At 37.4% G+C, this 72,089-nt stretch overlaps 1 long non-coding RNA gene across 1 annotated transcript; it reads left to right on the top strand.

The window, feature by feature from the left end:
• The first annotated feature begins 29,129 nt into the window (after positions 1–29,129).
• On the top strand, positions 29,130–47,390 carry LOC144232686 (uncharacterized). Its single transcript, XR_013335490.1, has 3 exons — positions 29,130–29,233; positions 32,330–32,385; positions 47,014–47,390. It is a non-coding gene; the product is annotated as an uncharacterized LOC144232686 (long non-coding RNA).
• Positions 47,391–72,089: the final 24,699 nt, after the last annotated feature.

The following is a 72,089-nucleotide window of genomic DNA, read 5'->3' as shown; positions in this document are numbered from 1 at the left end:
AGGCTTCAGGCTCTAAGCTGTCAATAGAGCCTGATGTGGGGCTTGAATTCATGAGTTGTGAGATCATGACCTGAACTGAAGTCGAGTTGGACGCCTAACCGACTGAGTCACCCAAGTGCCCCTCTCTCCCAGCTCTGCTTTCCTCTGCTGTTTGTTTTCCTCCTCCCAGTTCCCACAAGTAAAAAAAAATGTACACATCTGGCTCAACCTACTTTCTGATTCTTATCTGCCACCAAAAACTCCAGTTAAAGTGGAAATTTCCTATTTTTTAAGGATGACCTGTGTCCACACTGACATCTGACTGACTAGCACTTACTTGCCTGGTGTGCTGATGGCCCTTTGTCAACTCAGCACCACTTCCTTTGTAAGGCAGAGGGGAGGCCAGGAAATGCTTTTCCCAGAATTCCTTGCCCTGAATGGATGTAGGATGGTTTGCCAAGGAAAGACATTAATACAAGAGTAGGAAGGTATAAGGGCAGGTGAAGTCATTCTACTCCAAGCACAGTGGCAGACAGGCACTGAGATTCAATGAGTGGGATTCCCTACCCCCAGACCTGCATCCTTGTGAGAATTCCCCCATCTCCATCTAATGCTGGTGGCTTTCTTGACCTTTGGTCCTTGGTTTTCCCTTGGTCGTGTAAGCCTCTGGTTCCTATGCTAAACATTCCATGCCTTATATATATCAAGTGGCCTTTGCTTTTTAGACTGACACCTAACTGACCCACTTGGTATGTTTTTTTTCTCTTACAAGGCCCTTTTTCTAAGTCTTACCCATCCATCAAAGTCCTAGCTTAAATACTACCTTCCAGAAAACTTTTCTTCTCCTTCCCTCTGAATTAGAGATTTCCTTTCTTCTTCCTGACTTTCTGCTTTTCTAATGTACTTCCTTTCCTTTCTTTTTCCTTCCTTTCTCTCTTCTTTCTGTCTCTGTTTCTTTATTCTCCCTGTCTCTGTATTCCGGTCTCTGTCTTCTTTCTTGCTCTTTTTTCTTAACTTCCTTCTTTTCCCTTCCTTCCCTTCTCTTCCTTTCTTCTTTCCTCCTTCTTTCTTTAAATACTTTTTGAGTATTATTATTGTGCTGCTTATCTATTATTGCATACCGGACCACCTCAAAGTCAGCACTATAAGTCAATGGGGCTATTTCATGCATAGATTTTTCATGAGTCAGGAATTTGGACAGGGCACAGAAGGATTACTTGTCTCTTACCACTCCTATGAGAGCCTCATGTGGGAAGACTCAGATATCTGAACAATCTGGAAACTTCCTCACTCAAATATCGAGTCTCAGCTGGGCCATTCTCCATGTATCTCAAATTTTCTTATATCATGGCAGGTGAGTTCTGAGAAGGAACATCTCAAGAATTAGAGTCAAGAGGCTGAATACTCTAGGGGAACTAGGAGGAAGCTTATGGCTTTTTATTACTTAGCTTCAGAAGTCACATAGGATCACTTCTTCTGTACTCTATTGGTTAAGCAGACACAAGTCTGTCTAGATCTAAGATGTGGGGACAATGACCCCCTTTACTAATGGGGAAGAATCAAAGATTTATGGGGCCATATTTTTATTTTTTTAATTTTTAAATGTTTTATTTATTTCTGAGAAAGAAAGGGAGAGTGTGTGAGCAGGGGAGGGTCAGAGAGAGACGGAGACACAGAATCCAAAGCAGGCTCCAGGCTCTGAGCTCTCAGCACAGAGCCCAACGCAGGGCTCAAACCCACAGACTGTGAGATCATGACCTGAGCTGAAGTCGCACGCTTAACCGACTGAGCCACCCAGGCACCCCATGGGGCCATATTTTTAAATGCTTATACTGTTACAGCAAATACTTGACCCCCAGAAAGAGACAAGCGACACACACTCAGGGAATCAGAAAAGACCATTTATTTTGCACTGGGGCTGGCCCAGCAGAGTCACCTACAAAGGCTGAGCCCCGAGCCCTGGCACTGACCTCCTTTTATGGGCGGGATTGCAGGGGCTCAAAGAAAAAAGGCAGTAGGAGGCACTTATGGGTTGAGCTACAAGAGCATTTGGCAGATGCAGGAGGCAGGCAAGATTACAGAAACTGAAAGCATGCAAGGGGAGTATCAGGTCTTGGACATCTGTCTGGCCTCCTTTATCTGCTCTTGCCAGGTTTCCTTCTCAGTACTTATATACCAAGTCCCAGTGAGATGCTATGCTTAAAAAAGAGATGAATAATAGACTGTCTCTTTATTTCCTCAGGGTACTTTGTTGGTTTGTTGGTAACCATGCAGCAAAACCTTCATTAACATTCTGAACAGATTCAGCGATGACTGAAACTGGTAATTTCTAAACTTCAGTTGGGTGAACGGCAAGAGTGTACGAAACACCATCATTGGACAATGTGAACACAAGTTTGAAGAATGAACGGCCACTTCTTCAGATGTAGGTCCTGGGGCAGTGGGCTCTGGAGGCTGCAGTCAGAAAACATGTGGCCATCTCCCCGCTGCGTTGCTGGGAGGCTGAGCCTCTGCTACTCAGGGAGTATCTTTTCTATGCTGGATCTTGTCCTTTATCTTTTTTAAAAAACGTTTTATGGTTATTTATTTTTGAGAGACGGAGAGGGAGTGGGGGAGCAGCAGAGATACAGGGAGATACAGAATCCGAAGCAGACTCCAGGTTCTGAGCTGTCAGCACAGAGCCAGACTCAGGGCTCGAACTCACAAACCGTAAGATCATGACCTGAGTGGAAGGCAGACACTTAACTCACTGAGCCACCCAGGCGCCCCATTTTCTTTTATCTTCTTGATGGTGATACTGGGCTCCACCTCCGGGGCAATGGTCTTTGCAGTCTGGACTATTGACTGACTAAATGCACTAACATGTTACAATGATAATTTCTTTTTACAAAAAAGTGTAGCTGTGTACCTGTGGGGATTTTTCCGAAAACATGCACCTTATTGCATATTGCACTGTTATTTTTATATTGGGTATATTTTTCTTATTAGTACTTTCAGGGAGTTTAAGTGAATTTTGTACATTTGACAGTAGCTTACACAGTGCCATGTCCTCAGTATGATTTCCATAGACATTAATGGGGTTAGATTTTCTCTGCATATAATAAGAATTTTAAATGTTAAATATTTCAAGGAAATGGCTCTAAATGGTTCATACAGTGTTGGTCAGTATCACATTCCTCGGTTATACTTAGTAACTCTCACTGAAATTGTACAGTTTATTGCAAACCCATTTCTTCCACAAAGCATGGTGAGCCCTTGTACAACACTGTGCTAGCCACAGGAATAAACCTTAACCTTGGCAGACATAGAGTCTGCCTTCCCAGAGCATTCAGTGTGAAGAGAGGTACAGAGAAGGAACCTGCAGTTATTTTATAATGCCAGATTGGTAAAGTTCAGGTGCATGTGGAACCAAGGCAAAGTGGCAACTAGCTTGAACACAGAGAGAAAAACTTTAAAGGGTAAATACTATGAAAGTGAGGGGATAGGTAGCAGGCGTGAGTATGATTTGGGGATTCTGATAAGACAAGGCATTCCAGAAAGAGTGAACAGCTTTCATCATGAGTAACATGGAGCTGGAAGAGATCAGTAAGGAAGTGGGAGATGGAGTTATGACAGCAAGAGATAAGAGAGGGAAACACTAAATTTATAATATATTAGCTAAGTTTGATTTTTCGTCTGGCAGAAACAGGGAATCATTGAGAGGTTTTTAGCAAGTGAACTAGCAGAATCAGAATTATGTTTAGGAACATAGAACAGGTAATGAGAGGCACCCTGCAGGCCAAGAAGTGATAGCAGCCTGATTTTTGTAAGCAACATTGAAGATGGAGAAAATTGAATTGATTTAAGAAATATTTAGAAGATAAAATCAATAGAGGCTGGCGATTGAATCTGTGGAACAAACAAGGAAATTAAAGAAAAGAACCAAGGGCGACCCCACAGTTTTCTGGATTGAACAACTCAATATATGGGAGTGTCATTCACTGAGAATCAGTGTTGGAGGAAGAAGAAGTTTGGAGGAGAGAAGTGGTTCAATGTTACATATTGTGGTAGACACAATACTGGGACCCCAAAGAGGCCCACATCCTGATTGCCAAAAAGGACTTTGCAGATTCAGTTAAATTAAGGACTTTGAAGGGCACCTCAGTGGCTCAATCAGTTAAGCATCTGACTCTTGGTTTCGGCTCATGTCACGATCTCACGGTTGGTGGGTTTGAGCCCCGCATTGGGCTCTGAGTTTACAGTCCAGAGCCTGCTTAGGATTCTCTCTCTCTCTCTCTCTCTCTGCTGCTCCCTTGCTCGCTATCTCTCTCTCTCAAAATAAATAAATAAACTTTAAAAATATGTAAATTAAGGGCCTTGAGATAAAGAGATTTTCCTGGACAGTACAGCTGGGCCACATGTAATCATCAGAAGAAGGAGGCAGAAAAGTCAGGGTCAGAGAGAGAGATCCAATGATGGAAGCAGAAGTTGGAGGGGTGTGAGAAAAGCTTTGAGTCAGGAAAGGAAAGGAAATAAATTCTCCCGTATGGCTCCCAGAAAGAACACACAGCCTTGCCCACATACTGAGTTTAGGACTTCTGACCTCCAGAAGTATAAAAGAATAAATTTGTGTTATTTTAGGCTGCTGCATTTGTGATAATTTGTTACAAGAGCCACAGAGAAGAGAAGTAATAATGCAGGCATGAGGTTTATGCTCTGTGGGATATTCAACTCAGAGGTCTGGTAAGCAATTGGACAGAGGTATCTGATGCTCAGAAGAGAGGGGGAGACCGAAGCATTGAGAATGGAGAAGTACCAACATTGAGTTGGTGCTAGAAGCAAGGTACTTGGATGGAAGTGTGGAATCAAAAGAGAAGAGTTCCCCAAATAGAATGTAGGGCAACCCTAACCTTTAGGAATGGATAATAGCAAAGGAAACTGGTAAGTAGCCTGTAGAGTAGAAGGGGGATAAGGAGAGTGAGGGTCAGGGGAACATGAGGGAAGAAAATATTTTAACTATGGGGATTTGGTTATTAATGTCAGATGCCACTAAGAGGCACTAACTAAAAGAAGTTTAAGTAACATGTGACTTGAAAAGTGACAACTGGATAGGAAGGAACCATGAGGAGAGAGGTTAAAAAAGGAAGTAAGAGAAAAGCTCTGAATTCCCAGTCCCTTAGAAAGGAGATGTTCACTGTACTCAAGTGGAGCTGGGGAGGCAGCCGCCAGGCAAGAGCAGACCTGCCTTTCTCCGGGATGGATGAAGATGTAGGGACAATAGCAAAGTGGAATGCAGAACAACACCCTAGAAAGGCAGAAAAACCCTTCCTCCACTGCTCTGATCTGTTTTGATACTTGTCATGATGGCTACTAATTGTATGAAGTTTGATGCATATAATAAGGAGTAAGTGATTGATGGAATTTTCTAATTTAACTATTCAAAGAAAAACATGCTAATTTATTTGGGGGAAAAAATTAACAAGATAGGTAGAAGCCTCCAAACACTAGAACAGTGTAAATTACTTACTTGGACTCTAGATGGGGTTCACAATGCCATAAAAATTTGTAACACACACACACACACACAACCAAAATAAAACTAAACCAGTGTTACACTAAATGTAATGGAAAAAATAGCTTAAACAGTAATATAACTCTGGTGGACCAGGAAATGAAAGGTTTTAGGTCAACACTCATGAGGGAAGGGAAGGTGACTTTTTAAACAATTGAGTATTCAATTTAATCAGTCCTTTGTCAAATATATATTAATCGCCTACTATCTGCCAGTAACTGCCAAATAAGGAAGGGTAAAATATTAGGAAATAGAGGGTATGACTGCTATCGTATTTATTCTTAGCTCCCACTGAAACTGTGATTGACCTTGAGACAAGATCCTCACCACATCCTTATCTTGGTAATACAAATTTTAAGAGTTGGTTTAAATGATGGGATGTTTTATTTATTGAGCCATAAAGCAAAAGGAATTATGCTACAAACACAGAAACACAACACACACACACACACACACACACACACATTCACACATACACATGCAAAGATAGTAAGCAAATGGCTACCATACAGGCAATTTTACTTATGTGCAGCAAGTATGTATCATGTATCTCTGTGTGTATATATGTATGTATCTGTCTGTCTCTGTATATCTATATGAACAGATACAGATATAAAATATGAAAGAGTGTACATGACCTGTTTGGTACAAATTGGTATAATCAAAGTTTAAGTTATAAAACTCATCTTTTCTAAATATTTTATTTGATCAATCCACATATATATGTATTACATAAAAGAGAGACCAACCTGTGAAATATACTGTCAAGCATCAGAGATTAAATTGGTTTGCTCTGTAATTCTGTAAAGTGCACACAGGAGAAATGATATGGAAGTACTTAGGGAGGTGAATGATAATGGGAGGGCCTTGGCGGTTTGCTCTGGAAAGCAGTGAAGCAAAGCTAAAGGGAAGATTCAGATGCTCTCTAGCATAAGAAAAGAAAAGAAAGTAATCAAAAGTTGAATATTTTTCCCCTGGCAAAATAGGCAGTTTCACTGAATCCTTCCTGAAATAATTATGAGTTGGAATAGGTGAACTTGAATCATGGTAATCAATTGAAGGGAATTAAATGTGTCATCCTGATGACCAACAAAGATGAGAAGAGATAATGCATGAATTTAGCTAGTTTTAGAAACTGGATCAAAGCTCATGATCTAAAACAACAACAACAAAAATGAATCATTTATAAATGAGAACTTGTTATATTTATTAGTATAACTATGTGTTCTCTGCATATACAAGCACATCTCTATAAAAGTTGATAATGCCTTTTAATTCTTTGGTGATATCGTAAATATAACAGAGCCCTTATCCTTACAGTTAGTGCTATATAATCAGAACACATAAAATAGAATTTTTATCCTTGGTTTTCAAATTCTCCCCATTAAAAGCACTCAAATAAATAAACCTGATTATGCAGGCAATCTTGGAATTCTATTTGGCAAATGACGCAAAAAAAGAATTTATTTTGCCAATTTTTATGGAGTGACTCTCCCGACAATTTCTCCTAGACCTAAAAATTCTTAAGAACAAAAGCTCTCTTCAGCCTTAACAAACTGTCCCACCAATGGCCTTTTGCACAGGAAGAATAAATGAGTAAGATTGAAATTATTAGGAATGGTATCTTTATAATCAAATGTGGCTTTGAAAAAAAAAAAGGCTCAGAAAGTCACCCTTATCCTTGGGAAATAATGACCACTTTACCTGAGTGGGCTAATGGCTGGAAGGAAGCCTTAGGATAATGAGCTCTCCTAGAGGTCTATCTGCTCAGCTGTATCAGGGAGGCAGATGATGACATAGGGAGCTGAAGCGTCGTTGAAGACAAGTTCTATGCTGGAAACTAGGTCAGATATATTGTTTCCATTTGAAATAAGAAGGGGCACTCAAGAACCAGAAATTTCCTGGGAGAATGCCTAGAAATGTACAGCAAAATAGACATATTTCTGATGAATCTTGCAGCCCCTTTGAAGATGGCCTGCCTTGACCTCCATTAGCAATAGCCACACAATGCAGAGACATAGACATTCTGGAATTTTCTCTTTCAAACAATCCAAGTGTTGTTTTTCTTTTGAGGCTATAACAATCGCTGTGGTCTGGGAGATATGAGCACTATTACACATACTGGGTCCTAAGTTAGTGTTAAACAATAAATAATACAATGGAAGATATATATTTAAGAATGCCTACATGCCCTTATCTTTCCATTCCACAGCGTGGAATGGTTTATTGTTAATTATTTGAACGCAAGCCTTGGCTAATCAGTATTCTTTCTTTGAAGTTTTCTTCACACTAAATTTACCACATACTTTCCATTTAAATAATTTTTCATCTATCTGGGCTTAAAAATTATGAATATTTTTCTTACGTGTGAAAAGTTATTACCCTGTAGACTAATTAGGATGGCCATCCTTAGCTCTCCTAAATGAGTTCAGAAAAAAAAAGAGGACCCATAGTGACAAATACAAACTTGGAGATAGTTCAGTTTAAAGTGAAAGTTTTATTGGAAATGATTGTCATCGAAAGGAAACATTGCTTAGAAATAGATTCTCATATTAAGTCTGTCTTTGTGGCAAAAGTATTTTATATGAATTCTATAATGGCGTCTCTTTTTCTTTTCCTGTCATGTTCGTTAAGGTTTGTTTCAATAAAACATTCCCTACTCTCTAAACTCATTTGTTAAGGATAGCAGATTCACTTAGGATTTCATTGTTCAAGAGTTGAAATCCTAACAGGGTTTGGAAAGTTTTAGATATATCTGGTTCTTTCTCAATGTTGTTATGGCAATATAGGTAGGATTCTATGTGACATGAATTGCTGATGATTGCAAATTTATTTTAAAATTGGAGTGGAAGTAAGAAATTGAGAAGACACGTGGAAGAATTGTTTAATAAAAAATATGAGCTTTTATGATCAATACAATTGCACAGTGGTAACTATAGAAATAGTAATAATAGTATCTACTATTAGGTAAAGCACTTAGGTCAACAGAATTAGTTAAGCGTTTATAGAAGAAATATATAGGAATGTAAGTCAGGATGGTTTCTTTGATCGGAAATTGAGCAAATGTGTTCTAATATCTTGTCTCAGTGTTGAAAGCAGCAGGCCTAACTACATGCTGGAGAGAAATAGTTCACTATTTTCCCACAGACAGTCTTCACCAGGGCGCTATCAAAGCCAAACTCAATGCTGTGTGGTCAGACTTTAAAAGCATCGTTGCATCATGACAAAAAGTCTTTCATAAATGCCAAATGTACCATGGTTTAACCACTTACCAAGTGGCCTTCTGTAGTGTAATGCAACATTAATCATATCAAACAGAGAAAAGAATTCAGAGCTAGACCTGTCCTTTTATGTGTCAATTGAAATACTTGGCTTGATTTAATTAGTCTCAGTTGCTTTTGATGGAAGCCTAGGGAGATCGCGAGGAAGTTGTGTGGTACATTATTAATTCTCTACATCTTTATTGTCATGCCAACCCTATTTATCCCATTTCGAATTCTCTATGTCCCCTTCCCTGGCAGTGACAGCTGTTATGGCTGCTGTGACCACTTTTTTTTTCTTTCCTGAGAGGGCAAGCAAGCAGCTGCTGCCCTTCCTAATGCCCAGCAAAGGAGCGGTTGGCAGAGGTATCCTAATGGCTGAGTGGGTCCCTTTCAGTGTGGCAGGTGTCTCTCCTTCGGGAAGTGATCAAGTCCTGCTCACTCAAGAAGCTGGACTTTGACATTGTTCTTTGACTTGACAACCTAAAATCCTTCTCTGCTTTTCCTGGATGAGCCAGTAATGACCTCTTTCTAAAGTCAAAATATTAACTGTTACTTACACATTCAATCACAGGTTGTCACATTTGAGCTGCAGTGTTTTCCTCCCAGAATTCCAAGGATGCCCATGCGCATTCATGTTCTGCTTACCGCATGCCTGTGCATACCCGTGGTGCGTGTCTATTCAAATGTAAAGAACAATCACTTGCAGGTGACCATGATGGATCAAGATACTACATGGCCCTGTCACACCTAGAATAATACTTTTTCTTCCACTTCCAATAAAAATTAGTGGTTTTCTTATATAAGAGAAGTTTCCATGCTTCTCACATTTTTATTTTATTGACTTCCAGCTGCAGATTTCTCTCTTACTCAGGGGCCCTCCTCATCAATTGCAAACTATCAACCAACTTTACATAATATTGTCTTCCTTCCATCACTAAGTCCCACTCAATTAAATACATCACACAGAAACATCAGAACTAGGAAGAATCACCATGGAAAAATAATATTAAGACAGAGTTTGTTTAGAGGGGTTTTTTTGGGGTTTGGTTTTTTTTGGTTTTTTTTTTTTTGGCCCACCTTAAGAGTTCATCGAAATGAGCTAGATTAAAAAGACTAGCGCTGAGACATGTCTATTCAAAAATAATCTCTGCAACTGGGAGAATATAAATCACACTTTTGTCAGAGTTGCACTCAAGTATTTATTTTGTCAAGATGTATGATTCAAAGTTTGATAAAGCTTTCTTAAAATATATTTTTATCAGGGTGCCTGGGTGGCTCAGTTGGTTAAGCATCCGACTTCAGCTCAGGTCATGATCTCATAGTCTGTGGGTTCGAGCCCTGCATTGTGTTCTGTGCTGGCAGCTCAGAGCCTGAAGCCTGTTTCGGATTCTGTGTCTCCTCCCTGTGCTCTTCCCCCACTCATGCTCTGTCTCTCTCTGTCTCAAAAATAAACTATAAATTTTTTTTAAACAATATATATTTTTGTCATTATTTCCAACCATTGTGAAGTGGCACTCATTGAGTTTATTTATGTAATTCCTTAAGCCATATTGTTATGGAAGTAAGTCTTTTGATTTTAAAATTAAAAAAAAAATTTATTCTTTTTTGGAAAGAGAGAGAGAGAGCGCGCGCGCACAAGTAAGGGAGGGGCAGAGTGAGAGGGAGGGACAGAATCTCAGGCAGGCTCTGTGCTCAGCTCAGAGCCCAGTGCGAGGCTCCATCTCACATCGCTGAAATCATGACCTGAGCCAAAGTCAAGTCAGATGCTTAACCAGCTGAGCCACCCAGACACCCCTTGAAATAAGACTTTTGAATCCTCCTATGAAAGCTGAATATACCAAACTTCATAAAGGTCAAATAACTTGCTCATGTGAGAGGCAGAGATGAACTTTTCATCCAGATTTTTGATTTAGAATAATATTTTCCCCATTATATTCTAGCTTCTTCTGATTTTGTTCAGACCATATTTTTTGTGATGTTTCTTTTAATAATCATGAAGGAAAAAGGATATCAAGAGTGGGTTTTGTTGTGGTTCCAGGTTTATAATTGTTTTACATATTTACTCCCAACAATGTCAAGTTTGATTTCTCATCTTTAAGATTTCCACATTAACCATTTGGAGAAATAGGTAAGTGTGATAGTGAGGACTTTGGCATGTATGCCACATAAGGAAAAATTATGAGGTTGGGATGTTTAATTGATAGAATGAAAGACAAAGATACATAGTATTTGTTACAACTATTTAAAGAGCTGTAATGTATAAGACAGAGCTGTATTTTGTTTTTATTGAAGGGAAACACAGGACCATTTGGAGAAGCCACAAGAAATGGATCCATATGCAAATATTTATATAGATGTAAATGATAGGTAGAAAGAAAGAAAGAAAGAAAGAAAGAAAGAAAGAAAGAAAGAAAGAAAGAAAGATGGATAGATAGATAGATAGATAGATGATAGATAATTACAGGAAATATTCAAGCAGTAGACTCATAGAGGACTTTTATGGCTTTTTTGAAGGCAAATCACCTACATCTGAGTTCGAATGAAGAATTAAAATACTTTTCCAGGTATAAGGAGCAAATATTGGTGAAATTGATGAATTTCTATGAGAAATTCTAAGCATATTCATTGCAGAACCTTCTTTTTAAGTTTTTATTGTATTCATTTCTTTGATTACCAATGTTATCTTTTTTTTGGTTTTTTAATATTAATTTTCTTCACATGTTTTGAAATTTTGGTTTTCAGTCTCATCTAAGTTTTTGATTTGTTTTTCTCACTGTCTGAGTGTGTCACCAGAGCCTCACTAACAAGCCACAATCAGCCAGTTTTCTAGCCTTGCTTACAGGTGCTGATTGTCACCAGAGACTGAGGTCAAATGCCAGAAACCACAAACTCCAAACAAGCCTCCATGACCCAGTTTTTGACTAGTTGGATCCAGTTCAGACTCTGTGGGAACCCTCCAGATGACCTTGGGATCATTACCATCTAGAGTAAAATCTTGGATCGTGAGTAACTTGTTCTGCAAATGTTCCACAAGACGAGCAAACATTGCTAATAAATTTTAATTTGATAAATGAGCAATGTCTTGCGGTATGAATAGTATATGATGCCAAATGTCACATGATCACAACTGAGCCAATGGCCCTTCTCTCTCTTTCTCTCTCTGTGGGATTGTGGATGATTGTCTTCCATGCTCGGGTGCTACGTCTCAGGCCATGGTGTTTGGCAGAAGTTAGTGATTTTTCAGAACATTAAAGGTGCTCACAACTGGCACTGGTGTATTTTTTGTCACTTCAAAGCACCTGTGGACAGTCCTTTGCTTTTCCACACAAGAGTAAGCTTAGGGATGCTTTGCTTCATTCCAGGTCAGACTGCCTGCGCATATAGACCCTTTCCTCAGCTGTCTTATTGCCAGTTACATTAAATACAGTCTACAAAAAGAGCTTATTAATACTGTATTAGTCAACATCCATTAGTGATAGTGAAAGTCATCCCAGACAATAGCCCTCCTCCCTGTGTCTACCTCACACCAGCCACGAAGGTTTTCGAAGGTAAGTGCAGGTAATTTTATTTTTCTTTATATTTTGTATTTTCTTTATTATTTTGTACTATATTACAGTATTGTAATCATTTTCTATATGAATATTTTTGGGTTATGGAACAAATCATCTGAGTTTCCATTATTTCTTATGGGGAAATTCTCTTTGGTATACAAGTGCTTTGGATTACAAGCATGTTTCTGGAATGAATCATGCTAACATACCAAGGTTTTACTGTAATTATAATAACAAAAACACATTGAGCAGTGCCAGGACAAATTCTACTGTGTCCATTTAAAGGAAGAAAACAGGTGGAACTCTGATTTAGAGAAGTCTCCTCTCTCTTCCCTAAAAACCCCCCAGGTCAGCTTGTTTACCAATCCTTAAGTGCCCTAACCCTACAAAACCCTCAGAATGAGACCTAATTGGAAAGATTTCCTTTCTTTTTCTTTCTTTCTTTCTTTCTTTCTTTCTTTCTTTCTTTCTTTCTTTCTTTCTTTCTTTCTTTCTTTCTTTCTTTCTTTTTCTTCCTTCCTTCCTTCCTTCTTCTTTAAAAATGAATTTTAATTCAAGTACAGTTAACATATACTGTGATATTAGTTTCAGGTGTACAATATAGTGATTTAGCACATACATACATTACCCTGTATCATTATGACAAGTGCACTTTTTAATCCCCATCGCCTATTTAACACAACCCCCTCCCTCTTCTGGTAGCTATTAGATTATTCTCTACAGTTAAGAGTCTCTTCCTCAGTTTGTCTCTCTCTCTCTGTTTTCCTTTGCTCATTTGGTTTGTTTCTTAAATTTCATATATGAATGAAACCATTTGGCATTTGTCTTCCTCTGATTTATTTGCTTAGCATTATATTCTTTAGCTTTATCCATGTTGTTGCAAATGGAAAAATTTCATTCTTTTTTATGACTGAATAATATTCCATTGTTTGTATACAACCAGATCTTCTTTATCCATTCATCTATTGATGGACACTTGGAAGAAGGTGCTTTTAGAGCATGAGTCCCTTCTCCATTCTCTGGCCATTGAATAAATTACCTGCTTGCCATCAAATACTGTTTAGTTATTTGGCTGTTTGACCAATGGTATTGAGTAGAGAAAGAACCTACCACTTCAGTAAGAAGCTCATCATGATCTATAATCTGTGCAGGAGTCCTCAGCTCTGGGCCCTAAACCAGAACAGGCTTATTTTGCTGCTGCCCTAGAATAATGTTAGGAATACCACAGATTCCATTGTTAAGCCACCAGTTTGGTGTTTATTTTCTTTTTTAAAAAGTTTTATTTATTTATTTGTATTTTGAGAGTGAGAGAGAGAATGTGCACAGGTAGGGGAGGGACAGAGAGATAGAGGGAGGGAGAGAATCCCAAGCACACTCCATCGTGTAAGCACAGAGCCCACATGGAGCGGGACCTCACATATTGCGAGACCAAGACCTGAGCAGAAATCATGAGTCAGATGCTTAACTTACTGAGCTACCCAGGCACTCCTATTCTGTTTATTTTCTGATGTTGAAATGCTTACCTAATGTTTGTTAGGTTCATAATCGTGGGGTATATTTGTTCCTTTCCCTTTGATTTAAACCTTGGGGAGCCTGGGTAGCTCAGTCAGTTAAGCTTCCAACTTTGGCTCAGGTCATGATCTCATGGCTTGTGAGTTTGAGCCCTTGCATTGGACTCTCTGCTGACAGCTCAGAGCCTGGAGCTTGCTTGGGATTCTGTGTCTCCCTCTCTCTCTGCCCCTCCCCTGCTCATTCTCCTGTCTCTCAAAAATAAATAAACATTAAAAAAAAAACTTCTATACCATTTTAATGCTAATCTATCACTTGTAGTAGGATACCAGCATTATTCAGCATGGTAGTTTACTGCTTTTAATTGATAAATTTACATTTTTAAATTATTTTCATTATTGTATTAGATTTTTTGCCATATACCAGTTTTCCCTTTTTCTCCTTTCCTGCATATCTTTTATTGGTTCTTTGCTGCCATGGAAGTTGTGCATTCTAATTGTAGTGTTACATAGAATAAGTCTCATATATATATTATTTTTTGTTTTCAACTTCCTAAGCTTGACAATGTTTATATCTTTGTCCAAATAAGATGTATACATACTCTCATTTCCTTCTCATTTCCTCCTGGTTAACCACCTTCCACTACTCCTTCTACTTTGCTATCATATATAATTTATATATATAATATATAATTGGATTAATTTCCAACCAATGTGGTGTGGCTTGGGTTGATATATAAAATAATGGTAAATTTTACTAAGTTACCACACGCCCTTGGCAAACGCCTAGATTTATGTTTTTTGAAGAATGTTTCCAGAGATGGTTTCTGTGTGCCAATCCTTTTTAAGCTTTGTATTTTAGAGCCATCTATAGATTGATATATTCGAATGTTAGTTTGCCTAGATATAATGCCCAGAGTCAATGATTCTTTCCTCTAAACATTTTTCAAAATTAAAAAAAAATTTTTGTTTGTTTGTTTATTTAGAGAGAGAAAAAGATGGAGAGAGTAGGGGAGGAGCAAAGAGAGGTAGAGAGAGAATCCCAAGCAGGCTCCACACTGTCAGCATGGAGCCTGATATGGGGCTCCAACTCATGAACCATGAGATCATGACCTGAGCTGAGATCAAGAGCCAGCTGCTTAACTCACTGAGCCACCCATGCCCCCTCTTCTAAATATTTTTAAATATTGCTCTACTGTCTCTTTTGCACTTAGTCTTGCTCTTGAGGTGTTTTTTTTTTTGCCACTCTAATTTGACTTTCTTTTTGGCAATGTACTCTTTCTGAAAAACAGCAATTTTCTTTTTCATTAGTGTTCTTACATTTTTTATCATAATATGCTTAGGCTCCATCTAGACTGTTGAATTATGTTTGTATTATAGTTTTTGCCTTTCTCAATTATCTAGTTATCTCTTGTGCTACAGGAATATTAGCGACATTGGATGGCAATGTCTAATTAGGTTGAAAAGCTAAAACCCCAGTCCTAGCATGTACATCTTCTGGTAGATTTAGAATGTGGATATCAGACGTGGATACAACATAAAGTAGGGTGCTCTTATTTGAGCACTTTGTTTTCCATATTTTCTATTCGTCTTTCCTGCAGCATTATATTCTTTAACAATTTTCTCTTACGGATGTAATTTTTCAGCCCCCCTTCATGGAAGGAGTGGGAGATAGCACAGGAAATATTCAGGGACTTGCTACTTTGCTTTGATTAGTTACCAGTTGCTCTCCATTTCAGTTGTACATCTTATGCCATAACTATGATGGTATTTGGTTAGTGTTATAATTTTTTGGCTCTTACTGGTCATAGGAGTGAGGGAAGACAAAGCAATGATCTTCCCAGGACAGTATGCAGTGGGGCAAAACAGGACAACCTAAATGCTGTGTCGCAATCCATTCTTTTCCTGAAGTATCCGACCTGTTCCAGAAGACTGCAGCACAGTTCCATCTAACACACACACACACACACACACACACACACACACACACACTCGCATGTGCACGCATGCACGCCTTTTCTTTCTTAATATTTCTCACAGTTTTACATTTTGTTTATCAATGTTACCAATTTCTTCAATCTCTTCTGTGATACCTCCAAAGTTGGGCCAGGATGGGAGTGAGGAAAAAGGCGTTTACCATCTTTCCAGGGACTAAAATTGTGCCAACTCGATATGACACATTATTGTATGTTGAGGATGTCCTCTGGGACCCAAGCAGGTATTAGAGAGTTTATAATGTGAATCTCATATTTTTCAATATAGATCCAATTTGCTTAAGCAAACAAAATGTATGAAAATTGTGATTTATGCACCAGTTAAATTAGTGAGTGATTATTTGCCTTGCAAAACAATTTGCCATGAAATTCCTCTAAATAGCAAACTTCCCTAGTGCATTTGAATGTGATATGATTCATAAATTTCAGCCTATATCCAGTCTTAAGGAATACGGGTTTGAGAAAACACTATAGGAAGCTTAGATTTTTGCCCAGTCAGCCACAGAATAAGTGAATGATTCATTCCTTCATTTATTTTTTTCTCTGTCCCTTTATTCTTTCATCTAGTCTGTCATTCCCATGTTTGAGCCAGGTGCGATGTGATTACGTCAGCTCTAAACCTGCCCCTCCACGCTCCACTTTGTGGCTAGTGCTGGAATTCTACCCACCACATTTCTGTTCTGCCGGCTCACAGCTGGCTTTATGCTGGGCTAAGCTAATATGGGAATTTGAGAGGGAAACCGGAGAGCTGGAGCAAGAAGAGATTTCCTCCACCTCCTCAGAGTCCCGGACCCATGGCTGTCCCTGTCCAACACTAAGCTTGGAGATACTTCAGCCAAACATCTCTTCATCCTTAGAGGTCTGAGTGTCAGCTGTGTGAGCTCTTCTTGAGCTCCTAAATTTAAGTCACTAACCTCTTCCTTTTGGAAGATCGCTCCTTTTACAGTTTGCTACCTCCCTTATGCATTTGCTTTCTACACTTTCAATGCTTCAGTACAACATGGTTAAAATAACAGGTAGCTTATATTTTCTGACTGGAGCTGGACAGATACAATATTCAACATTATTTTCCATTTTTATCTTTTGAAGTGTTTTAAATTTATTTATTTTTGAGAGAGAAAGAGAGAGTGCATGCAAATAGGGGAGGGGCAGAGAGAGAGGAAGGCAGAGGATCTGAAGCAGGCTCTCCATGGACAGCAGCAACCCTGAATCGGAGCTCAACCTCACAAACCATGAGATCGTGACCTGAGCTGAAGTCCGAGGCTCAAACGATTGAGCCACCCAGGTGCCTCCATATTTTCCATTTTTAAAAATATTTGCTGTATCAGACATTGTACTGGTCATTATTAATCATGGTCAAGTCTTTCATGGCCTGTGCATTAAGGTTTTGTAGGACATATTAATTTACATATGCAAACTATTTTATTGTTTATATTTTGTATTTACATTTATATGGGATTTTTTTTGTTTTTATGTATGTAGGGGAAAGTTATATGAGGCAATTAATGTGATCATAAAATGGAAATAGGATCCCTTGACATGCAAATAGTGACCTACAGGTTGAAAAGTACCCAGGGGTACCTGTGTAGCTCAGTTGGTTAAGTGTCCAACCTCAGCTCAGGTCATGAACACGCTGCCTGTGGGTTCAAGCCCCGCATAGGGCTCCGTGCTGACAGCTCAGAACCTGGAGCCTGCTTCAGATTCTTTGTCTTCTGTCTCTCTGCCTCTCCCCTGCTCATGCTCTGTCTCTGTCTCTGAAAATGAGTAAACCTGAACATTTTTTTGAAAAGTACCCACATATACATTTTGTGTAAAATTTCAGGGCAGCTCTAATCTCCATTTTACAGATAAGAAAACTTGAGATTCAGAGAAGTTTTCTTCAAACTTTGTCTTTTGAACCTCAAGTCCTTATTCATTGTGAAAAAAATACTTTTTCAATCATTATACTTTTAAAACACAAAAGCAACATGAGACTAAAATTATGTGTATTTTTAAGAGGTTTTCATTCTTCTACAATATGGGAAAATGGTAATCATACAGTTGAGAAAAAATATATGAACATATTTGTGACAGAATGTTAAGATAATTTTGGTGAGTCAATGATTTGTGTAATAGAGAGAGAGAGAGAGAGAGAGAATGAGACTCAGGAAAATATGGCAAATTCCAGCTCTGGAAAAAACACCAGTCCTAAAGACTAGGGAAAGACCATCATTTATTCTGTCTTCCATTGAAGACCCATTCTGTTTAATTCAACTGTAATACTAATATCCTGGGCTTCCTCATAACACAGAACGTATAAAACTTGACAGTCCCTCACAGCCAATAAAAACTTCTACTTTCTAGGCTTACACCCAAAAAGTAATTCTGGTTGTATGTAGGTGTGACAAAACCTCTTAAGTGTAAAAAACAAACCAAAACTTTTCTCCAAAATTCGTTAGTGAAATTGATTCTCCAGGGTGAAACAACAGGTTTATATTGCTGGCTATCATTTCCCCCTAATATATTGCTGCACACACCTTGGTGGGGTCCCATATTAAAATTTACAGCCTTTAAACATTTTCCGAATCAGGTCTCAGAAACATCACAATAAGCCCTATTGTTCATTTATTGTCAAAATTACTTCAAAGAGCTACTTATAGTTTTAATAGGGATAACTGTGGTAGGAGTAAGGCTTCAGCCTGTTCCTGGCCCTGTTCCTGTTTCCATTTTTTGATTGTGGAGATTCTTCCTCTACTAACTAAACATCTCTAAGTATACTGAAATGTTTTTCTTTGTGTTTCTTTAGGTAGTGACTCAGAGTGTCAGGGTCAGATAGAGCATCAGAGAGTACTCAGAGGACATTTGGAACACTTTACCTCACTTGCTCTTGTGAAGATTACTTTTGAAATGACATTGACCAAATATGGAGGCTTATGAAGGAGAGAAGGAGCCATCATTAACCTTCCTTCATCTCAGATTATATTCCTCAAGTGATCTCTCTTTTAAATTGGCCACAAGATTTTCAATATTCAACCTAAAGCTAGTTTTTTGCTTTCCCATCCCCCTTTACTGTTCTGAATATAAGTTCAACTTCATTGTTTAAGCCAGAATCTGATTTCAAAATAAGACATTACTTTGACATAAATTACAGCATGCTAGAGTGCTTAATCTTCTCAGTCTGATTTTATTGCTGCCCTGTATAAATAACACATAATAATTCTGTTTTATTAATATAGTGATCCATCTTTATTGCCCTGTGCTTGTTAATGAAGATTGAAAATGAAGGTCCCTAACTATAAATTAGAAGTGTTTAAACAACTGACAAAAATTATTCAAGTTTTCAAGTATTAGATTAAGCTTTCTTTTATTGGATATATTTACACATAGAGTTCTGAATCCTCCGTGATGTTTTTGTTGTTTGGAGAAGATTACGTTCAGTTACATGCCTAGGTATGCTTAGAAATAAATTCTTCATTTATTAGACTAATTGCTCAATTGGCACATATTAAATTCAGGGGAAGGTTCTAAGGTGAGCTCTACTGAGCTACTAGATTCGATTAATCCTATTTCATGGGTCAAGAAAACCTCAAACTGAACCACTAGGCTTGGAAAATAATAAAGAGTTTGAGTAGACCTCTAAAGGTCAGCAGTTAAAATAGGGAAATCAAGAAAAGATATGTGAAAACTTTCCTCCTTCATTCATCTGTTATCATTTACCTTCTTGTATCTACTTTACATTGACGATGAACTACTTACATTATCTAGAATGTCCCAAACTTTCTTTTTACCTCATGTTTTTTGCAGGTGCCTTTACTTTTGACTATAATACTCTCAATGGCCACCCTCTTCTAAACACTGCCAGTGTTGCCAACCCATTACCTTAGCTACTTATAGGAGCTCTTGCAAATCTCAGCTTACATGACCTTTCCTTTGGGCCATCTTTCCAGCTCCCAAGACTAAGATAGATTCCTGTCCTTTGTATTCTTATAATAATCTGTTCTTGCCCCTGTTATAATGTTTACCAGTGCATTTGGTTATATGTTACTTTACTTGCCTACATTCTCCATTATAATGTAGGCTTCTTGAAGGCAGGGATGGATGGAACCTTATTCTAGGTTGAGTTCCTAGTATCTATCATCGTATCTTACACATATTAGGTATTGAGTACTTACTTTTTTACTTTATTGACATTAGCAGGGGGGGGAAACACAGAATAAATCCAAAATGTAGAGCCCCTACAAGACACAGTGGTGGTTTTATAGTGGTTAAAAGTACAGATTCAGTAGCCAGATGACCTGGGTTTGCTTTTCAGCCCGGCCACATACTTAGTCTATGGTCTTGGGCAAGTTACTTAACCCTCTGTGGCTTAGTTTCTTCACCTGTAACAGAGGGAAAATAAAAGGATTCTAACTTATACATATTTACTAGATTTAAAAGAATTGGTAAGTTGGTGTGTATACAGAAGAATTAGTGGAACATTGTAAGTTTGAAGTTGGATTGCCGAGTGAGGAATTAGAAAGAATGAGCCTCAACCCAAAGTTTCAGACCACAACTTCCAGGGAGTGGAAAATTCTCCAAGGGTCTTGCTAGAGCCTGTGTTTCTCTTCTTTCTGATTAAGTCTTGCAATCCAGGGCATCTAGTTTTATTACTATCCCCTACAGCAATATTTCTTACAAGATTGTCCTTCAACTTTCAGAACCACCTGATTGGCTTGGTAAAAATATAGATGTCAAGGCCTCACTTCAGAATCCTTGCAAGAGAGGCCTTGGGGAGTTGTACATAAACACCATCTTGGATGATCATGATGCCTGAAAAGGACTGAACTTTGAGTTTCGCTTCTCTTGAGGTAGTTCCAGAAACAGAGATGGGTGACTAAAGTTTGAAGGACTCCCTGCTCATTCAGAAATGCTTTCAATTGCCCTTTAGCTCTCAATCATAATATGTGTGGCTTTTATAACATTGTTTTATTCCCTGTGTTTTAATGTTTGCAAAAATAGATATAATCAATGTCTTCAAGTACCTTATGGTATAGCAAAGAAAGAGATGACTGTCAAACACATTAAACAATTAGATAAAAATTACAAACCAAAGCTTGTAAACAGTTATAATCCCAAAATTACAAAATAAAGTTTTGGTACTGACTTTATTTAAGAAGGGCTAGGTTCTTCCGAGTAATCTGGGAAGATTTTGGAAAATGAATTGTCCATGAAACATGAGCAGGAACCTGGTGGGTGAGAGGTGAGGGAATGTATAGAAAGCATTGCAACAGGGGTAAGAAAATGACTAAAGGATCAGAGATAGGCTTGAGGATGGAACATGTAGGTAAGCTAAAAGAGCTAGGACTCAGATATTTCATGTTAAGCAACAGAAAGTAGTGGGAATCAAGACACACAGCATTATTTCTAGTGATTCTCTCTAATCTTAAAAGACCCAGGGGTGCCTGGGTGGCTCAGTCAGTTAAGCGTCTGACCTAGGCTCAGGGCATGATCTCACAGTTTGTGGGTTCGAGCCCCGCATCAGGCTCTGTGCTGACACCTCGGAGCCTGGAGTCTGCTTCAGATTCTGTGTCTTCCTCTCTCTCTGACCCTCCTCTGCTCACGCTGTCTCCCTCTCAGAAATAAATAAAACATTTTTAAAAAATTTAAAAAAAAAGACCCAGTGGGAGGTCAGAATTTGACTGATCAGATTATGGAGAATCATTGTGAAGTTTTTCTTTAGGAACTGATAAAATGAAAACTGGAGTTTAGGCAGATTATGTCATGTTAGTAACCACCCGCTACCTGTAATATAAATATAGAGTGCTTCCCAGGGATATGTCAAAACAAGCTGGAACAAGAGGCATTAGTAATTGTATAAAAATAAATAACCGAAAGCAGCACAAATGATAGCAAGAGACAGTTGCTAGTAGATTGTGGCTATGGTGATCCCTGATGAGAGGGATGCCGGCTGGGGTTGCTGAGGGATGCGTATGTGCTTGTGCACTCTCATGGTGGCTCCTTTCCCTTCTGTGCCCTCACTAGCAGCCTCCTCCCTTCTATTGTTCTTCTTATTTCTTGAATGGTAGCAGGTATTTGCAGTTGGATAACTCTATTAACCTGTTTCCTGAATCTGGGGAGTACAACACCATTCTTTCATTTCATCCAGCTTCTGTCAATTTCTGTTCAATATGGAAGTGTTTCTGCCGGTCTAACAATATCAAAATCCTTCAGGGCCTTCCCTGTATGTCAAGGTGATCCAAACATTAGACAAAATGATTCTCCACAGGTCCTTCCTCGGTAACTCCTCCACTATACTTGGCTTCAGCTGAGATGGTTGGTTGGATCCATAAATCACATACCTAATCTCTCTAACAGAAAGCTGCTCAGCCATATCCTTGGTCTCACATCCAGAACATGCTTTCTCAATGGTAGTTTTCCTGTCTTTACCATCCTGTGAAATCTGGATAGACTAATAACCTCCCACATCATTAAGTGTTGGTTCCTTTTTGCTTAATAGTCCCTCCCTCAATGGACTTCTTTCTGCTTGAATTTTAATAAAATCAGCAAGGAGAAGGGCCATATCTTCCATACTATATTTGGAAATATCCTTAGCTAAATATCCAAATGTATTGTTTACAAATTCTATTTTCAACATAATTGTAGAATACAATTCAGTCAAGTTCTCTACCACATTATGAAAAGTATCTTGTTTCCTACATGTGCAATAATGTCTTCCTCATTTCTTTTTGAGAGTACACCTTTAATATCCGTACTTTCACTAAAAATCTCACCAAGACAATCTAGACATTTTCTATCACATACCTTAGGATTCTTCCAGTCTCTTCCCCAATTCTAAAGCTACTTCCATATTTTAAGGTATTTGTTACAACAGAACCCACCTCTTGGCACCAGCATTTAAATCAGTCAGGGTTCTTCTCTCTGCCTGTCTGTCTGTCTCTCTCTCATTATATATATATAAGACAAAGTATATATACACATATACTTTTGAGAAAAAAGAACTGTAGTGTGTGTGTGTGTGTGTGTGAATGTAATAAGATTTATTTCAAGCAATTGGACCACACAGTTTAGGCCAACAAATCTGAAATTTCTAGATTCATGCATACTGGAAGCTGTTAAGCAGGAAGTAAAGCTTCAGTCCACAAATGAAATTTCTTCTTCCTCAGGGAAACCTCAGTTTTGCTCTTAAGGCCTTCAACTGACTATATGAGGCTTATCCATATGATGAAGGAAATTCTTCTTTACCTAAAATCAACTGATAGTAGATGTAACCACATATTCAACAATACCTAGTGTTGTTCACAGTTAGATAACTGAAAATTATCATGTAGCCACGTTGATACACCAAACTAACCATCATAGCCTTTGAATATGTTTTTCTAGCTACCTGCATCTGCCCTCCTCCAGCTAACTCATACTCACACTTCATGTTACAGCACAAATATCTTGTCACTTCTGGTGAATAGTTTTCACTGGGCTCCAGATCAAGTTCACTCTCTGTTAAATGTCCCTGACAGCACCCTGCATTTCCACCCATCACACTCCTTATTACTTAGTCAAAATCTGAGCCATCTGCTGGACTGAAAGTTCCATGAAGTACCATGAGTCTATCTTGTTCCCTGCATAGTTGACACTCCACAGTGAGTGAGAGAATAAATAGATCACAGGTTAGGCTGAACCAGATGGCAGATTCTCTCCATCCACAGCTCAAGGATTCAGGGCCAGCTCTTGCTATTTTAACAAGACCCAGAAGAATAAAGAAAATCATTTTCTTGCTCAGTAATACTTGCCTTTTAAGAACATTGCATCTAAGGATAAGATAAAATAAAGGATTGAGTTTATAATCGAAGCTGAGCAAGAATTTCCTTTTCTGTTTGGTATCTGCCCTTACCTAGGGGGACAGAAAACTACTGGTGCAACGAATGGGAAGCCCCAGGGTAACCACAGAGTTTTAGGATTAGACGGACAATATGAAAAAACTTTTTAAAAAGTGGTGGAAAGAACAGGCTTTGGAGTGATAAAGACCTGGATTCATGTCCCGATTAGAACATTTACCATCAAGTGATCTTGACCAAATTACTTTCTTAAGCCTTGGTATCTTTTCAGTGTTAATTAAGACATTTTGGTAGAATTGGTCTATTGAAACCAAACCAGGGGTTCATATACTTGAGGGGAGAACTGTTTTAATTTGAAGTAAAAGAGAAAAACCTGGATGTGGCATGAACATTCTCCTTTTCCAGCACCTAAGCTATTCAAGACAATGAGGGTATTCAACATGTGCCAGCAGATGGAAGGGCAATAATCCAGCCAGAAAGGGGAGGTTCTCCTGTTGATGATGGAAAATAAACGACTCTAATTGAATGCCATTTACTGAACATTTTATTTGGGCCAGGCTAAATTTAGACACTATTATTTGCTGTACAAAACATTGTAGTTCCTTCAGTTCCACTTAAAAAAAGAAGAGAGAGCAATTAATTGGGATAGTTAGGCCTAAGATATGTAATTCCCACTTCAAATCTTTATTTGTAAAAGAAATACAATAATACTTGCTCTATTGATAGTTAACAGGTTGTTGGGAGAATCAGAATAAAAGTGAGATAATATATTTGAAACTGGTTTGTTCCCTGTACAGAAAAGAAAATGTATGATTATTTAAAGGCTTGTATCTACGTGTCAACAACTGAATGATTTGTACTTAAAAAAAAAAAAACCAAATCAATCAAACTGGTGGTTATTCAGCATCATGTAGACAAAACAATTGTTGATTTGACAATCTTTCACATTTCAACTGGTTGTCAGGGCATCATGTCAACTGACAAAGAAAAGTGATTCCCTCTTCCCTACATTTTCCAGATTCTATAAAACATTACATGAAGAGATCTGAAAATAGAGAACTGTTTTAAAGTCTGTACTCAGAGCTTAGTCAGAGGAAAAACTTTAGATCATGCCTTTGGTACGTTCTGAAAAAGCTGATATTGAATATGCCCCATGCTGTTTGTCTTTGGGAGATGTCCTAATTTAGACTCTGCTTTTGACCTTCTCGACAGATATAGCATAGAAATAGCCATGGGACTGGACAAAAGATGAACAATTGTGGTTTCTTTTAGTTACCAAGAATGATACAATGTTATAATTTAACATGCCTTTAAAACATTATTTATGTCAGCCTTTCCCAAGATCACATTTCATTTTATTGTGTGACCTAGAACCATAATCCAGGGTTCCTAAGGCTACGTTAAATATCCTCCACCCCACTCCTCACCCTCAAAATGTGCCGTACTGTAAAATAAATGGAAACCATATTGGCTTACATCTGCCTTCCATCTTATTTGAATCCTACATAAAAAATAGCATGTAAGGTCTGCATAATTCTCAATAACCTCACATGCATTTTATCTAGATAAAGGTGTTTGAAGATGGCACACACCTGCCCACTTCTCAGCATATTGGATGACTCATGGCTTCAGTCCACTTGCTATGACATAGTTTGAGCTATGTTTCCTCTACCACTGTGTCCCCTGACAAGTCCTTAAAAAGACTCCTTATTACATTAAATAAGAAGACTGAAGGTAAGTTCTCCTGTTGGCCTTCTTAATGGTGAGAGGGTTATCATTCCCCATTTCAAAGTCCATTTATCAGTAGCAGTAATTCTGAGTGTAAGGATTACTTCACTGGCAAAAAAAAAAAAAACAAAAAAAAAAAAACCACATGCTTATTTTCCTTTAACCCAACATCACCCAAGGCAATAAGCGCATGAAACATTCTTTATCTTCCTTAACAGAGAGAAGCCTGAGCCTAATTTAAGTATTGTAGTAGTGGCCAGACCCACAGAGCTCAACAAAACAAAACAAAACATACCTTGATGTAGTCTTATGATGATGGCTAATGGTTCTCTGACTGCTTTTATGTCAAGAGGACTACAAAACAACGTACATTAACCATGTACATTATAACACTTTCAACCAAGAGCAGAGATACAGTTTCTGTTCTTGGCCAGATTATAAACGTAAGGAAATGAGAGCTCATTAAAGCTCAAATCTGAAGTTGAAAAATGGCTACCATGTTATCTGTCACATAGGCAATTGGCTATTTCTTCTCTTATCAGCACTGATTTAAAGTCCATTTAAAACCACCAGTGTCATAACGTCTCTTTTCATAAGATTATATTTGCACAACACGGTACAGCATACCTCCCTCGACCTTAGCACATGCATGAATTTTAAAGGGGTCTATACATATGATCTCAAAGTCTTTTTATAACAGCATCAGAAGAAGTTATGGGAATTTAAATGGACTGTGTACGGCTACATAGTGAGGAGATAAGGAAACCTGACCTCTGGCTCAAGAGACCTTTCCAGCATATTACACTGCTTCTGACGGGTCTACTCCTGAACAACTCATGTTTTTGTTGTTGTTTTTAAGTTTTGTTGTGTTTTTCACCAGACACTGCCTTGCATCGCCCATATAATTCTGCATAACTCTTGACTTTATTTTCCTTATTACATCCTATCCATCAAGCATTCTTTAAAGATGCCCATAGCTCTATACAGCCTACCATTTCATATCAGTCAAATTGTTGGCTACCTTTGAAAGGATTCTTTTCAGAGTCCTCATTGTAAAAGTAGTAAGTGTATATTGACTTACATCAGATACTCCATGCCTACATTTAAAGGATTCAGAAAATTCACATTCAAAGTATCCTAATTTTCAATATTGTGCATAGGATGAAACAGAGGCTTTTAGAACAGTCTTGGTAAACCTAGAAACTCTAGAGATGACATTGGTCAGAATATAGAATGAAAAGAAGAACTTTATTTTCCTTCTTGGTATGTATGCATAGGAGAGTAGATGTTCATTCTCTTTGTGAAATTCCAGTTTCATGGGGAAGACAAACATAAAATATGCGATTATTGTGTGAGTTTTAAAAAAGGGGAGCTGCACAGAGAGCACTATACATTGTTTTTGGCCCATATATTCTGAAAGAGTTTATATTTCCTCTTTCTAAGGGCAGTGATAAACATATTTCATGCAGATGTCTGCTCCCTGTTCTGGGCTGGAAAGGCTCAATAACCCATCGCCACTGTGAATTTGCCTCTCATTGATGTTAATCTGAACCTTATTGTTTGAAACCACAGATTTTCTAACTTTCACTGGAGAGTGTGATGGTTTAAGGGAAAGATAAGCATTTACTAGACCTGGTTGAATTCTCAGCTTTCTCCTTTACAAATTGTGTGGCCGTGGACAAGTCACTTAACCTATCAAAGACTCAGTTTCTTCATATGTAAATTGATGCTAAGATTGATAATCATTTTTCTATGAGGATGATGTGAAATACTGTACATGAAAATGTTTTTCTCTACAAACTACAAATATTACTTGTTTTATATTCAGTTTTAGAATGTTTCAAAGATAGTGACAGAATCACATAAAATTCTCAGTGTTTTTTTTCTAATCTCTCCATGTTCTTCATCCATTATAAACTTATATTCCAGGCCTGTCACTGCAGAAGGAGCTTGGGAAACATAAACTACAGTCTTAGGCAGAGACTGTATAGCATAAAGAATGACATCAGAGGAAATGAGACCATGAACTGAAAACTCTGATGTTTAGTATTAAACAAAATATGGAAAATTCATGCTGTTATAGATTCATTAGTGAGGGGGGGAAAAAAAAGAAAGAAATGAGAGAATGCACAAAACTATCCTTTTGAAGCCCTGGATGGATCAAAGGGAAAGACAACTACAGAGGCAGGATTCTGAGAAACTGAAAGAAAAAAGCCATTTGGGCAACTTTAGAAAAGGCCGCAGATCTTGTGCTAGATTCTTCTCCTCCCTAAGCACTTCTTGTTTTGAGTGGTATTTGACCAAATGAACTGACAAATCAAATGTTTGGTGTGATGTGGCTGTGATGGAGACAAATGTCCATTGGAACACATAGGACCTAAAATGAAAGTAAGGGGCTACAGAATTAATGCAATATATCACCACTCTCCCATATGTCAGCTTTAAAGATTTGGTTTCTTAGAAACTTACAGAGGTGAGAGGCTGGCGAATTAATCCAATGCATCATCACACGGTTCCTCGGTATCTATCTGTAAATTCTAGCCTCTAAAGGTACAGGGGATAGGCTTAGTAATGTTCAGGTATTTATGAGTTGTACAAGTTTCCCTTTAGCTCAGTCATTGGGAAGTTATTCACAAAAGATAAGAAAACGGGCTAAATCAACAGCAGTGTTAAACTGGAATCGTCTTTCTTCTTAAACTAAAAATAGGAAGTGCTCCATTCCCATATTATAAAAGCAAATTCCAACCCAATTATTTTCTCCTATTCAATTCAGTTGCCATATCAATATTGTGTTCTTGGGTTGACAATGAGAGGTTTATCCTTTTTTTTTTTTTTGATGGCTCTGCCTGTCAAAGGAGAGCCCCATGGGATTAGAAAGTATAAGCTGTATGTTTGTGTCTACTTTCCTTCTGATGAAGGAGCCATGTATGGATCTGCCTTCAATTTAGAACACAGTTTCTCACTAAGTAGATTGTCCTTAATCAGTCAGCCAGCAGACCATAATAGCTAATTTTATATAAGGGTTAAATCTTCTTTTGATTCACCATTATTCGAATGTCACAATTCAAATAAGAGAGGAAAACATATCCAACTTTTCTTGGGCTGAAGGCACTGACAGGATATGAGATGTTACATAGTCATGAGACAGTTGGTCTGAATATTAAGTGAAAACCATAAAGCCTACATTTTGGCTTGAATAATAGATCATTAATGCTTTTAAAAGACAGGCTGTTTATGATGGAGTTGAGCAGGACTCCTAAAAATATGTTTATGGTATATAATTGCCCAAAGAGTAAGAAACTAAAGCTTCCCTTCTTCATACACATAAGAACCATAGTTTGTTTTAATTTATACCTAAAATTTAAAAAAACTAAGCCATGTCTGATGTTGGAAGAGGCAGCTATTTCTACTAATGCAGAAATAACACCTTGGTTTGACAGTTTCACAAATATGAATTTGGAAGCAGAGGTTATTAGCTATTACTCTTAGTATTAGAATGACAGCGTAAATCCTCAGACCAATGTTCGCTGACATATATACACTCACGCACACACACACACACACATACACACATCCCAAACTCCCGAGCTGCCTGGTTATTAGGTGACTGTGCTATGCTCTTCAGTGTCAAGGGGCAGTGGCGGCTGTCACAAAGAACAGCAGGTGGCCATGCAGCGGCTATATCTCCACGGTAACTTTCACAGCTGTTTGAGTTAGCAGTGGAGCTGCAGCACAGAAAGAAACACCCAGCTTGCTCTCATTTATGTAACAGTTTTGAAGGGTATATTGAGGTGAATTACTTCTCTTGTCAAAATGGTCTAATGGCTTCTGAAGTTCCTTTCCAAAAGGTAGGAGCTCAGTGGCCTGAGGGATTGGGTGGAAACCACATTGGTTTTGGTGGTAAGAGATCCTTGCCAAGAAAGAGAGGAGAGTGGAGAAGAAATCATGTTGTTCCCTCATCTAGGCCTTACAGTGCCTTAACTGTTATCACACAGCTGGCGATCCAGGGGGAGGGAAACAAAACTATGTGATTTTTCCTTGAGTTAAATCAGGTAGATGGTATTTTAGCAAGAGCCATTTGGGAATGGATGAGATTATATAAATCCAGGAGAATTTTTGTTTGTTTTACTTTGCTTTTGGACAGCTGTCCAATCCCTACTTTAAATATTTAAGAACTTTGTCTTATGCCTCAGAATATGAGCCTAGATCAGCATGCATTAGAAATAAGGACAATTTTCCTTGCCTGTTAATCAATGAATTGTATTGAGAAATAGAGATTCTATATTATCTTTAATACATACTTAGGTTGGCTAGAATATATTGGGAAATAAATTAATATATAGGCTCATAGTACTTATAAAGTAATCTTATTTAGTTTCAATATAAGAGCTCAATAAATAAGAGGTTTTGTTAATTTCACTTTTTTGATAAAAACCAATATATTTTCCTTAATTTTTAGATTGCTTTAAACCTTCTCTTTTTTTTGTATATGTGGGTCTTTTTTAGAGTAATGGACCACTGGTGTTTCCTAATCAGAAGCAAATGTTTTCAATGTGGTCTTTGAGTACTGTGTCTCCTCCTTTGATTTTTTTCTTGAGAATAGAAAAGACTTTTTTTTCCTCTTGCAAAATATTTAGAGACCTAAAAGTATCTCTGAATTGTGCATGAAAATGCAGGGTGGCCCATAGGTAGTAGAAAGGAAATTATCTTAGATTTGTGAGTTTGTTTCTGTTTTTGCCAATTTTGAAAATTGCTTAATATATCTGTAAAGAGAGCTAACATCCCTTCCTGCTGCAATATTTTAACCACCTTAGTTGTGAGTGTAACAGATCAGAAACTAAGAGATTGAACCAAATCTGAAGGTTTTTATCAGAGTCCTACTAGGTCCCAGTCCTTTATAGGTCAGTCAACGTTGCAACAGAAAAGGAAAATTCTGTTTTATACCCCAGGGCACAATTAAACGCTTACATTTAATTAAGTGTTGGGTTGAGTGATTCAGACAGTAGACACTGTAGGAGCTCAGAGAACGGAAAGACTGGAAACATCTAAGATCAGAATCATTTACTTGAAATCAGTAACCATAGAGCTTACTTACAACTTTCTAAAAGCCCAGATAATGCAGTCAAATGTGTGACAAGATGCAAAAGCCGACCCAAGTACTCAGTGTTCACATGGAAATAGTAGACTAAATAGTGGTTGTTCTGATCCAGCTGTGATATTGAAAATGTCACTTTTACTTGTTCTGTATTATTGCCTCTGAATTCTTTTATATGTAAAACCCAAAAGTCACCTGACACATCATCAGGCAATTACTACTTCTCATTGTGCATGTCAATGGCTGATAAAGTACACATCATTACAGTTCAGGAATGTGCTATTATTTTCCTCTTACACCCAGGCACCTCCTTGGTGATAGGCCTGGTTTGGAAGGGATAGGGAAATAAAGTTCGTAGGAGTAATCACGTAGTGGCCTGCTGTGAAGAAGAGTGAGCTTTATTTACAGCACAGCACTCTGATTTGGCTTTAAAAGAATTACATCAACTAAAAATTATACATGATAGACTTGGCAGAAACATAAGCTGGTGGTCAGGCCTGATTATATCAAATGGAAACACTTGGAAAGTAATGTTGCCAAGGTATCGCTCACTCAGATTTATAACAGGTGTCCACGGGAGACTAATCCTCACAGATTCTCAACTGCTTTTTAAATGCTAAGATTTTGAGCTAGAGATATGCTGTGGCTCCATGACAAAAAGTGTTATGCTAATCAAGATCCACCCAAGCCTTCTGATCCTAGATAAGATGAAGCCTAAAAGAAAAACACGTAGTGAATGGATCCTCTCATTGCAATGTCTTCACGATTAAGAAGGAATAATCAGGTTGTATATGTAAAGATCAAACTAGACAAATATGTCAAGTAATATCTTGAGCAAGAAAAACAGACAGGAAAATAGCTCACTAATAATAAATAAGTAGCACATAGCATAATTGGTATTGGTTAGGATAAATTTGCAATTTTTCCCCAAAAGAATATGTTTAAGGATTAATGTAATTGCTTTTAAAGAACTGTTGTATGTGAATAAAGCACATGAGTCTTAGTTTTAACAGATAAATTCTAAAAAAAAAAATTACTTGTTTACTTGTGTGTTCTTCTTTCTAGATTGCAAGTTTTTCAAAGCCAAGGAGTGTCACGTATTCCTATGTATACTACCAGCACGTAGCACAAATCTTGGCCCATCTCTATGCTCAGGAAATGTTGGGAAATGCTACTAAGAATTATTTTCAATTATGGGTTTTCTCAACAAGAACATTAAGAAAAGCAAACAAAATGGGTGAAGGTCAGAAGTTTTAAAAGCATTTAGTTGTCTGAGCAAAATGAGACTTGATATTCCCTGTTGGTACAGCCTCATTTTTTAATTAAACTAGGCATGTAAAATAAAGTAGCAATGTCACTGAGTTAATGTAGAAATTCTTTTGTTTCTTTTATACTCTAGTAACTAGGTTTTTAAGATCCATTTAGGTATGATGTAGGCTTCATTTTGGATTTATCATTTGAACAACTTCTGCCACCTTGACATATATGTCGAGACTATAGGAAATCACTTTGCTATGTGTCAAAAATTTCCAAATTTGAGAGATCAATGATAGTGGAAAAAAACTGCAACCATTGAGGAGAACTCTTATGTAAGAAACAAAATGTAGCCAAATATAGGAAGTTGATGTTATTGTACATGAGAAGGTGTGTCTGACATAATTATTCATATGGATCAAGAGTGTATTAAACTTTTGCTGAATTTTCCATATGAAGGTCTCTACAATACTTTAGTACTGTCTGAAAGATGTTCTAACCTTAGTGTTAGAACATAATTATTAGGACTTAATTCAACTCAATGGCTAAAGTACACATGCATCTCTAAATTGGTACTGTTAATTTTCATTTTCAGAATCCAGTCCACAGTATATAGAAACTTCCCGGAGAAAATAATGGAACATCTAACAGGTAAAATATATGTTTATGGGAATTTGGATATCTGTTTTCTATTTAAAGATTCTGCCATTTAATACAAGTATCAAAAAATTTAAAAAATTACTTGGATGCTCATGAAAGCAATGTTGCCTATAATTTGGTTATATTATAAAGGTTTTATAGATGACGAATACAGATGAAGAGAATCTATTGCTTACATTTACAAAAGTAGTAAATGAGACAGGATTTGAACTCTGACATCTGGCGTAGGGCCAGAATACATTTTACTTGTTAAAAACAAACAAACAAACAAACATTTTTTAGATGGAAAAAAAATGAAGCAACCTCTGAAGTTGAGTTTGATGACTGGCATCCCAACCCCAGTCTACCCCTCTTTGATTCTCAGGGGTAATGATTTCTGTTTGGTACATATCCTTCCAGACCTTTTGCTATGCCTTTGCATAAATCCATATGTACTCCTAGAGAATATATAGTATCCTGTATTTTATGGCTTTAATATGTAAATGATGTAATGTCGTTTTGTCATTTTGAAATAATTTTGAATTTAACCTCATATCTTAGGACCACTTCCAGGTTAACATATTTAGTTCTACCTCTTCCTTCTAAAATGCTACGCAGTGTAACATAGCAGCATGACCAGCTCTTCCTTTCTTTTAACCACATTTTTCTTAAGAACAGTAAGACTATTTCCATGGGGGAGAGGAAAGATGCATATGTGAGGCAATGACTTGACTTCTATATTATCTCCACAACATTAGAGTATCACCACAGAATTTTGAATCAAAGCTCTATTTGAGACTGGAAAACTGGTCTTGAGGATTGTGGAAAACTCTGGGTAAGCTATTAGAACTCGGCTTCTTGTTTTGCAGTAATATATTCATGACTCTGAGTGTAATTGTTCTTATCTGTAATTGGACATCACTCTCCCATATGTCTATATCCATAGTTTTACTCTCAAAAGTGTGAAGTATTTTACAAATATTAGGTGATAATCTTATATCAATTTAATTCATCATCCACTTATTGAATATTTGCCATGAAATATATTCTGATGTAGGTATCATAGAAAGCAAAATAAATATGTTATCTAAGAGCATGTGAATCATAAAAGTAAAAGACACAAATATAAAAACTCTGAAAAAGGAGTGTATGATCTGAATTATAGGAAAGATTCAAGGTTGCTTGGATTACAGGGGAAGAAGAGACTACTCCAGTAAACAAGGCTGTGAGGGGTGCATGGGTGGTTCAGTCGACTGAGCATTGGACTTTGGCTCAGGTCATGATCTCATGGGTCACGGGTTTGAGCCCTGCATAAGGCTGTGTGCTGGCAGCTCAGAGCCTAGAGCCTGTTTTGGATTCTGTGTCTCCCTCTCCCTCTGCCCTTTCCCCACTCATACTCTGTCTGTCTCTCTCTCTCTCTCAAAAATAAATAAACATTAAAAATTTTTTAAAAAGAAGAGGCTGTGAAATACTTCTTGAGACAGATGAAATTTATGGTAGAAAATTGAGAGACACATTAGTTAGAGTGTAAGAGGAAGAGAGGAACGGATTGTTCCAAATTCCCTCTTCTATAAATTGGACTTGGATGATTTGTTCAGGCTAGCGTTCTGGAGCTAGTGAGTCTTTTCTTACTGACATGAGGCTCTTTGAAGAGCATTATCAAGGAACCTAAAAGCTCTTGCTTAGTCATAATTGTGTTGGAAAATCAAACATGTAGTCGTAATAAAGTGTCAATCTAAGGGATCTTCAGATAAGCAAAAGCCAGGTCTGATGCAGTGCTCCACCAAATGTGAGGCATGCTGAAAGGCACAACACAAGAGTTCTGGAAGATGGATATGAATCAGTGCCTGCAGAGACCTTATAAGGCACCAGAATACAGAATAAGGTGTTTTGTTGTTTTGTTTTGTTTTGTTTTTATATAATCTCTATTCCCAACATTAGGCTCAAACTCACTGAGAGCAAGAGTCACATGTTCTACTGACTGAGCCAGCCAGGCACCCCGTCAAGTGTCTTTTTATAGGATGTTTCAGGTTTCACCATAAATAGGGAGAGGTTTTAAGGGCAATGAAAATAACTCAAGCAAGTTTGTGAACTAGGAAAATCCAGGGCTTGTCATCAGGTAGGTAGTATGATTTAGGATGTTTTGGGGGGATGAATAAGAGAGGAAGACAGAAGGTGGTACAGAGGGTGAAGACACAGAAATGTGGATTAGAACACATTGTGACGCTGAACCAATGTGAGGTTCTATTTTAATGACATATGGTGAAACATTAAAGCTTTTCTCCACAGAGTGACACACATCAACTGTGTTCTTAAAAGGGATCTCTTGCAGGGCTGTGGGTAAAAGAAGAAAGGTTGGAAGGGGTGAAAATAATTATGGGACTATTACAATAGACCAGGAAGTGTTATTTTGGTCTTAGACTAGTGAAAGAGAAAAAGAGAACTGGATACGTCTGAGAGACACTATAGAAATGGATTTCTTGGAATGATTTTTCAGCTGATTTGATAGGGATATAAGGAAAAGAAAAGAGTCAAAGATGATAATAATTGCTATAGTACAACTGTTATTTAATTACCTGTGTGCAAGACATTATGCTAATATAGATATGTCTATACTTATAGATATTAACTTATATATATACTTATATATATTTATAACGTATTTCTCACAAAAAACCCACTAATATATCCATTTTACTCAAAAGGAAACTGAGACTCAAGAAATCCTATAACTTCCTGAAGGTCATGATTAAAATCCTTGGCCCATGTTCTTTACCATAGTGATTCATTTAAGACCTTTTGATGACATGTGTTAATGTTAGATGTTTATTCAGGAAGACAATAGATGTTTGTGCAATATTTTTATACTTAATTATTTAAGTTTAGAAATTTCTTTCAAGACTTTGGTAAAGCTTATTCACATAGATGCATGTAATCTATGAATGAAGCCTGTATATCTATGCATATTCTTAAGTCTCAAAATGTTTTCCAAGTATTACTGCCATTGAGTTTCAGGAATATGATAAAATATAAGTTTTAGAATCAGTAAAGTACTAAAAAGTGGCTGACAGTCTTTCTGGTTTATTTATTTTCTTGATGCATGAAACACTTTGTGTCAGCTTTTTTAAAGAAAGGAAAAAAATAACAATAATGTAATTTCCTAAATTCCCTTCAGTCTCTGAAAATGAAAGCCCAGTTCCAGATAATGAAGTTGAGCGTGGTGAGATTTAAATTCTATCCAAATACGTTACATTAACTCACAGTTATTTATTCTAATAAAGGAGAGGGATCCCTGGCTAATTGAAATCCATAGATAATCGAAAAACTACATTTAGCAATATTTCTCAACCTCAACCCATACCAAAATTTTTATTGGCATTGCAATCAAGTAACAAAAACCTCTCATTTAAATTTCATTTCCATTCTCTTTTCTTCTCACTTAAATGGGAAAGGAAATGCCTAAATTAATAAAGAGCAGAAGGCAAATGTACCTGGTTCCTATCTAGGAGCAGGTCAGAAATTGGATGCCAGAAACACTTATAGGTTGTAAAAAAAAAAAAAAAATGACTAAACCAAAAGTCTTTAAATATAGTTATTGCTGTAATTTTGAACACTTTGTGAATAAGAGAATGGACCTCTAACTGGCTTTATATTATCATTAGATGATGAGCACAGTGGTGCTTCGAAAGGGAAAAATGGATTGCATACTGACCTTGTATTGTTTTTTATTAGGCAGAATGTTCCTGTGAACAGAATAGCCGGTGCATTATTACACCTGTCACTAATTATTCAGGAAGTTTCTTAACATACCAACATATCAGTGTGAGCATAAAAGAGTAATGAAGCCTGTGACAAACTGGCAAATGGATATTGTGTTTTGTTCACCTAATTAAGAGTTTCAAGGTTTGCTACAACACTGAATTTGCTTGGCATTGTGTCTTAGTAACTTCAAGATTTCATTGGTCATAGAATAAATATTTAAGAGCCTACTATGTTCACAGGAGTGGAATGGTGGATGAATGAGGAAGCCCTTGCCCAGCCTCTCCCAACCCGATATGTATTTTTTCCTACATTATGGATTATTGGAGGGTGTTCCAGGTCAATGACAGCTTTCTGAGAAGATGATCTATAAGATCAATTAAGAAATAATTTGTTTAAAATCAGCTAGCTTAGAGATCAATGTGATTATTCAAAATTCCTTATATACTTTCTGCTCGTGTGTTTGCTATATACTTTCTTTAAATGAAACCATAAAATTTAGGTATCTTTACAATAGAAAATCAGATAGTAGTGAGCTCCTTTGACTGAAACATGGTCGGTAGAGAGGGGGTACCTGGATCATTTTATTTTCAGCTTTTCATCCTTCTTTCCCTACAGTTTTCCTTAGATGATGTGTGGGTTGGGAGAAAAATGGTGTTAAAGTAACCATCTTCTTGATCATCAGAACTAAACTCAGATAAGATTTGCCTCTAATTTACTATTATTTGCCTTTTGTGTTTTTGTTACTCATCTCTCTCTCCTAGTGCACGGTGAGCTTATATAGACCCATGGATGTTCATGCCCTCCAGTCTGTTGACACTACCATTTGGGCAAGAGTTGATATCTGTGTCCAGTGGGACTCTTACGAATTAATCGATTGATTCATTCATCTTACCAACATTATTGAACATGCTATGTTTTAGGCGCTGTGCAAAACATAGGGATTAGAAAGACAAATAAGGCAATTATTTTAAGAATTCTATTCTATCCTTCTAATTAAGAAGTATAATTTTAATACCACACATTCTCTCATTTAAGTGTACAATTAAATGATTTTTACTAATTTACAGAGTTCTGCAATCAGCACTAAAATTCAATTTAGAACATTTTTATCATCCCAAAAAGATTTCTTGTGCCTATCTGCAGTCAACGTCTATTCCTTCCCCCAACCATTCATTTCTCTATATATTTACTCCTCTGGATGTTTCACATAAATGGAATCATATAATATCGTATAATATGCTTCTTTCCCTTAGCATGATGCATCTGAGGTTTTTTCATGTTGAAGCATGAATCCATAATAGTTTGTTCCTTTTTATTGCTTAATAGTGTTTTACCATATGGGTATGACACGTTTTGTATATGCGTGAAGACAGTTGTATTTTATAGTACAAAAGAAGCTAGAAGTTTTAATATCTTGTCTATATCAAGAGCTTGCTGCATATTTTTGCATCTTTAAGAGATAAAAAGTTGCTGGGGTACCTGGGTGGTTCAGTCAGTTAAGCGTCAGACTCTTCAGCTCAGGTCATGATTTCAACGTTCATGGGATCAAGCCCAGAAATAAATAAACAGGCCCAGAAATAAATAAGCATTAAAAAAAAGAAATTAGAGAGTTGCTAAAAGGCACATTTGCTGTTTAAGTCAGGTTTTAGAGATCCTGAGACTCTCGTTCTCCTGGGAAAGTTTGATGACGGGAAGGAAAGAGCTTTGAAGCTGGAGATACCAGCACTGAACTATTATTAGAAACCCTATCACTGACTTGGTTAAAAGAAAGCATGAGATTAGAGGATCCTGTTACTATTGATGATAGTTTGGCCTGGCTGGCTCAAAAACTAATGATAACAACACGGTTTCCACTTTAGGAACGGCAACATGAAGAGTTCCATTGAACTGTTCACCATGTAAGAAGCATAGATTGATAGTTATATAGAAAGATAAATAAAATTATATATCTATATCTGCATGCACACACACACATGCACACACACATAATGCACACAACTATTGAAAATCTCTGACAATTATCCAAAGGGTAAACTGCCAGTAAATGAAGAAACATTTCTTTTAGAAAATCTACTAAAATGTGGTAAGTATGCTGAGAGTCTGTGGAAGCTGAACTACATCTCACTTCCTTCTGCTCTCCTTCAGTCCCTCCTCAGTACCAGCTCAGTTTAACAGAAGCTCCCCTCTTGATTGATATGTCTGTCTTTTCACTCCTAGTCAGGGGATACTACATCTACTAGGAAGGGTAGGTCACAAGTATTTCGAGTCCCCTCCAACTCTGAGTTGCTGAGGCTATATTGTTGGTGGGTCCAGATGAAAAGTCAGAGGCTCCCTTCCTCCACCTAGACTTCACTCATATGTTGGTTGCTCTACCTGGGCATGAATAATAGGGCTCTGATCTTCACCCTAGTTAATTTGTGGGACAGATTTTCAATGCCAGCAAAGGCAAGTTGGGAGTAACAGAGGCTAGGGCCCCTCACCCAGTGTTCAGATCAGTTGCTCAAGGAAACAGTCCACTAAAACAGAGAACTCCAAAGTTTCACCAAAGGAATTAATTTTGTTTAAAACATGGTGTGAGTAACTTCAATACTGAAAGAACACTCTCAAAAACAATGGAGATTTAGGTGATAAACAATTAAGAGGAGGCTGTTAGCTTTATGAAATCACCAAGCTAAACCAGAGGCCAACTAGTTTACTGGAGACAAGCAGGGAAATAGCCAAGAAAAACCTTCACAGAGTCAGAAAATACCTCCAAGACAGTCTTTAAAAACCATCTCTGCCCATATTTAATTGGATCATACTGTGGAATAATTTATGCCTGAGGACATTGTCAAAAGCAATAGGTCACTCAGTCCATAATTAGTAGAGGCTTAAGAGCTGGGTGTGATACCAGTAGAAGCAGATGGCTCATTAGACAGATCAGGGAAAGAGACAAAGAGAGTCTTGTTAAAACAGCAGTTATTTCTTGGTGATCGTGCACATACCCAGGGCTTTACCTTAGGAGGAGCAAATGAGAGGCTTCACACAGCAGACAGAATACACTTCGCTGAAATACTCTAGCCAAGTCTTTGAATAAATGAACAAGCAAAAACAATAAAAACAAACCCTATAGAGGGGGGAGGAAATCAATAGTCAGAGTTGCTAAGATATATTACCTAAAATGTCCAGTTTCAACAAAAGTTTATGACACATGCAGAGAACAAATATGACCTATACTTAGGAAAAGAAAGCAGACAGCAGAGATTGCCTGCGAGAGGAGCCAGGTGTCATATTCAGACAGATGGTTATCTTCCTGGAAAGAATTCAGTTCTGTCTGGCTCGGATGGAAAGGCTCTCTGGCAGTGTAGGGCCTCCGGGTCCTGTTCAAAACCCACTGGAAAGGGACTAGAGTGACACACAGGAAAGATCTGTGGCTGCAGGGAGTAAGTGACTACAGTATATGCTGTGAACAGCTAACCTTTTACAAAACACTTTTTTTTTTTAAATGCAATTTTATCTGAGAGAGAGAGAGAAAGGGACTGAAGGAGAGAAAGAGAGAATCCCAAGCAGGATCCAAGCAGGCTCCAAGCTCAGTGCAGAGGTGGATGTAGGGCTGGATCCCACTACCCTGGGATCAGGATCTGAGCTGAAATCAAGAGTTGGATGCTCAATTAACTGAGCCACCCAGGTGCCTCACAAAACACTTTTCAAGTCCTTTGTCTTTTGTATGTATTAACAAGTATATATTTATAACATAAAGATATAAAAGTAATGGAACAATAAAATAAATTTGTGCATGAAAAATTCATTTTACTCCAATCTCAAAAAGAGTACTTTTTTCTAAATGCTCAATGAAATACTAAATAGACACATTAAATTTGGATTGGATAGGTTGGATTAAATTTAATGATTCAAGAAAGCATATTACTTAAGATTTTTGTATTTTATTATTATATGTTGAAGCCCAGATACTCTTCTCCATTTATACCAAGAATATAAAACACATTTTATAAGGTAATTTACCACTTAAAACTGTTTGATGTTTCTTTCTTCCTACCAAGAGATTTCTTAGTAGATTTTATTTAAGAAGTTTCTTTTAAGATGTTTATTTATTTGAGAGAGAGAGATCATGAGTTGGGGAGAGGCAGAGAGGGAGACAGAATCCAAAGCAAGCTTCAGGCTCTGAGTTGTTGGCACAGAGCCTGACGCAAGGCTCAAACTCATAGACTGAGATCATGACCTAAGTGGAAGTTGGATGCTTAACTGACTGAGCCACCCAGGCACTCCCAAGAGATTGTTTTAATTAATTTTCCTCCGACTTCTTAGATATTTACAGAGATGTCTCAATCATATATTTGATTGATTTATTTTAATATGTTAATTGTGGGAAGATAACATTTAATAAAAGAAATGGTCTGATGCTATTCATGGTGTCTATTGCATCATAAAAAACACCTCTAGTATATGGATTGTTCTAAGCTTGACAGTTTGTGATGGGAATATCCAGTGTCAACTAATACATTGATAGAGAAGGGCCAGGAACACAAATTAAAAAATAGTCCTGAATTTCTCCACAAGTCACCAAATTAAAAATTAAATAGGACTGTGAAGGCCATTCATTTAGGAATGGAAATAGTGGATTCTAAGATGATCTCATGTGTTGCTGCAGAAAAAGAAAACATATAAGAGACCCTACTGCTTCTTGCCCACATGCAAAAGTTCCTCCTTGATGGACTCCGGTTTGATAAAACAGAAATCATAGAAAACCTGATAAACATATTTGAAAATCTCTTCATAGAAGAGGTGTAGCCTTATTAGAAATACTTGGTATTAATTCAAAGATCATGTAGATTACCTCTGGATTTGAAAAGGAAAAATTTTAAGCAAGATACAACTGTGCTTTAAGTATCTATCCTTCTTTCTTTTTAATCATGGAGAACTATACTACAAAGGTTAAAGATTTTAAATATTTAGCAAAATGTACCTTTTAACCTTCTCTCTCTCAGAAGGCAATCGAAACTCTATTCAATTCATTAAATTAATCCTTGGTGGCCACAGCAGAATAAAAATTTCATTTCTTTAGCATGCAAATGATGCTATTAATGTGTGGAAATATACAGCACAAAAGTCATTTACTTGTCTAAGTGAATTTTACTCTGAAACCTGCAGTGTATTTCATATACAAATAATAAAGATTAAAAGCAATGTGAAATTTAATCTGACAGTAAGTGCAAAACATTAGTTTTGTTTTTATGGATAAAAAATTTGTTTTTAAAATTGTTCTGGAAATGTGGGGCTTGTCTTTTGGCATAAAATTGGCCTAGTCTATGTGCTTTGAGCATCTTGCATGTTTAATGGACTTGAAATCTTAAGGATAAGAGCTTTCAATGATCTTTGGAATATGATATTGTTATCTATCCACAGATAAGTCATGAACATATACTTAGCTCTTGAAAGTGTGTGATTTTTAAAAATAAACTTTTTAATTTTATAACACATTTAGATTTACAGAATTATCGCAAAAAAAACCCCCACTAAACTAAAAAGGTTCTCGTATACCCTATGCCCGGTTTCCTATATTACTAACAACCGGATTAAATGTGGTATATTTGTCACAATTAATAAATTGATGTTGATAATGTCATCATTACTATTATTAACTCAGTCCATACTTTATAAATTTTGTTGCTCAAATTGTTTCAGTATTGACCACTGAAAGCTCATTTAGTTTACTCTTGGGTCCCATAAGTTTTCTTCTTTTTTGAGCACTTATTTTCTGGCACTACAAGATATGCTGAATTCATCTTGTCTATTTCCTGCCTCATTTCTAGAAGCAGCCCTTCCTCAAGGAACTCTGGTTCTTTGTATTGAAGAATGGTGTAAGAAACCAAGATCTGCACACTAAGTGTACTCATTACTTCTAGGTTATTATTTCTAGGCCCTCTAAGTTACCTTGAAGGTTGGATATACACCAATCCCTGTAGGTGCATATATCTGCAAATATACCCACTTTTATCTATATTAAACCAAACATGAGTTCATTAGAGTGTATAACTCCAATGTACCTCATGGGTCATCCTCACCTCCTCCCCTTGCTTTCTTCCCACTTCAATAGTGAAAAATCTGATGTCCATGTACTTTACCTGTTGTAAGTATCTACGTATAGGGCTTTCAAAGTTGCTCACCCACATGCCAGTGGGAAACCATTTTACTCAATACAAGCAGTTACTTTAACCTTTAGTCTTATAGATTCTATTAATTTCCAAAGTTATTAGGTTCATATCTTTGTCCATAAAACTTTCAGTGAGGTTGGTTTTTTAAATTAGAACCATATTCAAGGAATATTATTTTACCTTAAATATGAGAAGAATTTAATAAAGATATGCCTTAAAAAATATATTCCAGTCCCTCAATACCTTGTGTCTGCAACTGACTTATCTAAATTAGGAGCAAAACTAGTCAGTTTCATTGGTTTCCTCATTTCTCTTCCCTTCTAAGATTGAGTTAGAAAGTTAGTAATGGGAACCCTAATGGGTGACATAAGTAACCCAATATCCTGGTAAACTTCAGATTATGCTATGTAATGATGAAGACAGTACTCAAAACTTTACCTACAAAAGGAGGAAATGTCAGATTCTGGTGTGTGTCATCCAAGGCATTCTACAATATGCCATCAACTGATTACTTCAGGAACAGCTGTCTCTAATTCCTCAAGGTGAACATTAAACATAACACCAACTGACTTGTGTGAACAAACTGACACCTTCCTGTCATTTTGGAAAGCTCTCTACAGAACAGATACTTATCTCTCGAAGTGTAGGTACTTTACATAATAACTCCCCAAAAAGCTAGAAGATCATCTGTTGGCTCACAGCTCGGTGGTACACTTGGGAAATACTGAGATGAACATTTAATCCCACTCTTTCTTAGTGAGAAAGACAGGGAAGAAAACAGCTCTAGCACTCACATAAATATTATGATAGAAGTTAATATAAAGTTTTCCCTCATGCCTAGGATTGGAATAATTTGATCATTTCTCTTTGCTTATACTAACTTTATTTTACTAATTTTATTTTCTATTATGATACATTATTTTCATAATCTCTTAATTCAATGTTGTAGCATTCATGAAGGCAGATATAAGATCTTACTCATTGCTTTGTTTCCTTAGCATCTAGCACAATGCTGTGACCAGAAAATAGCTGTTCAAAAAGATCTACAGAATAAATAAGCCTTTAAGAGTTTGCTAACATATAAATGACACTTCTTATCAAACTAATTTTTTTATTAGAAAGGATGTGAGCATTTTTTGGAAGCATACATTTAGGACTATTTGAAATAGTTTGTTGGTAGGTATGCCTTTTAATTAAAGACTATGTTTTATTATGGCAGCATCATTAAACTATCTGTAAAGAAAAAACATGAAATTACATGGAATAATAGCTCAAATGTAGAATGCTCCAAAAGATAATTATAAAATCTAAAGATACTTGGTGAAAACTTATCACACTTTAAAGGTTTAATATACCTGAAAACAGAAAAAAATGTCCAACCTGAAATAAATATTAAGAAAATTAAGAAAAAAAATTGAAGTTCATTGTTTAGAAGTGAGTAAATATTATTAACACAAATTATGATACTGGGTAGAATATTTAAAAAATTATATCAAATCATATATTTAATTATTGATTTTAAGGCACCATTAACATTACCAGGTACAGGCCAATGAAAGGTGTAAGATAATGTTTACTAAATGTATTTCATTTGTCTTTCCAAAAGAAGTAAAGCCCAAATTGCCTATATTGTATTGGTAAAAGGAAGTAAATTCCTGCCAAATGTCAAATATGCCTACACAAATTAGCAATTGCTATGAGATAATATTCAGCAGATGTTACAAGGAACCAATCAGAGATTCTCTCTTCACAAATAATAAGTATGAGGGAGCAGAATTTCTTGAAGATGTTTATAATCTGAATGATATATGCATGTAATATTTTTATAGAATGGAAAGGGTAGCCTCATTTTTCATTCATTCATCCACTCAACATATACATTATGTGTAAGGCACAATGTCTTGTGAAAACAGATATAGAAGGATACTAACTCTCTTTTCCTCTCTTCTTTCCTTTGTTCAGAAAATGCAATACTAGAATCTTATCTGGATATTTGCTTTCTCTTTCTTTTCTATTTTTATAGTTCAATGAACCTTATGTAGCATATGCTCTAGAGCTTCACCTAGAATACTCCCTTCAGGGTGGAGACACTCAGAGCTCTGGCTGGCAGGATGCTCCCAGCTACCCCTTCAATTGTCCTTAGTTAAATTTGCACCTCTTCCTTTGAAGCAGCTTGCATCCAGTATCTAATTGATGGAGGGAAAAGAAGGCCTGGCCCCCGTGTCTCAATTTGGGAAAACACTGAAGTATTATCTCAACTCCTGAGCTCTCTCTGTGGACTTGTCTGAGGGCCTGAGGCCTCTGCCTCAACTACATTGAACTTCAACTTTTCCCTCTGCCGGTCCTGCTCTCTTCACTTCCTTCCAGTTGTGGCTCCCCAGTGTCCTTCCCTATAATCCCTTGCTCACATATCTGATTCTCAGTTTTCGTAGATAGTAAACTTAACCTAGAAGAGTTAGTACTGGAAGTGACCTAAAAAGCAGGCTCAAAAATGGGATTTGGGAACTGCAGCATCTGTCGGCCAAATGGCAGGGGATGCAGCTCCTAGCATGTTGTGTGAGTGTAACTGTTAAGAATTTTACAGGTGGTGAACTGGGTAGAAAGGAATTCATTAGTGCTTGCAATATCGCAAGTGTTTGAGAGGTACAAGGAAATTAATAATTCCAGAGACCATCAGATCAAATGGCTATTTCTGGTATTGATGTGTTGGATAAAAACAGGCTGAGAGTGATTCATGAGTGGATTGATAAATAAAGTAAAGGAATTTAAGGTAGAAAGTGAAGGTTATATGGTTTCTTTGGTGGAATATATAAAGACTCATCTCTAGCAAACAAAGGGCAGAGGATGACTATGTGAACAAAGACTTACTCAGAAAAGTAACAGAGCTCCAGAGAAGGTTGAATTCTCAAGCATAGGAAGTTTCCTGTAGCAAAGCAAGGGCTCTGATTGAGAAGGAGTAGGATGCTGAAACTTGGATGGAGATATCTGATATGATGTACGGAAGACCTTGGAATGCAGAGCACTTCTCCAGGCTTTGAAAATGGAGAACACGTCCCTGACATAGGATGACACAAAGGCTCTGTCTCACAAGACAACATAAGGGCTGTTCTGAGCCTGCTAACTGAGGAAAGGGGCTACATGTGGATGGGATTGCAGCATCTAGCAACATGTATACGCAGCAGTTGTGAGAGAACTTATAGAACTGGATCCTGAGGTTGCTGAATAGAAGGAGGGGGACAGTGTTTAAAGTTTGATAAGGGAAAGTTTACTGATATGGCAGTACTGTCCCAGGATAAGAATTTAAAGCACAACACAAGACCTCTAGTGCTCCCATGCTGTGAGGAGGGCTCTTTGAAGCTAGGGAAAGCAATTACCTATATTATAATAAGTACATGTCAGACAGTAGAAGATGGGATCAAAATGACAAGAGAAATAGGCATTCTAAATAAACTATAAACCCATAAAACACACCAGATGACCGTGATCCATAGAGAGCCTGAAGGGCATGCCATTTGCTAAAGTGATAGAGAATGTATTGGTTAGATTGGTACTAGTATCATTGAGAAGCTCAATGATAGGCCTCTTTGGTAGGTGGGGGCTGAGGTTAAGAGATACTGTTACAGAACTGAGTTCCCTAGTAGCCGTGGGTATGACGGGATCCCAAAATAAGGATAGGCAGCATCAACTACCAGAAGAAATATGGGTACAACTACTGTCATACGTGTCAAGGCTGGACTGTCAGCCCAGGGTCCTGGCCTCCTCAGTGCTAGGAAGATGGTTAAAGACACAGTTTTTATAGGGACAAGATATATGGACAGACATTAAGAGTGTTGCCTAATTTATACCATCTAAGTGAATTAGATTGTATAACCAGGAGGCAGAAGGCAATCACCCTAATAAAAGCTTATGTTCTTTTGTTTAGTTCTCGTTTCTGAAACCCACTAACTGGAGAATGTGAGGCCTCATGAGCAAAGATCCTGAGCAATGATAGTATGTACATATGATAATGATTCCCCCAGATCTTCCATGAAGGGGATTATGGCTACTTGCTCAGGTAAATTTATACCGAACAAAAGGGAATGGGCAGACATTTACATTTACTGGGCATAAATCGAGTTGACACTGATGACTGGTCCCAGTGTCATCATGGCTCCCCTGCTGGAAAGATGAGAGTTATCAACTGTGGCTGCCAAGGCAGAAAATGTAGTTCATTCAGCTACTTTTCTTCTTGTACATTTCCTTAATTAACAAGATAAATCAGTGCTTGGCCAAACTTTACATTAGAAGGGAGTGAGCAGTGTAAAAGAATAAAGAAGCAAGTTGTAGGGTTGCAATGGCCCGCTTGAATCCCTTCTCCAGTAAGAGACACTCACTCCATCAGCTTCCCAAGCATTGGTTGCTGCCAGATTACATCTGTACCTCTCACCAGCATCTGTCCCTGGCTTACGAGTACTGTCTTCCCCGTGGTCGACTTGCTCTCATTTCTTTCCTTAAGCCAACTTGTGGATGTGCCAGTTTAGAGCTTAAGTAACCCATGATCACCGCCAGATGCTGGCTGTTCCAAAATGTGCCGCCGTACTGCTGCTGCTGCTGCTGCTGCTGCTGCTGCTGCTGCTGCTGCTGCTGCTGCTGCTGCTGTGAAACGAGACGGGGGCCCTGGTGAAGCCAGTGAAACTCAAACAGTCCAGAGAAATTTAATCCAATTAAATTTCATTTAATTCCTCAGGGGCTGCCATTGATGCTGAGTTGTGGAGCTGTCTTGGATGGTCTTTCCAGGCATGAAAGCTGTGACCCAGACAAATTCCTCTGAGGTTGGGAGACCACCAAGATGGGAGGCTACGAGACGATGGTTGCTCAAGAGACTTTGTGAGACTCTGTGGCTTCTATCATGACACAGCTGCCTCAGGTTACATGCGCACGTGAGCACGTGCACGCACACACACACACACACATGCATGCGTATGCAAACACACACACACCCCTCCACCACCGTTTTTCATCTATAGAGCCACATGGTAGGTTGGAACTGGACGAGATCATGTCTGAGCTCTACTCTCTAAAAAGGAAGAAATTAGGATCCTAATAATGTTCTTCCTAATGAAGTATTCATGCCTTGTGGGTTTTTTTGTATTTTGTTTTTATTTTTACATCATGCCAAGAAAATTGAATTCTACATACCAAGAAATTTGAGGTGAAGAAATTTCTGTTAAAAAACAAAAACACATAAAACTTGGTAACAACTTTCTCCAAAGCAATGGATACTGTCTTGCATCTGTTATATGAGAGGCCACAATATCAAGGAGACTTCTATCTCTGTGTTAGAGCTAGGGTCTGGTAGTCTTAAAAAGTAGGTTTTTGCTAATAACAACAACAAAATATTTAATGTACAACCTAATCAAACATTCTTTAACATGCATATTAACTTTATTGGTGAAGAAGGAAAAACAAACTAGATATAAGTGTTTGAAAGTAGATTATGTTACCCTGTCCAATCAGTCAACTCAAAAAGACGATCCAGTGTAATAACTTGTGTCATTTAACTATTTCATTATTGAATACATTTTTCAATTTAATTTTTACCTGTTTGCTATAAACAAACAAAATATACACATGAAATATTTATATTTTTATAAATATATGTATATATTTATATATATTTATTATATATATATTTAAGGAGACTATAGTAGAGGCAAGGTAAATGGTGGTGAGTTTGCAGCAGAGATGAAATGTTAGAACTTAGGCTATAACAATGAATAAGAAGTGAAGTCAAACCTTAAAGAAAGTAGTTTCCCTTGAAATACACAGATTGGTTGTCTGCATTTGATAAATATATTTTTATAATTGCTCAAATCATATTTCAAACTGCTTCTATGAATATATCCTCCCTAGAATATTTTAAATCTTTCAATGAGTTTATTAGGAGCATATATTATAAAGTACAAAATGATTATTTAATGAACTTTCTCTTCTGCTTCAGCTCCTGCCATGACGCGCCACCCACAAAGCTACATTGAAGTGAAAGCAATGTGTCATAAATAGAACATTCCTAAAGATATAATATAGTAGCATTTTAAAACTTTAAATTGCTAGCAGATGATGAATGAGGTTCTAGATTTTTAAAAAAAGGCTCCGACTGCTGTTTTATTGGATGTCAGGGTGCAGTCTGATATGGGAATGCAGTGTTTCAGAAGGAAAGTTCAGAGCTGCTGCACCCAGAAGTGTAAGGTGAGAAGTGTTAGGAGGTCATGACTGCTGCATGGATGGAGGAGATTTTTTTGTTCATATACAGGATAGGAGTTCTTGATAAAAGAACAGGGACTACAAAATCTTCCAATCAACTGCAATGAAATTCAAAAATTGCTGTTTGAGACGTGGTAAGAAATAAAGATCCATTTTAAAAAGGCAGAAGAGTATAGCACCATGCAAAGAGAAATCGTGTTTAGTAGCAGTGACTAGTGGCCTACATTTTCAGAGCATATCAGAGGAACAAAAAATTTCAGTAATGCAGCCACAGCTATTCATAATTGTCCCTACCCGTACCTTGTAATTTTTTGCAGGGGTGAGGAGTTCAAGGAATAAAAATAAATATACAGAGGTAACTCTGAAGGTAGGCATTAGAGTAAACTTAAAGGCCACACTAAGGTGTTTTAATGGACTATACGTAGGAAAAGAGAAGGAAATGACAAGAAGAAGCAGATTCTCCACAGTGTTTTGCAAGATCTATTATTGTTAATGGCAGTGCTGATAATGTGTCCTAAATATTTCCTTCTCTGGTTTTTGTTGCTTTCATAGGAGGATTATTCATCACCAGAAATTTGGGGGTGGGTTTGAGGGTAGAAAGGGCATACAGAATGAAAAATCCTCTTAATCCTGTTAAGTCTTTGGTACTTTTTTTTTTCTCAAGCAAAACAAAACCTAATACTTCAGGTTTACATAATAGTGTCAAAGCCAAGGATTGAACAAAGTCCATATTAATTAGTTCAGAATAATTAATGATTTTTCATTGTAATTACTTTAGCCTCATCTTTCAAAAAATTTTTTAAATTTATTTTTTTTTACATCCAAGTTAGTTAGCAGATAGTGCAACAATGATTTCAGGATTGGATTCCTCAATGCCCCTTACCCATTTAGCCCACCCTCCNCCTTTGAAACAGCACACCTGTATCCTTTGGATAAATGCCTAGTAGTACAACTGCAGAGTCACAGGGTAGTTCTATTTTTAATTTTTTGAGGAAACTCCATACTGTTTTCCAGAGTGGCTGCACCAGTTTGCATTCCCACCAGCAGTGCAAAAGAGTTCCTCTTTCTCCGCATTCTCGCCAACATCTGTTGTTGCCTGTGTTGTTCATGTTAGCCATTCTGACGGGCATGAGGTGGTATTTTATTGTGGCTTTGATTTGTATTTCCCTGATGATGAGTGACTTAAACGTCATTTCATGTGTCTGTTGGCCATCTGGATGTCTTCTTTGGAGAAGTGTCTATTCATGTCTTCTGACTATTTCTTCACTGGATTCTTTGTTTTTTGGGTGTTGAGTTTGATAAGTTCTTTACAGATATTGGATACTAAGCCTTTATCTGATACGTCATTAGCAAATATCTTCTCCCATTCCATCGGTTGCCTTTTAGTTTTGTTGATTATTTCCTTCACTGTGCTGAAGCTTTTATTTCATTTTCACCTTTGTTTCTCTTGCCTCTGGAGATGTGTTAAGAAAGAAGTTGCTGTGGCCAAGGTCTAAGAGGTTTTTGCCTGCTTTCTCCTTGAGGATTTTGATGGCTTCCTGTCTTACATTTAAGTCTTTCATCCATTTTGATTTTATTTTTGTGTATGGTGTAAGAAAGTGGTCCAGATTCATTTTTCTGCATAATGCTGTCCAGTTTTCCTGGCACAACTTGCTGAGAGACTGTCTTTATTCCATTGGATATTCTTTCCTGCTTTGTCAAAGATTAGTTGGCCATATGTTTGTGGGTCTATTTCTAGATTCTCTATTCTGTTCCATTGATTTGAGTGTCTGTTTTTGTGCCAGTACCATACTGTCTTGATGATTATAGCTTTGTAATACAGCTTAATGTCTGGGATTGTGATGCCTTCTGCTTTGGTTTTCTTTTTCAAGATTGCTTTGGCTATTTGGGATCTTTTCTGGTTCCATACAAGTTTCAAGATTGTTTGTTCTAGCTTTGTGAAGCATGCTGGTGTTATTTTGATAGGGATTGCATTGAATATGTTGATTGCTTTGGGTAGTATTGACATTTTAACAATATTTGTTCTTCCTATCCAGGAGCATGGAATAGTTTTTCATTTTTTTGTGTCTTTTCAATTTCTTTCATAAACTTTCTATAGCTTTCAGTGTATAGATTTCTCACCTCTTTGGTTAGACTTATTCCAAGGTATTTTATGGCTTTTGGTGCATTTGTAAATGGGAGCGATTCCTTGATTTCTCTTTCTGTTGCTTCATTGTTGTTGTATAGGAATGCAACCAATTTCCGTGCATTGATTTTATATTCTGCCACTTTGCTGAATCAATGGATCAGTTCTAGCAATTTTTTGGTGGAATCTTTTGGGTTTTCCATGTAGAGTATCATGTCATCTGCGAAGAGTGAAAGTTTGATTTCCTCCTGGCCGATTTGGATGCCTCTTATTTCTTTGTGTTGTCTGATTGCTGAGGCTAAGACTTCCAATACCATGTTGAATAACAGTGGTGAGAGTGGACACTCCTGTCTTGTTCCTGACTTTCAGGGGAAAGCTCTTAGTTTTTTCCCCATTGAGGATGATATCAGCATTGGGTCTTTCATATATGGCTGTTATGATCTTGAGATATGATCCTTCTATCCCTACTTTCTTGAGGGCTCTTATAAAAAAGGATGCTGTATTTTGTCAGATGCTTTCTCTGCATCTATTGAGAGGATCATGTGGTTCTTGTCTTTTCTTTTATTGATGTGATGACTCACATTGATTGATTTGCAGTAATTGAACCAGCCCTGCATCCTGGGTATAAGTCCTACTTGGTCATGGTGAATAAATTTTTTAATGTATTGTTGGATCCTGTTGACTAATATTTTTATTGAGGATTTTTGCATCTGTGTTCATCATGGAAATTGGTCTATAGTTCTCCTTTTTAGTGGGGTCTTTTTCTGGTTTTGGAATCAAGGTAATACTGGCTTCATAGAAAGAATTTTGAAGTTTTCCTTCTATTTCTATTTTTTGGAACAGCTTCAAGAGAATAGGTGTTAACTCTTCCCTAAATGTTTGGTAGATCTCCCCTGGAAAGCCATCTGACCCTGGACTCTTGTTTTTTGGGAGATTTTTAATTACTGATTCTATTCTTTTACTGGTTATGGGTTTGTTCAAATTTTCTATTTCTTCCTGTTTCAGATTTGGTAATTTATATGTTTCTGGAATTTGTCCATTTCTTCCAGATTGCCCATTTTATTGATGGCTAATTGCTCATAATATTCTCTTATTATTGTTTTTATTTCTGCTGTGTTGGTTGTGATCGGTCCTCTTTCATTTTTGATTTTATTTATTTGGGTCCTTTCCTTTCTCATTTTGATCCTACTGGCTAGAGGTTTATCAATTTTGTTAATTCTTTCAAAGAACCAGCTTCTGGTTTCATTGATTTGTTTTACTGTTTTTGTTTGTTTGTTTGTTTGTTTTGTTTTGTTTGTTTTTGGTTTGGATAGCATTAATTTCTGCTCTAATCTTTATTTCCTGTTTTCTGCTGGTGTTAGGTTTTATTTGCTCTTCTTTTTCCAGGAAAAAGGTTGTTATCTGAAACAGATAGGTTGTGTATCTGAGACATTTCTTCCTCCCTTAGGAAGGCCTGGATTGCTATATACTTCCCTCTTATGACCACCTTTGCTGTGTCCCAGAGATTTTAGCTGGTGGTATTATCATTTTCATTGGCTTCCATGTACTTTTTAGTTTCCTCTTTAACTTCTTGGTTAGCTCATTCATTCTTTCTAGGATGTTCTTTAGTCTCCAAGTAATTGTTATCTTTCCATATTTTTTCTTGTGGTTGATTTCGAGTTTCATAGTGTTGTGGTCTGAAAATATGCACGGTATGATCTCGATCTTTTTGTACTTGTTGAGGGCTGATTTGTGTTCTAATATGTGATCTATTCTGGAGAACGTTCCATGTGCACTGGAGAAGAATGTATATTCTGCTGCTTTAGAATGAAATGTTCTGAATATATTTGTTAAGTCCATCTGGTCCAGTGTGTCATTCAAAGTCGTTGTTTCCTTGTTAAGTTTCTGTTTAGATGATCTGTGCCTTGCTGTAAGTGGGGTGTTGAAGTCCCCTACTATTATGATATTATTATCAATGAGTGTCTTTATGTTTGTGATTAATTGATTTCTATACTTGGGTGTTTCACATTTGGAGCACAAATGTTTACAATTATTAGGTCTTCTTGATGGATAGACCCCTTAATTATGATATAATGCCCTTCTTCACCTCTTGTTACAGTCTTTATTTTAAAGTCTAGATTGTCTGATGTAAGTATGGCTACTCCAGCTTTCTTTTGTCACCCATTAGCAAGATGAATGGTTCTCCATCCCCTTACTTTCAATATGAAGGTGTCTTTAGGTTTAAAGTGGGTCTCTTGTAAATAGCATATAGATGGATCTTGTTTTCCTATCCATTTTGTTGCCCTGTGTCTTGATTGGAGCATTTAGTCCATTGACGTTTAGAGTGAGTTCTGAAATATATGAATTTATTGCCATCAGGTTGCTTGTAGCATTGGAGTTTCTGGTGGTGTTCTCTGGTCCTTTCTAGTCTTTGTTGCTTTTGGTCTTTTTTTTTTTTTCCTGTATTTTTCCCCTCAGAGAGTTCCCTTTAAAATTTCTTGCAGGGCTGGTTTAGTGGTCATGAACTCCTTTAATTTTTGTTTGGGAAACTTTTAATCTCTCCTTCTATTTTGAATGACAGCCTTGCTGGATAAAGAATTCTTGGCTGCATATTTTTCTGATTCAGCACATTGAATATATTCTGCCACTCCTTTCTTGTCTGCCAGATTTCTGTGGATAGGTTTGCTGCAAATCTGATCTGTCTTCTCTTGTAGGTTTCATGCTTCTTTCCTTGCCTGAGTACTTTGGGAGTGTGACTATGATATGCCTTGGTGATGGTCGGTTTTTGTTGAATCTAATGGGAGTTCTCTGTGCTTCCTGGACTTTGATGTCTGTGTCTTTCCCCCAGCTAGGAAAGTTTTCTGCTATGATTTGCTCACAGAACCCTTCTATCCCCTTTTCCTCTCTTCATCTTCTAGAACCCCTATGATTCTGATATTGTTCCTTTTTAATGAGTCACTGATTTCTTTCTAATTCTTGTATCATGCTCTTTTGCCTAGGCTCCCTCTTGTATTCTACTTCATTATTTTCCACAAGTTTGTCATCTATATTGCTGATTCACTGCTCTGCCTCATCCATCTTTGCCACCGTGGCCTCCATTCGAGATTGCAGCTCAGTTATAGCATTTTTTGTTTCATCCTGACTAGATTTTAGTTCTTTTATCTCCACAGAAAAGGACTCTAATCTGTTTTCAACCCCAGCTAGTATTCTTATTATCTGTCATTCTAAATTCTGGATCAGACATCTTGCTTGTATCTGTGTAGATTAAGTCCCTGGCTGTCGTTTCTTCCTGCTCTTTTTTTAGGGTAAATCCCATCGTTTTGTCATTTGGAAAGATGAAAGGGAATTAGTAAGGTGAAAAAAATTAAAATTAAAAAATTGAAAACAACACACACACACAAATCAAATAAATGGTGCTAGATCCTAGGTGTGTTTTAGTCTCGTTGTTGATAGGAGCTTGATAGATTAGAGAAGAAAGTGAAAAAAAGAAAAGGAAAATGTTTGAAAAAATGAATACAATGAAATAGAATAAAATGAAATGATGGAAGTAAACTAGAATTTGAAAAATTTACAAAAATGCAAAAAAACATAGTAGAAAAAATTAAAGAAAATATTTTTAATAAAAATTGAAAATATAAATAATTTTTTCTTTCTGTATTCAAGAAAAAGAAAAGAAACTAAAAAGAAAAAAAAAGAAAATTGAAAAATGGACCAGCAAACAGACTGAAATACGATGGAAATTACATCATTTACGCCTAGAAGTCAAGCTATGAAGCACTTTACAGTCTGTAAACTAAGCAGGGGAAATGACTTGTGGTGGTCCTGAAGAGGGAGGTTGGCCCCCAGTGGGTGGGAAATGGCTCCGTTAGTGTAATGGCTCCGTTCTCCACTAGATGGCGGTGGTTAGCTTACTGGAGTGGATTGTTGTGGCGCTTGTAGGTGTGTATGCGCATGTGCGGGAAGGGTGTAAATGGCGTCACCCAGCTACTCAGTCTCTGATATCAGAACTCTTTTCTCCCTGATCAGCAATCACACATCCATCCTTTGTCTTCAGTTTCCTGCCACTCTCCACGTTTACACTGTCTGTGACCAAATCATCAGGTTGCCAGGAAGCACCACCCTCCTTAGTTTCATCTCAGCTGCAGCTGTGTTTCCCAACCCCTCACTTCTGATGGACTATGGCTCCGATCTGTTCTGACCTTCTGTAGGAGGGTCTTACCGAGCCATGGCCACGTGCTGGCCCCACCCAGGAATGTTCGAGGGACTGTTGTGCTGCTGATGCCCAGAGGCTGTCGCTGGATGCCAGCCCACCCCAGAAAAAGTTCACACGATCGTGTAGCAGCAGCATTTCAGGGATTATGGCAAATCACAACACACACCTGGCATCTGGGGATTTGCCCTTCCCACTAGAGCACTACCAGGTATTGAGCTGTGGAGTTTCAGACTCTGTGCTCCCCCTGTTTATAGAGTCTTAATGGAATTTAGAGGTGCCTGGGTGGCTCAGTCAGTTAAGTGTCCGACATTAGCTTGTGGGCTCAAGTCGTGGGCTCAAGCGCCACATCGGGCTCTGTGCTGACAGCTCAGAGCCTGGAGCCTGCTTTGGATTCTGTGTCTCCCTCTCTCTACCCCTCCCCTGCTCATACCCCGTCTCTCTCTCTCAAAAATAAATGAACACTAAAACAAATTTAGAGTCTTAACGGAATTTAAACCCTCCCCTTTCTCCTTTCTCCCTTTTTAGTTTAGTCCCTGCAGCTGTTTCCGCTTTTCCACTTTCTCTCCAGCTGCTTTTGGGAGGAGGTGCTTTTCCCATACTCTCCCCCCGTCTCTGTCTTCTCCGCAAGCAAAAACAGCTCCCTGCCCTCCACGGCTTCCCTCTCCCCCAGTTTACCTCTCTGCATCGTGTACCTGGTGAGTTCTGTGGTTCAGGTTGTGCAGATTGTTCTGTAATCCGCAAATCAGTTTTCTAGGTGTGCATTATGGTTCAGTGTTGTTCTCGCTGTATTTTATGGATGCGAGATACAAACAAAACTTCCATGCTGTTCTGACATCTTGTCTCCTCTAGCCTCATCTGTAAAACACAAATTTGTAAACATTAAGGACATAGATCTGGAAATACAAATTCAGGCTGGAGTGGCAGTCACTAATAAAAAGAAACAAATTTCTGTAATTATACTGGATCCTTGCTGACCTTATCTGGCCTGTTGGAAAATCAGAACTAGAGTAGGAAGAAAAATCGCTGTTGAAATAAAACCACAAATTTCTCTTTTATTATTACAAAATGAAATACAAAGTTACTGTCGTTCAGAAATGTCTTTTAATTTCAACAAACAAATATTAAATACTTATTACCTGCCAAGTGCTGTGTGCTAGATGCTCAGGATAAAAATGCAAATACGACACTATTTCTGCTCTAAACTTGGTTACGGTGTAGCTGTGAAGTTGTACGAGGTTTCAATGAAGTGTCTGGTGTCCTTATCCTATGGGTGAGGTTGTGACTCAACATGACTGCAGAGGTGGAGCCAAAGGAAGCTATAATTTTTAAGCCACGGCTCTCGAAAATCATGAATACTTAGTCTGGGAAGGAAGGGATGCTGCCACTCACTAGCTCGAAGATCAGGCAGAAACAAGAATGAGGCACTGCCAGCTTGCGTCAGGTTTCTGCAACATGGCTTCCTTACTTGAATGGGAATGAACGTTAAGGTTTTTGGAAATACCCATATCGGAAAGTTATACTCACGGCCCAACAAAACCATAAACACTTTTTGTATTATCTGATACTTTGTACTATTCACGATTCAGCTCCTCTCCATTGAAGTAAAGACTGCATGTTGAATACCGGTGCACTTGCTTTCCATTTCCCCTCTGTCAGTGTGATTAAAAGGTGAACACATATTATTTAGCCCCAGGCAACAACTTGCATAGGATCTCTGGCATTCAGTAGGGAATTATTTTGCAGTTAATGAACTACTGAAAACATTTCTAGCCAAGCAAAATATTTTATCAAATTCATTTTCTACTTTTAAAATATATGCTCATTATATTTGGCACATGAGGGAAATGCCAATTAAAAAAAGTCATTTAAAGTTAAAAATGGTTTCTAATCAAACATGGTTGGAGGGGAGAGGCAAGGTAAAAAGTAAAGCATTAAAACAGCACTATCCCAAACAGAATCATGAGCATAGACTCCTCACTCTAACCCCTCTCAAGAGAGCCTGAATAAGCAGATGGCTTTGAATTTTGCTTAGGAAGTATGAGCATATATTTTTAAGGAAGTGAACACTTATAATGCTCACTGGAGACAGTGATCAAAATGACACTAACCTGTTATTTTCCTTTTTCCAAGTATAAAACTTTTGCTGTTTTCCATTGTAAAAGTACTTCATGCTCATTGCAAAAATCTAAACAATTATGAAGCAAAAACTAGCTTCCATGAATTCCACTATGAACAGCTGGGTGTAATTCACTCTGCTAGGCACTCTAGCTTCCTGCTTCTACTAGAACATTCCACAAACTTCCCCAACCTCAAGCTTTGGCATTTGCAATTCCCTCTGCTTGGACTTCTATTCCTTAGATATTTGAGTTACTTGATTGCGACTCTTAACTTCTTACAGTTTTCTTCAGACTTTAGAGAAGCCTCCCATAGCCACTCTTACTAAAGTGCTAGTTCCCACCCATGACACTCTATTCTCCTTACCCCATGCATTTTCTTCACAGCACTGTTTTCCACCGAGAGAGTAGATGTAACATACCCAAGTCCACATAGTTAGAAGTGGAGCCTCAGGATTCACTCAGGTGATCTGGCTACAGAGTAGGTGCTTGTAATTGCTATAAAATGCTGTCCTTCTGTATTAGACACTTAATACATCTTCTGGGGTGAACTCAGTTTATATCTGGACACATTTCTATGTACGTATACTTCCATAAGTGGAAGCATATTAAATATACTGTATTCTCTTCTCTTAAAATACATCAAAAGTCAAATTTCTATGCTTCTATGTGGATCTCTCTATCTAAATCTGTCTGTCTATACATCATAACTATTTTAATCAGTCCATTATTGTTGGATACTTCAGTGGCATGCACAAGTTCACAGTTGTTACTATAAGACTGGAATACCTCTCTGATTATTTTAGAGTAAATTTCTACAAGTGAGATTAAAAGGTCACATTTTGAAAGCATTTACATCATTTTACAAATTTCAGAATTTCTGGCCTGACTTAAACACCCACGAGGAGGGCCTGAGATGGCTTGTTGCGTCTTGCCCCTTGACCGTGTCCTGCCTGATGGCTAATACTTGCCAGTTATCCATGGGCAGCAGTTGGTCCAGCTGCGCCCCCGTGCCTCCCCCCCTGCCCACAGCCGCCCTGATGCTGCCTGAGTAAAATTCCAATTTGTCATATCTTTGCTTTTTTGGCTATATAAATTTAGACAAGCTATTTAAACTCTCTGTCTTCTACTTTGTATTTTAAAATTCTCCATGTACATGTAATTAATACTTTATTGTACATGCTCCACGTTTTTATCACTTCAAGCTTTTTGTCTTTTATCTTAGTTTCTGGTATTTGTTTTCCATACACTTTACATTTTCTTTCTTTTTTTTAATTAAGGAAGCTGTTTTTGAAGTTTTGTTTTAGTTTTTATATAGTCACATTAATTAAATATTATGTTTTCTGTCTATATGAAAGTTATAATTCACAAGGGTATATTCTCTTCATTATTATTTCTTCCCCTGATGTTTGTATTATTCTTACATTCAGAAATCTCGCCTTTACTCATGAATATATTCTAGTATAACTTACACAAAATTTTAAGAGAAGAGCTTGCCCCTCGTGAGAAACTTAAATACAAAATAAAAGTATAAAATAAGGAGTGGAAGTTCTCGTCTTCTTTTACCAATTTTAAGAATAATTGCTGTGAACAATTTCTTTGTATCCTCTGCACTTCTTCTGATATACAAATTCTATCCATTGTTCTATAACTTGCTCCTCACTTAGTATGTAGTAGAATCCTTCCGTATTAGTATACTGACATATAACTTATTATTTTGATTGCCTATGTAGATTTCCATACTTTGAAAATATTAAAATGTATTTAATTACTTATAAGTGATAAACCTCTAGGCTGACTCTAGTTTTCACTACGGTACAAGGTTCAGCAGTTGGTTTTTTTTTTTACATATGTTCCTGCACATTTGTGCCAATATTTATGGAGGATGGATACCTGGAAAATCAAGTGATCACTCAAAGGATATGCACGTTTACCAGTTATGTAGAAAATGTCAAATTTCCTCCAGTTTGTTCTTCCATCCATCGTTAAAAGCTTATCCATGGTTCACTTTTCAACAAATGTTAGGTATTTACCATCTGCTTTTCATCTAATGTAACTAACTTATTTTTTTAAATTCTGAATATAATTTGAATTTCTTTTTATTCTTTGATGTCCCAGATTACATGAAGACCTGTCCTAGATTTGTTTCTGAGGAAACATTTTCTATACTAAGTATTTTATGTTTTCTCTTCTTCCATTATTTCTATTCTCTATTTGTAGGATACTTGAACTGATTGTGAAATTTCTATTAGATATTTATTGGATCCTTCCAATCTACCTTCTGTGTCTTTTGAAGTTTCTTTCTAGTTTTATGTTATTTTTTAATTTGAACTGTACATTGGAAAAAATAAGTATATCTTCTAGATTAAAAATTCCATCTTAAATATAGCTTGTTCTTCAACTTATTCTTGATGTGGAGACTTGGAATTATTTTAGTAATCAGGTTTCTGATTTCTGAGAACTAAACTTAACATCATACCATGTATTACTTACTGCAAGTTTTCTACCATTTCATCCTTCTCTTTTTTGTCTACATAATATGGAATGGTAATATGCTCAGCTAAAACAAAAACTAAAACAAAAAAAAGAAAGAAAGAAAAAAAGAAAAGAAAAGAAAGAAATGAAAGAAAGAAGGGAAGTTAGGAAGTAGAGAAAGAAAAAAAAGAGAAAGAGAAAGACCTTTATTTTCCAGCCTCCCTTGCAGCATTATGTCATGTTCTGGTAAACGTTCAAAACCAGCTCTCTGGCAGTAAAAAGTACAAGCTTTGCAGCTTTTGCTGATTTCAAGGTATGAATACTCAGAGCTGGAGTTACCTGAGGAACTCCCTTAATCCTCTCTCTGGCTGAAAAGTCTGTTCTTAAAGTCTATCAAGGAACATGCTTACGTTATTTCGAGAGTTGATTCTACAGTGTTCACGGAGAACAAACACGACAGCCAGGCACGTGGAAGACTTGTCTGGAATGAACAACCCACGGACAACTCCTTAGTTTACTTGCTCCCTCCCACAGTGATGAACCTAGACCGTGGGTCCAGATTCCTGACGGGCAATGGCATTTAATTCAGAAACTATCCTATTTTGTCTGATGGAATTGCATGCTGGTTTCTTTCTTTGTTGTTTTGCTCTAAGTTTCTGTCATTAATCCAATGCAGTGTCCTTTACATTTTCAGATTATTCCTGGGTGGATGGCTTCTTCTTGGTTTTATATTGAAACTGTGAATAGTTTTTATATTTATATTTCTTCTGTTACTGAAATAATCTTTTGGGAAAGAAGTATGTATTTTATGTGCTGAATTGGAACCAGGTAAATTTTAGACTCAGACAGCAACGTTTTATTTATTTATTTATTTATTTATTTATTTTAATGTTTATTTATTTTAAAAGAGAGAGAGAGAGAGCAAACGAACATGAGCAGGGGAAGGGCAGAGAGAGAGGGAGACACAGAATCTGAAGCAGGCTCCAGGCTCTGAGCTGTCAGCACAAAGCCCAACACGGCCTCAAACCCGCAAACCCTGAGATCATGACCTAAGCCAAAGCCAGATGCTTAACTGACTGAACTACCCAGGTGCCCCAGATAGCAACATTTTAAAAGTTCATGGTCTCATCAGTTCGAGCCCCATGTTGGGCTCTGTGCTGACAGTTTGGAGCCTGCTTGGGATTCTCTCTCCCTCTCTCTGCCTTCCCTCACCTCTCAAAATAAATAAATAAATTTTTAAAAAGCTAAAAAAATCAGATGTTGAATAGAATTTCAAAAATGCAGTGCATAAGGAAAAAGACATTAATTTATATTTGCTATGCTACTACTTTGTGACCTTCTTAAGATTGTATACTTGGTGAACAATTTCTATGTCAGTAATATTTGAGTATTCTTTTATTCTACAATATTTTAGCTGCTTACCTCTTTTTAGAATTTTAGGGAGCTTATTTTTCTGTCGGTTTTCATTGTTTTACTTTTTAAGCAGTATCACAGTGAACATCATTTTATCTAAATCTTTGGTTACCCTTATAACTACATCTTTGGTATAATTTTAGAGAAATGAAATCAGACCAAGAAATTCTACTTTCCAAATAAATATTGATATAAATAATTGAATTAATTGGACAGTGATATTTCAGATAGAGATGTTAACATAAAAAAAGAATTGGGCCTAGAAATGAAACAGATATGGTTTCAATCTTAGCTCTACTGTTTATTGGTTGAATGAACTTGAGAACACCCTTTAGCATCTCCATGCCTCAGTTTCCCTGTATGTAAAATTGAGATTGTAGGGGCACCTGGGTGGCTCCGTAGGTTAAGTGTCAGACTCTTGATTTTGGTTCCAGCCATAATCTCACAGTCTGTGAGATTGAGCCCTGAGCTGGGCTCTGTGCTGACAGTGCAGAGCCTGCTTAGGATTCACTCCCTCCCTCTCTTTCTGCCCCTCTTCCGCTCACACACATGCATGTGGCTTTCTGTCTCTCTCAAAATAAATAAATAAACTAAAAAAAAAAAAAGAGGAAGATTGTAATGTCTTGCACAGGGGAGTGTTGAGAAGATTAAATGAAATGCCCTACATAAATCACTGTGCACTTGGTGAATGCGATTCCTCAGTCGTGTTTAGGTATATAGGTTATGCGCTGCAGTAGTATATCTCTATGTGCTCATGCAGCATCAACTCTGGCTGAAAATTAATGTTCCTTTTATTGATATGTTATCAATAGTTCTACATAGTTTCGATAGGTACCAAAGGTTTTAAATTCTTTTATCATTAGTGTTCTGAACTAAGCCATTTCGTCCATTACCTCGGTTTTCTTCAAGCTATAGTTTCTCGGCTTTAATTTATAATTTGATTGAATTTCATCTTTAAATTTTCTAAGAGTGGGTTCTGCTTTATGCCAACTGGCTTCATGCGTATTTGCTCAGCATATTTTTAATGGAGCTTTTGTATCTTCAGAAAAATCACTATAATTGTTTCTTTCACCCCTCTAGGCTTCTCCAGATTGTTTGAGAAGACAGGGTTGACTCTGCAGACAATTACACAGTTTGTGGATAATTATATGAGAAAATTATTTGCTTTCTGGGAATTTTTTTTTTTAGAAAAAAATCTAACATAGTAACACTTGAGACAAGATCATATATGCCAACAAGAATTCATATTGTCACAGTTAAAGAATAGAAAAAGTGCTATTACCAAATTTTGAAATAAATATTGAATACCTACCATGTAGCAGACTTTCTACTAAAGATTGTAAACAAGACACATGCGGTCTGTAATCCCCTGGATTTTATATTCTAAAAAAGGTAACAAGAATGACTCAAAAATATTCCAGAGCCAAATGGCTCCATTGCTCATTGAAACTGTGCATGAAAATTAAAGTCTTCTATTAACCCATTAGAAGGCATCCAAATTAATGGCATATTTAAATACACTTGAACAAAGGGAAACTTGATAATAAAGTTACTTTTGCCAGTGATCTGCATATATATGAGGAATAAATCACAAACTTCCCCTTCAACTTGATAATTACAACCTTTAAAGGAGAGGACTCGGCACAACACCATTGTCATTGTAATTGGTTTCCACTGAAGTTTTTAGCATTTCCCAGTCTGCAAAATGACATGAACTAGAATTCTTACTTCTCCCTGAATATCCATGACCTTAGGGAAGAATCAAGATTTTTGGCAAACGGAGCAGGATATTTGAAATTTTCATGTTTTTGTATAAATAAAATTTATATTAACACATATGCGAAGTGTAATAAATATAATATCTTAATAGATAAAAATACATTTTTATATTGTATGCCCTGTGTGCGCACTGCATGTTCCACTTAAATCTTTTTATCCATCTTGCATTTAAATTTTAATAACTTATTGAAATTTGTATAATATCATTTAAATGTTAAAAACGGATCTTACTGACAGAGGAAATGTATGCCAAATCATTTAATTCTTGTACGATCTTACCGTGAAGGTGGACAGGAATGTCCCTTGATGGGACGTGGTAGCTTTTGAAAGCAGTCTAATAGTGAATGGGCCTTTCAAGCAAATTAACTTCACTATTGCACATATTGAACTTGTGGTTAACTAAAGCCTTTCAGGGTTTCCTCACATGCATTGCTGTCAAATCAGATCTCTGCAATGATCTGTCTGGCTGCCATCCCCATGGCATGCCAATCCTGAGGCAATTGAGACCCCACAGTAAACTTTAAAAATCCTATATTTGAGGCTTGGCAATTTCCCATTTGTTAACCAACAATTTTGTAACGAGGTTTTGACTTTTTTTCTCTTTGCTCTTTGGATTGGAGTGTTTCCTAGTGAGCTTGGTATTAATAACTGGCATTGTCTCTTGTCTCTCTAAGTCCTGAACTGCTGTCTTCATTCCTTAGTTCAAGTCTTGTTCTTAAACCTTGATTTGTGTCTAACAGAATCCTGTTTCTTTACATTTTCCCCATTGCACTCTTAGCTGACTATCAGACATCACCCTTTTATTTTTCTTAAATAGTTTATTGTCAAGTTGGTTTCCATATAACACCCAGTGCTCATCCCTACAAGTGCCCTCCTCCATGCCCATCACCCCCCTTCCCCATTCCCTACTCCCATCAGCCCTCAGTTTGTTCTCAGCATTCAAGAGTCTCTCATGGTTTGCCTCCCTCCCTCTCCCCAAATATTTTTTCCCTTCTCCTCCCCCACGGTCCTCTGTTAATTTCCTCCTAATCCTCCTATATGCACAAACATATGGTATCTGTCCTTCTCTGCCTGACTTATTTCACTCAGCGTAACATCCTCAAGGTCCATCCATGTTGCTACACATGGCCAGATTTCATTCTTTCTCATTGCCATGTAGTATTTCATTGTATAGATAAACCACATCTTCTTGATCCATTTGTCAGTTGATGGACACTTAGACAAATAATCCAGTGAAGAAATGTGCAGAAGACATGAACAGACACTTCTCCAAACAGACATCACTCTTGATTTGTAAGCATGCATTTTAGGCTTATGTGGTTAACATGTTCTTGTTTACTTTAAACTTCTTGACTTAGCTACTCTTAACTGCATACTTTTCTGTTAGTCCTATCTAATTCTACTTTTTTTAATGTTTTATTTATTCCTGAGAGAGAGAGAGAGAGAGAGAGAGCAGGAGCAGGGGAGGGTCAGAGAGAGAGGGAGACAGAATCTGAAGCAGGCTCCGTTCTCTGAGCTAGCTGTCAGCACAGAGCCTGATGTGGGGCTCAAACCCATGAACCGTGAGATCATGACCTGAGCTGAAGTTGGATGCTTAACCCACTGAGCTACCCAAGTGCCCCTCCTTTTTTTTTAAATCAGGCTTACTGAGGTATAATTTGTGTAGTGGGCAGGTTGAAAATGGCCAATAATCTAGCCCCTGGTATTCACATCTGTGTGTGATTTCCTCCCTTCACGTGTAGGCTGGATTTGGTGACTCACTTCTGATGAATAGAATAAGGCAAAAGTGGTGGGTTGACATTTCCAAGGTTACAAATTATAGTAGCTTCTGTCTTGGGCTGCCTTCTTCTGATCTTTTGCTTGTTCATGTGGGAAGCCAGCTGTCATGCAGTGAGCTACACAATGGAGAGACCCACCTCTCAAGGAACTGAGGAAGACTCTTGGTCAACAGACAGTGAGGAACTGAGTTCTGCCAACATCCACTTGAGTGGGCTTGTAAGTGAACTCTACCTCCGCCAAACCTAGAGATGGCTGTAAACCCAACCCACCACTTGACATCTGCCTTGTGACAGACTGAGCCACAGGCACCCAGCCAAATTAAGCCTAGATTTCTGATATACAGAAATCATGAGATAGTAAGTGTTTATTGTTGTAAGTTACTACATTGGGGGATACTTTGCTAAGGAACAATAGACAACTAAAATAATTTCCATACAGTATACTTCACCTTTTTAGATACATAGTTCTTTGAGTTTTGGCAAATGTATACATTCCTGTACCAACACCACAATTTAGACCCAGGACATTTCCATCCCCTCATCCCTAAAAGTTCCCTCTGGATACTTTTTTTAAAGTCTATGTATTTATTTTTGAGAGAGAGAAAGAGAGAGCTGAGGAGGGCAGAGAGAGGGGAGAGAGAGAATCCCAAGCAGACTCCACACTGTCAGCATGGAGCCCAACATGTGACTCGAACTCGCAAATTGTGAGATGGTGACCTGAGCCGAAATCAAGAGTCAAATGCTTACCCAACTGAGCCACCTAGGAGCCCCATCTCTCCTTTCTAATCAGTGTCTTGCCCCTTCCTTAGTCCCTGGCAAACTGATTTGTCTCCTGTCCCTGTGATTTTGTTTTTTCCAGAATGCCATATAAATGGAATTGCACAGTGTGTCGCCTTTTGTGTCTGTTTTCTTTCACTTAGTATCATGTATGTGAGATTCATCCAAGTTGTTGTGTGGATCAGGAGTTGAGTTCTTTTTACTCTGACCAGTATTCCTTTTCATGTATGTAGCACAGTTACAGATGAGGATTTGGGATCTTTCCCTTTCGGGGTGATTATAATAAAGGTACTATAAATGTTTGCAAATGCTTTTGCGTGGACATATTTTTTCCCTCTTGGTTAAATATCAGAGGGTAGGGATTATATGGTTGCATGTAAGTGTAAGTTTAACTTTATAAAAACTATTAATGTATTTTCAAAAGTGAGTACACTTTACATTCCCACTATTAATGTGATGAGAGTTCCAGCTGCTCTGTATCCTCAACAGGTGTGGATATTATCAGATTTATTTTCTATTTTAGCCACTGAAATGTATTTTCTAGTTTAGCCATTGTGAGTTTAATTTGTATTCTCCTAATGACTGATGATGGGAAGCATCTTTTCATGCATATATTTGTCATCCATATAGTCTCTTTGGTACACTGTATGAATTTTGTGCTCAATTTCAAAATGTTGGATAGAAGAGATGAAAAGAAATTCTTGACTTGTTACTGGTCTTAGGGAGAAACATTCTTTATTTCTCTGTTAAAGGCGATGTTAGCTCATAGAGCTTTTTGTTTTTGTTTGTTTGCTTGTTTTTTGTTTGTTTTGTTTTGGTACATGCCATTAATCAAGTTAAGGAAATCCCTTTAATTCTTAGATTACTTTAATTTTTAGATCCATTCCATATCATCAATGAATGCTGAATTTCATCAAGTGTTTTTCTGCATCTATTGAAATGATATTATAACTTTTCTTCTTTCATCAGTTAATATGGTGAATTAGGCTGATTTTCAAATACTGAACCAAACTTGCGATCCTAGGATAAAGCACACTTGATCATGGTGGATTTTATGGATTCAATTTGCTAATAATCTGTGTTATGAAGTATGTTGATCTGTACACTTTTCTTATAATAGCTTTGTCTATTTTTTATATTAGTATAGACATACTGAGTTGGGAACTCGCAAGATGAGTCAATAAGTGTTCATTCCTCTTCTATTTTCTGGAAGAGTTTATGTAGAATTTGTATTGTTCTTATGAGTATAGATATTATCAGAGATACATCAAAACTAAAAAATTTCTTTATTCTGATTTCAGTTAAATGTTAAATAGTTCTTCAGGAGGATTTTTTTTCCCCCTTCACAAATACTTGATTCTTTCCTCTTTGCTACTTTGTAGTATAGAAGGGACAGAGGAGTGAGAGGAATACAGGGACAGAGAGAGAGAGAGAGAGAGAGAGAGAAACAGAGAGAGAGAATCCTAAGGAGGCTCCATGCTCAGCATAGAGCCTGACATTCTGGGAGCCAACACCCTGGAATCACGACCTGATCTGAATCTGAAATCAAGAGTTGGACACTCAGCTGAGCCACCCAGGAGGCACCCCTCTCTTGCTTCTCCTTAAGGAATCATCCTAACAGTCCAGACACCAGGATTTATTCTTAGAGTTGTCACACACAAACACACACACACACACCCATACACACACACACACACACACACACACACTTGTTAAGTACTGGCATTTCCCTTTCTATTAAGAAGTATTTACTTGAGATTTCTCATTCTATTAACATGTTGTCAGTTCTATAGCTCCAAATTATGTTATTATGTACAAAACTATATTTGCCTACTTGTGTTAAAATACTAAGTCTCAATTTTTCACCCTTATTTGTGAAATGACAAACATATAGTACCAAGAGTTAATTCACTGATTCAGAATTGTGTTCTCACTGTGTGCAAGCATTGTGCTTAGGCAATGAGGATAGGGCAAGAAACACAGACGTATTTTCTACTCTTATGGGACTATAGGCAAGTGGGAAAGACAGTACTTTTACTAAGCCAAGTAATTCCAATTTTGCATTAAATCATCCCTGACTTTTGAGTGTCTGGCTTGCTCAGTCAGTAGAGCATGTGAATCTTGATTTGGGGGTTGTGGTGTCCCCACATTGGTGATGAAGCCTACTTAAAAAGTAAATTAAAATAAATTAAAACACACCATCCTTTTTTCTTTTTCATCCTAATATTAAGGGAGGTCATTGAAAGGACATAAGCACAGTCTGGCCTTCAAGCTAGACTTGGTAATGGGAGGCTTCTCACCCCTCCCCTGTCCTTGGAATGTGTGTTTTGTTTGCCTCCCCTGCTCCCAGAAGCTTCCACAAGGATACACCCTTAAGATAGTGATGTGGTGTTGAGACCCTCTGGATGACATATGTGACTGCACCCAGGTGAGGCCTTTATATAAACTTTTACAATTTGGCTGACAAGTGTGGAGAAATATGCATCCATTGTGCATATATGACTAGCATCACATGTAAATTTCCTTGTCTCTTAAACGTGCCGTGTACCAATCTGGANTGGTGGTCTCCTTTCAGATAACACCTGGGAAACTTCCAAAGTTGCCAATCAGCAACTAAGAGTCCTGAAAGTCTTCTTTACTGTGATGCTTCTCTCATTATTTTTTCCTTTAGCATTTACTTTGCATACAGGTGAAAGAATGGAGGATTTTCTTCTTTCCCTTCATATTTCAAGTAAATTTTTTTTGAATGGTCATCAAAGACACATTGTTTGGAACCCATTAGATTGTTGTTGACAAATGTGGCATAGGAAGTCAAATCCATTTGCTTAGTGATTTGTACATTGTTGAATCTTACGATAGTCTCAGCCACAGTTCAGGAATAGAGCATAATTTCTGTCTCTGCCAGCAGCCCTACATGACAGCATTTACCTATCCTGCAATAATTCTATTTTTTCTTCCTCTTTTTGGAGCAAACATGAGTTTCACTTTCTGGGTTAGAGGATCTGAGGTTTTTTTGTTGTTAGCAATATTCTCTGGTGCCTGTTTTGACTTGAAATGATGCTAATTCCTTTTGATATTTAGTAGAATCCAATTCATACCATTTTTCTCTTAAAACTGGGTTTTATTCCATTCCAAACGCATTGAAATTATGGTTTTTAAGTGTTTAGGGGTTTTACTATAAAAATGATGCATATAGCTTAAGACACATGGATGAAAATGATACGAGGTTAAAAAGTAGTCTTGTGGGTGCCTTGGTGACTCAGTCAGTTCAGTGTCAGACTCCTGGTTTCAGCTCAGGTCCTTATCTCACAGTCTGTGGGATCAAGACTGTGTCAGGTTCTGTGCTGATGGTGCAGAGCCTGCTTGGGATTCTCTGTCCCTCCCCCCACTTTCCCTCACGCTCTCAAAATAGATAAAGAAGACTTAAAAAATAAATAAAATAAAATAAAATGTAGTCTCTTTTCAAAACTATTCTTTCTGGGGTCTGCTTACAGAAATTAAAAATGTTTAAAAGGAAAGAAGGTACCAAATATATATATGTAATTGTTTCTTAAATATATTTTTTCTGGCTATGGAATTCCAGAGTTTTTGTTGTTATTGTTGATAAAGATTGTACCATTGTCTTCTAGCTTGCAGTTATTCTTAGGAGAAGGCTACTGTTATTTTTCCTTTTATTCCCTTTTTATTCTATGTGTCTGGCTGATTTTGATGTTTTTTGTTGTCACTGGTTTCAAGCAATTTGACTATGATGTACTTTAGCAAAGTTTTCTCATGTTTGGGGTTTCTCAAACTTCTTGAGTTTCTGAGTCTATAGTTTTCATCAAGTTTGGAAAGGTTTGGCCATTATGCCTTCAATTTTTGTTTAGTGCCTTCAGTTTTTTCCCCTGTTCTCTTATCTCCATTTCAGAATTCCAATCACATATATGTCAGACCCATTAAAGTTTTCCCAACTATAGCTGTGCCACCTTACATTCAAACAGCAAAAACTATGTCAGCACAGGCAATGAATTACACAGCAGCCATGTCAGTGTTTTCTATTACAGCCTGCCTTCTATAGATGTTCACCCAGCATGGCAGGGGTAATTCCTGGTTCTTATACTGAGAGACCACCTTTACTAGCCTCTGTGGCAGTTAGGTGGGGACACACGACTGGGTCTGACAAATAGAATACGTGCAGAAGTGATACATGTCATTCCCAGGCCTGGCCCTGAAATCTCCTGCACTACCTATCACACTCTCTTCCCTTCCCACAGCGACCTCAGAGGCCACGTGTTTAAGGTGGAAGTGTCAAAAGATGGGGAGAGCCTGAATCCTTGAATCCATGCTTGGGGCAGAGCCACGGAGAATTGGTGCTCAACCTGCATCAAACTGGCACATAAACAAGAAATCAAATTGGAGCTATTGGGAATTTTTGTTACTGTGGCACATCCATAGTTTTTTATTCTATTGCTATGTTTTCACATCCTCCACTGTTTTATTCTACAGTGTTTAATATGCTGATAGTCATATCCAGCATATTTTTAATCATAGGTATCATTTATGTAATCTCTTAAAGTTGTTTTTTACAAAATATCCTTCATGACTCTGCTTAACATACTCATTCATGCTTCCTCTACTTTCTTGTATACTTCCCTTACTTTCTTGACACATCAAATATAGTTTAGGTTATTTAAAAATAGCCTGGTCTTTTGATTCTATTATTACTGTCATTCCTATTGATTGATTTATCTCATCATTATGCATGATGTTTTCCTGCTTCCTTGCCTACCTGTTAGTTTCTTATTGGATGCCACACACTTTGAATTTTAATGTTTTGAGTGCTGGATTATTTTGTATTTCATACACTTGAGTTGTATTCTAAAATACAGGTAAGTTACTTTGAAACAGATTGATCCTTTCCAGGCTTGTGGATTTGAGTAGTCTGTAGTCTTGTTCTGCTAGTGATGAAGTACTCTTATGAATACTCCTGAGGCGCACGTACCATAAGGCTTGCCACTCTCTGCTGGGACATGCGTTGTACCTATGCTCGTGTTACTCCTAGGAATTCTCCGGTGCTTTTCCTGTGATTCCTTCCTCACCTGTGTATGATAAGTACTCAGCTGAGGACTCATGGAGAATACTCTCCAGCTTTCCCAAGTTCTTTCTGTGCAGTACCCCTCTCTCTAATACTATTTAAGCATAGTTTGGCTGCCTTTCCCTTCTTGAATTCTCATAATGTCTCCTCAGTCCATGAAGACCACCAGGATCTGTTTATGGTCCCCTTCCCTGGGCGGTGGTCTGGAAATGCTATAGCTAGTCCTCTGACACAATGGTCTCATCTCATTGCTTCCCTTTACTACCACCAACAGTGGACACTTTCTATTTCCTTACACACTTAGTAACAATGGGTTTTGATATTTTTAACTGTCTATTCTCACTGTCTTATGATATCCATTTTTGAAGGTCTGATAAATATTAATCCACATATTCTGTCCAGTGTTTTACTTCCTTAAAGTGGGGGCTAAATCTGGTCCTTGTTACTTCATGACAGCAGATATAGCCAAAGTCCCCCGACATAGAGCATGTTTTCATTCTAATATGCCACTATTTTCTTTTTCTAGAATTTCCAAGTTTCTACTGGGATTTTTTATTTGTTCACTCATTCTGCCCATCTTTTGCTGTAAATCTTTTAACATATCTATTATAGTTCTTTCAAAATCCTTTTCTGGTAATTTCTGCACCTTGGACATCTGTTTGTATGCTTTTGTTGACTTTTTTTCATGAGTATGGGCTACATTTTCCTGTAATTTTTAATTGTATTCTATTTGAGATGGCTTGCAGGTACTCTGGATTTTGTTACCTCCTCTATATTGGAATTAATTCTGGCTGGCAGGTAAAGGTTTATAACCGTTTATTTATTTGTTAACTGATTTGTTATATTTTGTTGCAGATTCAGGATATAAACCTTTGGCGATTGTATGTGTTACAAATACCTTTCCCAGGGATGTCTGGGTGGTTCAGTTGGCTGAGCATCCAACTTTAGCTCGGGTCAAGCTTGTGGGTTCAAGCCCCATTATGGGGTCTGTGCTGACAGCTCAGAGCCCAGAGCCTATTTGGGATTCTGTATCTCTCTCTCTCTCTGCCACTCCTTCACTCATGCTCTGTCTCTGTCAAACGTAAATAAAATTTTTAAAAATACCTTTTAAACTCTGTGACATACCTTTACATTCTCTTAATAATACCTTTTGATTAAAGAAGTTCATAATTTTGATGTAGTACAATTATAAATGTGGCATTTTTTCACATTACCCTCTATACATATTATATCAATTTGTACTACCACCAACAGTGCACACTTTCTATTTCCTTACACACTTGGTAATAATGAATTTTGATATTTCTAATGTGCATCCTTCTCTTAGATATGAAATTGTATATTATTGTTTCAGTATATTTTATTCAATAAATATTAATTCAGGATCTGTTGTATAGCTAAAAAGTTTCTTTCTGCATTATCTGGATAGACTATACATTGTACCCACAAGGTTACAACTCTTAAGGATGTCCATTCCAGCTCCAGGACGGGATAGGATTAGAATGAGAGAGCTAGATATAAACCAATAACAAATACATTATAAAGTGGTAAAACTATGCAGGAAATTAAAACAGGGTTATGTGACAGACATTGAATAGTTGGCGATTTTATTTTGGGTAGACTGGAAATGCTTACTTGAGAGACTGATATTAAAACTAAGATTTAAAAAACTAAGGAGCCATGGGGCGCCTGGGTGGCTCAGTCAGTTAAGCGCCCAACTTCGCTCAGGTCATGATCTCGCAGTTCATGGGTTTGAGCCCGCATCAGGCTCTGTGCTAATAGCCAGCTCAGAGCCTGGAGTCTGTTTTGGATTCTGTGTCTCCCTCTCTCTC

The sequence above is a fragment of the Crocuta crocuta genome, unplaced genomic scaffold (genome assembly GCF_008692635.1).
Source record: "Crocuta crocuta isolate KB4526 unplaced genomic scaffold, BGI_CrCroc_1.0 scaffold274, whole genome shotgun sequence".
In the NCBI taxonomy this organism is placed as follows: domain Eukaryota; kingdom Metazoa; phylum Chordata; class Mammalia; order Carnivora; family Hyaenidae; genus Crocuta; species Crocuta crocuta.
Note: the sequence above shows the minus strand (reverse complement) of the source record. Positions and strands in the feature narration are given on the sequence as shown.